This window comes from Heterocephalus glaber, unplaced genomic scaffold (genome assembly GCF_053883595.1).
Source record: "Heterocephalus glaber isolate CG9 unplaced genomic scaffold, H.glaber_assembly_v1.0 deba00001547, whole genome shotgun sequence".
Classification (NCBI taxonomy): domain Eukaryota; kingdom Metazoa; phylum Chordata; class Mammalia; order Rodentia; family Bathyergidae; genus Heterocephalus; species Heterocephalus glaber.
In genome coordinates this window covers 1,066,073-1,136,367 of record NW_028258340.1, presented here as the reverse complement: position 1 = coordinate 1,136,367, position 70,295 = coordinate 1,066,073, and the positions used below count along the sequence as shown (strand labels likewise).

Sequence of the window (70,295 nt, the reverse complement as noted above, 5' to 3'; positions counted from 1 at the left end):
TACCAAGGTCTCAAGCTAGGTATGGTGCTGAATTGGCTGAATGTAATTCAACTTCACTTGATCTCTGTTATCTTCAGTAGGTGGCTGCATGACAATGTCTTCCATTAAAATTGAGTGTGTCTTGCCTGAGCACTGCCGGTGCGGTGAGTCTCCAGTATGGGAGGAAGCGTCCAACTCTCTGCTCTTCGTAGACATTCCTGCAAAACGAGTTTGCCAGTGGGATTCACTCACCAAGCAAGTGCAGCGAGTGACGATGGGTAAGCAAAGGCCTGACTCACATCTTTGCAGTCAGGCATCTTTTCCCAGGGAAGGAGCAGTCATCATGCTTGTCCTTCCCCTGGGATCTCCTTATTAAAGCATACTGAATATGCTCTAAGACCTTTTGGCTTGTCATGCTGTCTGTGTCGCACTCCATGTCCTCCCACTTTGACCCAGGAGTAAGTGTTAGATCACCAGTACCTTCCTCATCCTCTTCCAGTGAGGAGAAACACTCCTAGTATCTATCTGTCCTTGACACCTTCACATAACAGCATTGAAATTTGAAGACTACATTAGTGGCACACCAAAGGTCATCTGCCTTGGGTCAAGCCAAGACCTTAATTTAAAGAAAAATAAATAACAAGTTTATCTCTTCTTTGTGTATGAAAAGGTCGTTTGCATGTGAAGAGGTCAGAGTATAGCTCAGTGATAGAGTACTTGCCCAGCATGAGTTCCATTCCCCAGCACTGGGGGGATAAAGTAACAACCAGGCCTATAAAGATAGGCACTTCACTGCACAAATGTAGAATTCTGATGGAATCCTGTGTGCATTTCAGTGTGATTTCATTTAGGGCCCTGTGGTTTCCAGAGAAGGAGTCTATTGCTTTCTATGGCTCAAGGCAATGGGCTGATGTGATTAGTGATAGAGAAAGAAGTTTCTTTTTATTTTATTGTGTTCATGAGAATAAGATACCAGGAATTCCTGTAATCTTGGGAATATACAAGAATTCCTGGTATCTCTTCCCATGAATCCAATTAGGGACCACAGTCAATCTCTCTCTGTCTCTGTCTCTCTCTCTCTCTCATCCTAGGGATTGGAACCCAGGGCCTTGCATTTACTGTGCCAACTGAGCTACAGGCCCAGCCTCCTAGAAACAGACTTTTTTCCTAGCAGTATTAGTGATTGAACTCAGAGCCTTTGCACTGAGTTACATCCCCAGCCCCTTTTGTATTTTTAAATTTTCAGACAGGGTTTCACCAAGTTGCCCAGGCTAGGCTTGAATTTTCCAGCCTCCTGTCTCAGCCTCTCAGAGTCCTGGGATCACAGGCGGTGCCACCACACCCAGCTTGGGAACAGCTTTTTTACTAGGAATCTGACTGCTGCTGGAGGCAAAGTGACTGTGGCCTCTGAGAGCAGAGTGGAGTATGGACCCATCGCCTTCCCTAGTATGTTCCTTCCAGCATGTACACCTGCCTACCCTAATCTGAAAAATGCCTCTACCAGCACATGAGAAGGGCTGGTGGTGTCCACAGGAGCTTGGAAAGCTACCAGGAGGAGTCTCAAGCCACAGAGGTCCTTGATGAAAGTGCAACCCTCCTTGTAGTGTCCCACACATTCCCTGGGAGCCTCAATGGCTTGAATCAACCTCTGAGCAGAGCTTTGAGCTAAGAGCACCCAATACTTTGCACTGATTAGGTGCTTTAGGAAATTTCTGATAAATTTATTTCCTATGACTGTTCACCCTGGTAATCAATCTGTCCACTTTAGTTTTTTGGGGGTAGGGTGCTGGGGATCAAACCCTTAGCTTCAAACATGCTAGGCAGGGGCTCTACCACTGAACTACAGCCTCAGCCCTAATCTCTCCACTTTTTTTTTTGATACAGAGTCTCACTATGTAGTTCAGGCTGGTGTTGAACTCACTATGTAGCCCAGGCTGGCCTTGAATTTGAGGTGATGTTCCTCCCTCAACCTCCTGAGTGCTGGGATTATGGGTGTGTGCCACCACACTTAACTAATCTCTTCACTTTAAAAAAATAGTTTTTAGGTCTGGGGGTTTAGCTCAGTGATAGAGTGTGTGCTTAGCATGTACAATGACCTGGGGTTTAATCACCAGCACCCCAAAAATATTTTCTTATATATAGAGAAATAACAAGCTCAGAAAACCTAAAATTTCAAAATACAAAATGTAGTAATATAATGAAGAGATGTGATTACATTATCACTGCATCTACATTCCTATTTATTTTTCACCATGATTCCTTCCAAAGAAGATTTGAGAAACAATTTTCAATTGAATACGCAAAAAAGCCCCTTTAAAAACATAAGAGTTAGGGCTGGGAATGTGGTTCAGTGGTAGAGCACTTGCCTAGGATGCAGAAAGTCCTAAGTTTCATCCTCAGCACCACAAAAAAGACAAATATTATATTAGAAGAGGAGAGCAATGTTATAAAACCTAGTTGCTGGAAATAAATACAGTTTGCATCTGTGAACTCCCTGGAGATCAGATAATTTGAGCATAGCACATTCTGTGATGACCCCTGGTGCCCTTCGATTAGGAACCACTCCTCTGAACTTGATGTGGCACTTGCTCCAATGTATTGCAGCTGCTGTGTGGTTTGTCCTTTTTTTTTTTTTTTTTTTTTTTTTGAGAGACAGACAGAGTCTTGCTATGTTCTAAGCTGGCCCAGAACTTGCTATATAGTCCATGGTGGCCTTGAAATCTTCATCCTCCATGCCTCAGCCTCCCTCTGCTGCAGCAGCTGCTGTAGTTTGACTCCTCCCCTCTTTCTCCCAGGAGCCTGGGAACATTCCAAAGAGTAGGATTGTATTCAACTTTCTGGATTTGCTGCCTAGAACAGTGCACAGAGTTAACACTCAACAAATATACAAGGTTAGGGCCGGGATTTAGCTTAGTGGTTCCGGTGCCTACCTCGCAAGCATAAGGTCCCGAGTTCAATCCCTGGTACCAAAAGAAAAAAAAAGTAAAATAACAAATATACAAGGTTATGCAGGCTTTCTTATTCAACAAGGAGAAATAGCACACTCCCATTGTCAAAAGTGCTGGGCTTGGGCCAGGGATTTAGCTCAGGGGCACCGAACCTGGGTCCCAAGCGCAAGGTCCTGAGTTGGATCCCAGGTACCGCCCCCCCCCCAAAAAAAGTGCTGGGCTTCTCTCAAAGATGTTAGGTGACAAGATGGCCTCAGTGTGCTACTCAGCCCCTGGACTGTGTACCACCTTCTAAAAACTACTGCTTTTGACTCTACAGATGCCCCAGTCAGCTCAGTGGCTCTTCGCCAGTCAGGAGGCTATGTCGTCACCATTGGAACAAAGTTCTGTGCTTTGAACTGGAAAAATCAATCAGTAGTAGTCTTGGCCTCCGTGGATCAAGATAAGAAGAACAATCGATTTAATGATGGAAAAGTGGATCCTGCTGGGAGATATTTTGCTGGTATGGTCTCTTTTTAGCCCCTACTTTGTTCAGCTTTGCAAGAAACACTATGATTTAGAAAGTTCTGACTGCTATAGTAGTCAAAGTGTTATTCAAATGAGTTTCGGGTTCTTTTTTTTTGCAGTGCTGGGGATTGAACCCAGGACCTCATGGATGCTAGGCAAGCGTTCAAGCCCTCAGCTATGCCCTCAAGCCTTTTCTTTTATTACTGCTTGCGTAACTTGTACCACTAAAAAAAAAATCCTATGAGAAAATCTTGCTAGATATTCTTTTCAATTCTGTCTCTAGCAGAAACTAAAATCTATATGGTGTTTTTGTGGCTTAAATTAGTTTTTTGTTTTTGTTTTTGTGTTGGTACCAGAAACCGAACTCACGACCTTGCGAGGCAGGCACTGTGCCACTGAGCTAAATCCCTGGCCCTTAAATGAGTTTTAAATACAGAGATTTTGTTGTTTAAATTGGAATTTCTTTTTTTGTTGTGCTGGGGGTGAAACCCAAGGCCTCAAGAATGCCAGCCAAGTACTCTACCCCCATCCCCCATAAACTGAAAATAATTTCAAATTTACAGAAAAGGTAAGAATAGTACAACTATCATCCACATACCTATTGTCACCTGTTGTTAACATTATGTTCCCCTAGCTTTAACATTTGTTCTCTATGTCTAAACATAATTTTCCCCAGAATCATTTGAGAATAGGCTGCATATATATCATGTGCCTCTACCCTGAAGTACTTCTGGGTGAGATTCCCAAGAAAAAGGGGTACTCTTACATGACTACAATATAGTTATCAGCTAAAAGAAGTTTAACGTTGATAGACTAATTTTGTCCGACATATTGTCTATATTTGAGTTGTGTCTATTAATTGAATAATGTCCTGTATAGAATTTTTCCCTCCCATAAAGGATCCAGTCTAGGATCATGTTTTGTACTTACATATTTTATCTTTTCATCCTCTTAATCTGGAACATTTCTGTGGCCTTTCTTTGTTTTTTGTGACAGAGACATTTTGAAAGGATATGGTCTCCCCAACCCTTTAATGGAACATTCTTCATTTTGTAATTGTCTGATGTTTCCTTGTGGTTGGCTTGATATTCTACAGTACATTCTTGGCTAGAATACTGTGTAGGTGATGCTGTGCCCTTCTCAGGGTAACCGATCTGAAGGCATATGATGTCCATCTGTCCCACATTGATGATGTTAATGTTGATGACCTGGTTAAGGTCCTGTCAGATTTCTCTACAGCATAGTAACTGTTTTGTTTTGTTTTGTTTTCAGTAGTGAGGATGAAACCTAGGGCCTTGCACATACTAGGAAAGTGCTCTACCACTGAGCAGAACCTTTTTAATTTTTTTATTTTTAGCTAGGTATGATGGTGCAAACCTGTAATCTCAGCACTCAGGAGGCTGAAACAGGAGGATCACCGCAATTTCAGGGACAGGCTAAACTGCGTACATACTAAGACCCTGTTTCAAAAAAAAATTTCTTTTTAATTTTTGAGACAGGATCTTGTTAAGTTGCCCAGATTGGCCTCAAACTCAAAATCCTTTTGCCTCAGCCTCCCAAACAGCTGGGATTACAGACCTGCATCATCACACCTGGCCCTGTTTTTTAATTGTCACTTATAAGAATTTGTGGAGTTTGTTATCTACTGTTGTGTAACAAATTACCCTGAAACTTAGTGGCCTATCATAACAAATATGTATTAGCTCACATAGTCTCTTAAAGTCAAGCTAGATGGTTCTAGTGCAGGCTGTCTCACAAGCTGATAGTCAGGGCTGTCAACTGGGTACCTGAAGGATATGCTTCCAAGTTCATTCCTGTAGGAAGGAAGCCTCATTTCCTCACCATGTGGGCCTCTCAGTAGGGCTGCTCAGGACATGACTTTTCTTTTCCCAGAGCTAGTGATGAGAGGGAGAGGAAAACGGAGAGACTCAAGATAGGTAAATCTTAGAAGTGACATACCATCAATTCTGCCCTGTGCTGTTGGTCACATAGATAAGGATGGGAGGCCAGAGAAGACTGTACGAAGCTGTGAATCCTGGGAGGCAGGGAGCTTTAGGTGTGATCTTGAGGCTGGCTATGGAGAGATTCATTAAGTCCACATAAATACTCTGGTCCTTAACCAAATTTCTCCTTAGGTTTTATATTCACTGTTTTTTATTTATTTATTTTTGAGACAGGGTCTCACTATGTAGTTCCAGCTGGCCTTGAACTCGCTATATAGCCCAGGTTGACCAAGCCTGGCTTATATTCACTGTTAATTCTTGCCTGAATGAAACTTTTTTTTGTGGTGCTACAATTGAACACAGAGCCTCACACATGCCAGGCAAGAGCTCTACCACCAAGTAACATCCTTGGCCCATTTAATTTTTTTTTTATTTTGAGACAAGATCTTGCTAAATTGCCAAGACTGGCCTTAAACATGTGATTCTCAGGTGGGCATGGTGGCACATACCTGTGATCCCAGCACTGGAAGGCTAAGGCAAGAGGATTAGGGGGAGTTGGAAGCCAACCTGGGCTACACAGTGAGTTCAAGGCCAGCCTGAACTACATAGTGAGACCCTGTCTCAAAAAACCAATAAACAAACAAACAAACAAACTTGTGATTCTCTTGCTTGAGCCTCCTGAATTGCTGGGATTATAGGCATGTACCACTGCACCCAACCTGGTCATCATTTTCTGCAAGGCAGATAGTGCAGAGAAATACTCATTGAGTCAAACCCACCAGTCCTGTAGGAGATAATTACTAAGTGATTACCCTTCTTCCCAGGGAGGGAAGGTCTACCCTGTCTTGCTTGCTATTCAGCTTTCCATTTTTAGTCCATTTTCTTCTTCTAACTTGCTTTTCTTGTTTTTTGTTTTTTGTTTTGTACCGGGGATCGAACTCAGGACCTTGTGCTTTTGAGGCAGGCGCCGGAACCACTGAGCTAAATCCCCAGCTTTTAACTTGCTTTTCTTTCAGATGAAATGTGATATAATAGATGAGCTTTCCAGTTTCTTCATTATAATCAGATTCTTCTCTGTCCCCTGAGATCCCACTAAAGTCCATCTAAGTGATTTTTTTTTTTTGAAATAAGGTCTTTATATAGTCTAGGGCTGTCTTGAAATTGCTATGCAGCCCAGGCTGGCCTTGAACTCATGATCCTCCTGTCTCAGCCTCCTGAATGCTGGGATCACAGGTGTGTGCTACCACACCCCACCCCATTTAAATGAATACTGAATAATGATTCCAACAATGAAATATTCCATTCTCCTGCTGGTGTGTGGAGTGTTTTATAGGTACTGGTATAAATCAGAATTCAGTTGGCTGACAGCATTCAGTTCTTTTATATCTTTGCTGATTTTCTGTTTACTGATATTGATTGCTGATAGGGATATTGATAGACTCCAGACAGAGGAATATTGATAGGCTCCAACTATAAGACTATATTTTTCTATTTCTCCTTTCAGTTCTGACATCTTTGTGTATTTTGAAGCTCTGTTGTTAAACACATACACATTTAAGATAACTATATGTTCTTAGTGAATTGACATTTTCAATATGTAGTTACCCTTTTGTCCTTAAAATCATTATTCCTCTATATGTGATGTATCATTTTTTTCTTTTCATTCATTTTTTTGATTGCTTTCAAGCATTTTTTGCTTGACTTTAGTTTTCAGTAATTTGGTTACAGTGTGTCTGGGTTTGGGTTTCTTTGTGTTTATCCTGTTTTGGATTTGTTCTGCTTCTTGAATCTAGTTTTATACTTTTCACCAAGCTTAAGGAGTTTTGAGCCATGTAATCTTCAAATTTTGGGGGCGAGTGTACTCTTTCCTCTGGGAACCCAGTTATGCATTGGGCCTTTTGTTGTTGTCCCATGGATGCCTGAGGCTCTGTTCCTTTTTCCCCCAATCTTTTTTTCTCTGCCATTCAGATTGTGTAATTTCTATTGATCCATCATCAGGTGCACTGACTCTTTCCTCTGTCATCACTATCCTACTAATGATGAATAGATCCAGTGAGTCCTAAAATTTCTTTTCTAAAATTTTCATTTGAGCCAGGTGTGGTGGCACAGACTTGTAATCCCAGCACTCAGGAGGCTGAGGTAGGAGGATCGCAGTGAATTCAAGGCCAGCCTGGGCCACATAGTGAGACCCTGTCTCTAAATAAATAAATAAATAAATAAACAAACAAACTTTCATTTGGTTTTCCTTCATATCTTCTACTTCTTTGCTGTCATTTTCTAGTTTGAGTTTTGTTTCAAGACTGTTTATAATAATTTAAGTTTCTATGACAGTTGCATTAGTCTTTGACAATTCCAACATCTATGCCATATCATTTTCAGCATTTGTTGATTTCTTTGATTTGATTTGTTGATTTTTTTTACACAAGTTGAGATTTTCATGCTTCTTGGTGTTTCCAAGTATGTGAGTATTAGTAGGAGATAGGAAGAAGTATTAGTAGGAGAAGAAGAAAAAGAAAAAAGGTTTATGTTAGCTTGTGGTTCCAGTTCATGATCAAGTGGTCCCATTGCCTTAGCAAGGCAGCACATTATTGTGAGAACAGAGTGGAACAAACTGCTTACCTCACGAGCCAGGAAACAAAGGGCAACTGGACCTGCCAGTCCTACAGTCCTCTTCAAGAGAATACCCCAAGTGACCTAAGGATTGCCCACAATACCTACTAAGGATTCACAGCACCTCCCAGTAGCAGTACTCTGGAGACCAAGCCTTTAACAGTGGACCTTTGGGGGCCACTCAGTATCCAAATTACAGTGCCAAGTAATTTTTTGAGACAAAAATCTCACTATGTATCCTAGGCTGGCCTCAAACTCATGATCCTTCTGCCTAACCCCCCAGAGTGCTGGGATTACAGGCATGTGCCACCACGCCTAGCTTTATTTTATTTTACTTTATTTTATTTTATTTTTTGGTACCAGGGATTGAACTCAGGATCTTGTGCTTGCCAGGAAGGCACGGTGCCATTGAGCTACATCTACAGCTAGCCTTTTTTTAAAAAAATAGTTGACCCCAAGGAATGCTGAGCTACATCCCCAGTCCTTGTTTGTTTGTTTGTTTGTGATAGTCTTGCCTAAATTGTCCAGGATGGCCTTGAAGTTTAAGTCCATCTCCCAAGTAGCTGGGATTATAGGAATTCTCTCCTGCCTCAGCCATACCTGGCAGCAATAGAGTTAAAAAAGAGAAAAAAATAGAATAAGCATTAGGCATGGTGGTGCACACTTGTAATCCCAGCACTCAAGAGGCTGAGGCAGACAGATCGCTGTAAGTTCAAGGCTAACCTGGGCTATATAGTGAGTTCAAGGCCACCTGAATTACATAGTGAGACTATGTCTCAAAAAACCAAAAACCAAAACAAAACAAAACAAAAAAACGGAATAAAATTACCAGGTATGGTAGTTCACACCTGTAATCCCAGCAATCTGGGAGGCTGAGGCAGGAGGATCTCGATGTTGAACTTAACCCAGGCAACTTACCAACTTAGTGAGATCCTGTCTCAAAATAAGAAAACAAAACAAAACAAAGGACTAGGGGATGTAGTTCCATGTGAAAAGCCTGGGCTTAATTCCCAGTACTACAAAATAAAGAAATAAAAGCAATACTGGTTGGATCTCCCCTTTGGAGCTACATATAACTTCACCAAATAAAGAGGAATGTCTTCTTCCCTCAGAGTTTTGACGGCATTAGTTTCCTATTGCTGGCCACTCTCTCTGCTGCCCCTGCTGCAGAATTGTCTGGGGCCTGGGTGCACAAGACAATATTGAAAACGGAGTAGAAAATAACCCTGGGCTTTCTTCCACTCCTTCTGAGCTTCAGGAATTCTGAGTGTGTGTGTGTGTGTGTGTGTGTACATGCATACACGCGTGCAGTGCTGGGGATGGAACTCAAGACCTCTTGTATGCTAGGTGAGTGCTCTACTACTGAGCTACACCCCCAACCCAGGAATTTATTTCTGCTCCTTGAGCCAAATCTAGGGGGTTTCTCTTAGATCTCTGTCTATCTGCACCACTGTACCCCTCTCCAGATTTCAGGCTGTACTGACTTTAAGCTGGAAAATATTGAAGAAGAAAATGAAGAGAGCTCACCACCAATTAGGTGGCACTTCAAATTCTGCTGTTTTTCCCTGAGCTGCATGCTAACACTTTCAAAGTTTTCAAGTAGCTATACCATGAGTACAGGTTTTATAGTTGTGCTCAGCAGGAGAAAATGAGATTGATGCATGTTTACTCTTTCTTATTTGGAACCAGAACTTCTCAGCATAGTGTTAATTTGCATTATAAACAAGATAGTTGTATTTTTTTCTTTTCTTTTTTTCCCCCTTATTTTGGCGGTACTAGGGATTAAACCCAAGGAGCATCGAGCTATATCCCCAGCTGTATGCATTTATTTATTTATTTATTTATTATTTTTTTATTTTTTTTTGGTACCGTGGATCGAACTTGGGACCTTGCGCTTGGAAGGCAGGCGCCAGAACCACTGAGCTAAATCCCCAGCCCTATTTATTTATTTTTGAAACAGAGACTTACTAAGGAGCCCAAGCAAGCCTTGAATTTAATTTAATTTTTTTTTTTTTTGGTACCGGGGGTCGAACTTGAGACCTTGTGCTTGTGAGGCAGGCAGGGGAACCACTGAGCTAAATCCCCGGCTCAGGCCTTGAATTTTAGACCCTCCTGCCTCAGCCTCTGTTATAGCTGGGATTACAGGCATGTGCCACCACACTCAGCAGTAGTCATCATTTTATAAAAATATTAGACCCAGATTGCAACTGTATAGTAATTTCCTTGTTTTAATCCCTGAAAGGATCCCTGGTGCGAGATAAAGGTGCCATACATGGGCAAGATGCTGTGGGGCTGATCTCATGATTTTTGGCTTTTGTAGGCACCATGGCTGAGGAAACCGCCCCAGCAGTTCTTGAGCGACACCAGGGGGCGCTCTATTCCCTCTTTCCTGACCACCATGTAAAGAAGTACTTTGACCAGGTAGACATCTCCAATGGTTTGGATTGGTCCATGGACCACAAAATCTTCTATTACATCGACAGCCTATCCTACTCCGTGGATGCCTTTGACTATGACCTGCAGACAGGAAAAATCTGTATGTACTTTATTATTTTTCTCCATACAGGTGCTTATTGTTTTCAATGCTTGTCACTAGTGAGGCAATTCTCTCTCAACTCATATGCAGAGAGCTTTCCAATATTATTATTGCAATATAATAACAATTACACAGACTTGACTAAGCTGCTGGTCAAACCATTGCCCTCAGCACAATGAAAATATGGTCATCATTGGCCTAAAATAGATAGAACCTTAATCATTTTTCCACCATCACCGGAAGGAGCTCACTAGAAAATGCATCCCGTAGTACCAGAAGGTGACTATAGACAAATAATGTACAATAGAATGAGATAAAAGAGTAGACAATTTGAGTGTGAGTTGGTAATTCTTTTTTTTCGTTTGGTAATACTAGTGATGGAATCCAGGGCCTTGTACGTGCTGGGCAAATGTTTTACCACTGAGCTACACCTCCAGCCCTCTTTTTAAATTTTATTTTGAGAAAGATCTCACCAAGTTGATGAGGCTGGCCTCATACCTACGATCCTCCTGCCTCAGCTTTCCAAGTAGCTGGGATCATAGGCATGTGTCACTGTACATGGCTGGCTAGGTTGCTATTTCTTATTTGTACTTTAATTAATGATAGGCAAGTACTCAGAGGCAAAATGGATAACCTTTGAAAGTGGAAAAGCAAAAAAAGTAGTTACAGGTTGGTTCAATTGCACTGATGTGTTATAAATGAACTATTGTTAGAAACTAGAAGGGCAGGAATTAATCAGAAGAATTTAGAAGAGTTCTTGAAACTGTTAATAGGTGCTGGATCAAAAAAGCAAAACCAATCATAAAAATGACTTGAAAAAAATCATAAGACTCTTCAGCAGATTTAATCAGAGGCAAAATATTCCAGTTCAAATATTTTGCTTTGAAATATGTAGTGCTCATTTTTTATGACCGTTTTAACCAATTTTCTTTATACGTGGTTTTAATTTTCCATTATACTCTTATCTGATTATTGTAGTGACTAAGATTTTCTTTCCTCCTTTACTAGGGATTGAACTCAGGGTCTCATCCCCCTGCACTGCCACTGAACTACATGCCCAGCTTTAAATTTTTTTTAAAATTTCGAGACAGGCTGTAACTGTGTAGCCCCGAGAAACCTCAAATTTACAATCCTCCTGCCTCAGCATCCTGAGTGCTGGGATTACAAGGATGTGCCTCCAACCTCTGACTCCTCCTCTGGCTTTTTTTTCCCACAATACTGAGTATTGAACCCAGGGCCTTCACACTGATCTACATCCCCAGTCTTTTTATTAAAAAATTTATTTTTGTTTTGAGACACAGTCTCACTAAGTGCTAAATTGCCCAGCCTGGGCTCAAACTTGTAATTCTCTTGCCTCAGCTTTCCAGAGTACTGGAATTACAGGCCTGTGCTACCATGCCTAGTTTCCTCCCCTAGCTTTTGTTTGGTTTTTTGTGTACTGTGATTTCTCCCTTTAACCAGCCAGTGGGTCTTGGAATACCCCTCTTTTTGAAAGCAAGCTCTTCTAATATTTAGTCTTGATTTTTTTTTGTTTTTTGTTAGGGTCTCACTATGTAGCCAAGGCTGGCCTCAAACTCGCAGTCCTCTTATCTCAGCCTCCCAAGTGCTGGGGTTATAGGCATGCACCACCGCACCTGGCTTTTAGTCTTGATTTTGGAACATTTCATCAGGCAGAAAAAGAACTCATATGTCTTTCAAGTTTTGTGCATGAACTGTTCAAGTGGCACCATTAGGTTGCCTTTTAGATCTTGGGCTTAAAGCAGGCATTTTTGTAACTAAAACAGCAAAGGTCTAAGTACCTGAAATGGGCCTGCACCATCTCATTCCAGGTCAGCCTCAGCGAGAACTACTGGTGTTTTATTAAGAAGTATCTCCTAGTACTTGGGAGGTGGAGGCTGGAGGATCCCGTGAGTTTGAGACCAGCCTGGGGTACATAGTGAGTTCAACGCCAGCCTGCACTATAAAGCAAGACCCTGTCTCAAAAAAAACATTCTACTCACTTATTTTTCTCCTCCTCTGAAAGCTTAGGCAGATATGTCTGTACCCAAACAAAAAAAGGAAATGAATCTACCCCAAAATATGTGGTAAAAATCCTTTATTCACATGCCAGAGCCTGGACGAGCAGAAGCCATTAGTGTTTATAATCAGTTTGAGAGCCCATTGTCCAATTCTCAGTACTGAGTAGGCTGTTATTTTGTTGTGTTTTTGTTCTTGTTTTTGAACCTCAGCAAACCGCAGAAGTGTTTACAAGCTGGAGAAAGATGAGCAAATCCCAGACGGAATGTGTATTGATACTGAGGGGAAGCTGTGGGTGGCCTGTTACAATGGAGGAAGAGTGATTCGTTTAGATCCTGTGACAGGTAGGCCCACAGCAAAATGAGAACTCCCTGGCATGTCTGGAAAACACCACATACTAGGGAACAAGGATAGCTTGTTAGTAATAAAGAGAGAGAGATCTAGTTAGTGGTCTCAATTGGATAACTTTGAAAATAAAGGCCAAAGATATAGCTGAAAATTTATAGTTAAAATTTCTTTTTCCTGTAAGGAAGACAAGTTAAATACATGGAAGAATTCTGACCTCCACAGTCTTCTTTAAAATGTCTGTGTTTCCCTGAAAAGGGTCCAGAAATATTGCACAGGCTGGAAATTGCTAGAACTAAACATTAAATATTTGGTGATCTAGGGAAAAGACTCCAAACTGTGAAGTTGCCTGTTGATAAAACAACTTCATGCTGCTTCGGAGGGAAGGATTACTCTGAAATGTATGTGACCTGTGCCCGGGATGGAATAGACCCTCAAGGTCTTTTGAAGCAACCTGAAGCTGGAGGGATTTTCAAGGTGATATGGGTCTTTCTTTGTGTGTGTGTGTTGGGGGTGGGGGTGGGGATGAGGTGGCGACTCCTCTGTTAAGTGTCTAAGGGACTGGTGCTTTGCGGTCCTCCAAAACCTAGTTCAATTTAGCATGTTAAGCTCATCACGCTAGACCTAACAACATTTTATTTAGATATTCTAGACCAGTGGTGGTGAACCTATGGGACATGTGCGCCATAGCAGGCTGTTAGTATCACTGAAATCTCTAAAAGTTTTACCATCGCTGTTCTAGACTGTAGGTTATCTGAAGTCCAGGACAATGTTTAACATACTTTGTACAGTATTTTAAAATATTTTTTGTGCTTCAGTGGTATTTGTTGAAATCCTTCACATTAGCATGATAAACTTGGAAACCCAGTGTTTGAAACATGTTTATAAAATCACTTGTTTGTTTTGATGTCATAAGAATACTTTTAGGTGGTTTTTGGTGGGGGAATGAGACAGGCTGAGACATAGTGAGTTCAGGGTGGCCTTGAACTCACTATGTTGCCCAGGCTGGTCTTGAACTCACAGCAATCCTTCTGCCTCAGCCTCCCAAGTGCTAAGATTACAGGCCTGCCACACTACTCCCAGCTATTTTCGGTTTTGTTTTGTTTTTGTTTTTGTTTTTGACAAAAGAACAAACACTGATAAAAAAAAATCAATGACCTTTTGAGCTGAAAAGAAATGTATAAATGTAGAAAACCCCTTCTTAAAAGGGAGGAAGATAATAGAAATACATTCCATTTTTAAAATCTAAATCATAGTGGTTGCTAGTTGGATTATAATCTGTGTGAATAATTGGGTTGGACCATAAATATCTTACTGAGTAATTCTTTTTTTTTTTTTTTTGGTACCGGGGATCGAACTTGGGACCTTGCGCTTGGCAAGGCAGGCGCTGGAACCACTGAGCTAAATCCCCGGCCCCTTACTGAGTAATTCTTTTCTTTCCTTTCCTGTTTTAATACTAGGGATTGGACCTAGGGCCTTCACAGTGAGCTACATCCTCTACCCTTTTTTATTTTGAGACAGGGTCTTATCAAGTTGCTAAGTTGCCCAGGCGAAGGTTGCAATTATAGTACTCCTGCCTCAACCTCCCAGAGTGCTAGAATTACAGGTCTGAACCATCACACCTGGCTAAGTAATTTTTTATAATAGAAAATAAAGCAAGGATAGCAGGGCAGCTAAATATATTCTTATGAATCATAACAATGCTTTAGAAGAATATTTGTGATTATCTTTTATCAAAGTTTCTTTTCTTTTTTCAACAGATAACTGGCCTGGGGGTCAAAGGAATTGCCCCCTATCCCTATGCAGGCTGAGGGACAGGTCTTCTTTCCTGCTGCAGGAAGCTTTGAAGACAACTGGAGAATTCAGGAGCTGAAATTTCAATCTAGTTATAAAAATGAAGCAATGATATTATTAACTGGATTAATTTTAATGTATAATTTGGGAGGTGCTGGAGATTGAACCCAGGGCTTACCACATGCTAAGCATTTGCTCCACCATGGAGCTACAACCCCAGCCTCATTAATTTATAATTTTTCAAAGGCAAGCTGGGCATGGTGGAGCACGCCTGTAGTGCCAGCACTCGGGAGGTAGAGGCAGGAGGATTGCTGCAATTTCGAGGCCAGCCTGGGCCACATAGTGAGTTCAGGGCCAGCCTGAACTATGTAGTGAGACCCTGCCTCAAAAAAAATTTTTTTTTCAAAAGCAGAGAATTTTTAACAGAGGATGACAGGTGGTTTTGATAATACACTATAAGGCCTTCTATAAAAAGGTCTGTAGAGCTGGGCATGGTGGTGCACGCCTGTAATCCCAGCACTTGGGAGGCTGAGGCAGGAGGATTATGGTGAGTTTGAGGCCAGCCTGGGCTACACAGTGAGTTCAAGGCCAGCCTGAACTACATAGTGAGACCCTGTCTCAAAAAACAAAAACAAAAACAGGTCTATAGAAAGGCGAAAGGTTGTTCAACTGTCTCCCAGCCTTTTGATTCTTTGGAAATTGCTCAGAGGGGTTGGAAAGGGACCATACCTGTTCCTTATTCTGCATTCTATACTTACTATATACCTAAATCTTCAAAAAACTAATAAATAGGGGGCTGGGGATTTAGCTCATTGGTTCTGCCACCTGCCTCGCAAGCGAAAGGTCCCTAATTTGATCCCCAGTACCAAAAGAAACCAAACTAATAAATAGGAACTTAGTAATGAATTACTACAATTATGTTCCCTTTTGTTTTCATTTTAATCTTATAAAGTATACCGTGATGCTAATATATCTTGTTATTACTCTTTTTGTTGTTCTTGGTTTTTTTTAACCTGTTATTACTCTTCCTACATGTTATTTTACAAACTAAAATACCGCTGGAGGACGCAAATACTGGTAAAATCCATGGTTCCAACTGCCACCTACTGGATATAAAAGTAATAGATCACTTTGGAAAGATTTATTTGAGTAGCTTTTGAGCTATAATTAGTTTGTACATATTTAAAACAAATGTATCAAATATATACACATTAGTGATACTGACACCACAAACAAGATAATGATTCTGTCCACTACTGTCCTTCTCTCATTGCTGAGACAAAATATCTGACACTCAGAGTTAAAAGAGGAAAGGTTTATTTTGGCTCACAGATTATAGAGGTTTCAGTCCATAGTAAGCTGGCTTCAAGGCAGGGTGGTATGGCAGAGAGGCATCACAGAGCAAAAACAGTCCATGGCAGTGAGGCAGGCAGGCAGAATGCAGCAAAGCAGAGAAGTAGCAGCAGCAACCAGACCTGCCTTTATATTTCATCCAAGCCACCCACCCTTTGGGCAATTCAGCATCACACCCTTAATCTCAGAATCACACACCCTAGATCCAGCCACCTGGGAAAAGCCTCACCTATGAATGCATGAGGCTTTGAGGGAACATCTAGACACAAGCCTAACAAGTACCCACAAAACTTTCCATATGTTCCACTGTAATCTTTCCTTTGACCACTGTGAATGCCTGTTCTGATTTGTTACTATTAATTAGCCTCAAAATTGGGTGGTGTAATTTCTCCAATTTTATTCTTTTTCAAAATTACTTAGCTATTCTTTTGGCCTTCGGTTTTATTTTATTTTTTGGTGCTGGGTATTAAACCCAGGGCCTTGTAATGTTGAACATACATCACTGTGCTACACCCCGGCCCCATTATAAATTTTGTTTTTATTTCTGTACTTCTTTGGTTATTTTTTTCCGTACTGTACTGAGGATTAAACCCATCTCAGAGTCTTCACACTTAGCTACATCTCCAGGATTTTATTTTTTATTTAGAATCTCACTAAGTTGCCCAGGCTGGGCTCAAACTTGCAATCCTCTTGTCTCAGCCTCTCCATGTACTAGAATTACAGGTGTGTGTCATCACTCCTGGTTCCCATTATGAATTTTAGAATCAGCTTGATTATATCTACAAAAAAATCTTACTATAATTTTAATTTGAATTTCTTTAAATCTGTGGAACAATCTGAAAGAATTTACTATTTTGAGTCTTCTAATCCAATCGCTTCTCGGCCTTTTGGCTAAGATCAAGTGGAGTCTTCTAATCCGACATGGCATGTCTGTCCAATTATGTCTTTTACTATTTCTTTCAAGAGCATTTCATCGATTTGAGTACACAGATCTTGTATGTATATTGTTAGATTTATATCCAAGAATTTTGCTTTTAGAGCTATTATAAATAAATAGCTTTTAAACTTTTTTCCAATTGATAATTGCTTATCTATAGAAGTATGATTGGCATTTGTATCTATTTGTTAAACTCGTTTATTCTAATAGTATTTCTGCAGTTCTTTGAAATTCTTTTGATATATAATTGTATCACCTGTGAGTAAACAGTTTTGTTTGTTTCTTTCCAATCTGTATGTTTTTATTTCTTCTTGCATTAATGTACTGGCTAAGACTGCTAGTACTATATTGACTTGGTAGAGTATGAGTGGATATCTTTATATTGTTCCCAAACTGAAGAGAAAAGCATGCAATCTTCATCATTAAATATTAGCTATATGTGTTTTTGTGGATGCCCTTTCTCAGGTTGAGGGACTTCAATTATTGTCTAGTTTGCTGAGAGGTTTTCTTACTACTTTTTTGTGGTGCTGGGGAGAGACACTCCGATCCTCATGCGTGCTAGGCGAGTGTGCTCTACCATTGAGCTATATCTCCAGCCCTCCATCCTCTTACTTTTAAACTACTTGTATCGTTATATTTGCAGTGAGTGAGTGTATGTGTGTGATTGGAGTGACTGGAATTGAACCCAGGGCCTTCACACTGAGCTAAATCCCTAACCCTTTTTTAAATTTTTTATTTTAAGACAAGGTCTCATTAAATTGCCCAGACTGGGCTCAAAATTGAAATTCTCTTGCCTCAGCTTTTCTAAGTGCTGGGATTAATGGTGTTCCCTACCACTCCTGGCTGCTCAGTTTCTTGAATCTGCAGATCTTTATCTAACTTAGGAAGTTTTGGGCCCTTATTTCTTCAAATTTTATTTTCTGTCCCACACTTCTTTCTTTTTGAGACTCCAATAATTTGAATATTAGATGTTGTATTTATTGTACCACAGGTTCCTGAGGTTGTTCATTTTTTTCTACCTTGTTTCTGTTTTTCTGATTGGATAATTTTTATTGGTCTATCTCCAAATTCACTGGATTTTTTCTGTCATCTCTACTCTGCCATTGATCCTATCTAGTTATCTTTCTAATTTTGTCTTTTGGTTCTAAAATTTCCATTTGGTTGGTTTTTATGTCTTCTCTTTGCTATGGTAATATTTTTCACTTTAATATTTGTTCTGAGAATCTTCGTGATTATTCAATCTTTTTTTTTTTTTTTTTGGTACCGGGGATCAAACTCGGGACCTTATGCTTACAAGGCAGGCGACGGCACCACTGAGCTAAATCCCCAGCCTGTTCAATCATTTTTATAATAGCTGCTTTAAAGTGCTTGTCACATAATTCTGACATCTGTATGATCTCATTGTGGGCATCTGTTGGTTGTCTTTTCCTATTTGAATTAAACATTTCATTGTTCTTTTTATACTAATTTTGGATTGTATCTTGAACATAGTATTTTGGATATTATGTTAGGAGACTCTGGGTTTTGTTTAAATCCTGTTGAAGAATGTGGTATATTTGTTTCTGCAGGCAATCTATATGGTTAGGTTCAGGCCACGAGCTCCATTCTGTCTTCTGTGGATGTGGTTTCAACGTCAATTCAGTTTTCACAGGCTTTGCAGTGTTATTCAGGTCTGTTTCATGTATGCTGCCCAGAGGTTAGTTGGGACTTGGATAGAGGTCTGGCATTAGCTCTGTTCTCAGTCTGGGGATATTAATCAGGATTCAATCCATGTATGATGAGGTCAGGAGCCAGGAAAAATTATGGAGTTATAAACAACTTCATAAAGTTGCTTATTAATGCCTGAGCTCAAACCCAACCTTTTCACTGGGAATCTCCAGGGAGCATGGTGGGTTGGAAGTCCCAGGGGGGCCTGGTCCTCATTCCCAACACTCACTGCAGTCTACAAGTTGTCTGGTCTCTACTTAGTTCCTTCCTATCCCTGTTTCTCTATCAAGGAGGACAAAGAGCAACAGGGCTGGCACAGAGGGTCTCCTAGGGCTCCAGAGAAGGCGTAGAGTCCTTTGTTGTGGACCCTTAGGAGACCAGTCATGATCTGAAGCCTAAAATATGGCCCCCAATACATCTGGCTGGCCTCCTAACCTAGTCACTTCCTGCCCATTCTCAGTGCAGGCAGGTCAGAGAGTGGGTTGAAGAGCTCCAGGACTAAGAGGGAGGTTTCTGAAAAGCAGATCTGACTAGATGTCCAGGAAAAGCCTCCAGTATAGCTCTACTGCCCTCTCTAGGACCCCTGGATCTGAGAACTCAATCTATAAGCTCTGGCCCCTTTCTCTAGCAGTAGAAGCCTCCCCTGTGACAAACGTGAAACCCCTTACACTCATGAGTCTTTTCTGGTCAGTTACCTAAATGACTACCTAGTCAATCAGACTTTTTTTTTTGAGACAGGGTCTTGCTATGCAGTTCAGGTTGGCCTCAAACTAGCAGCAATCCTTCTGCCTCAGCCTCTGGAGTGCTGGGATTACAGGTGTGCACCACCATGCCCAGCTTCAATCAGACTTCTTAAAAGGTCATCTAGTTGACAATGAATTAAGACATCTGGTCAACCTACAAACTCAGACCTAAGGTCAGCTCCCAAATCAGAACATCTTGTCAAACTCACAAAGCAGGCCATCTGGTCTGCCTGACTTGCCAAAAGGCAATCTGTCAGGGTCTTGGAGAGTCCCTGCACAATCTTGGTAGGCATGCCAAGAAAGCAAGGCCCAGCCAGCTCCCATGAGAGATTAGATGACATCTTCTGGATGAAAAGCAGGTATGTAATGTGCATTAGAAAAACAATGAGGCCGGGGATTTAGCTCAGTGGTTCTGTCGCCTGCCTCTCAAGCGCAAGGTCCCGAGTTCGATCCCAGGTACCAAAAAAAAAAAAAAAAAGAAAGAAAGAAAGAAAAAAGAAAAACAATGAATTCCACTCACTTGGTGTTCCTCTCACTATGTGTGCAGACATGCATCTAGGCCCTCATGCATCACCCTCTTGAGATCTGGGAGCATGTAAAACTAGCACAAACATCATGCTGATGCTCTGGTTATTATTTTCCCTATGAATAGTGAAGTCCTTTATCTCTGACCAAGTAGTCTCATATCTTCCACATGCATTCATGAAACAGGAAAGTTCTTTAGCTTACAAGTAGGGTAAAATCTCAGACTCTATAGTCTGGACATTGACCCTCATGCATCAGACATTGAGTCCAAGGTCCTCAGGCCAGGCACTAATACCAGACTCTTGTTACTAGACTGCTAAGTCCTGCCTTTCCTCTGCCCAATATCAACTTCCAACTTGCTTCCCCAGTTCCACCAACAGAAGCTAACTCTACACTATTAGGTCCAGAACGTAAGAGCCACATTTTTGCTTCAAAGACTAAGTTCTAGTCTCTTCTTCCAGAGCCTGGGTCCTCACTGCTCCTTCCAGGAAGTGAGTTGGGATCTCTGCCTCCAGAAGATAAATTCCAAATTTTTGCCACAGGTACTAGATTCCCCAATTCCTCCTATAGGGGTCTAATGTCCATACCCCCTCCAGATGCTAATTTCTGATTTCAGCCCCAAAGTCTAGCCTCTACTTCTTAGTCATGAGACAAATCTCAAGCTGGGGATTTAGCTCAGTGGTGCTGCACCTGCCTTGCAAGAGCAAGGTCCGGAGTTTGATCCCTGGTACCGAAAAAAAAGAAAAGAAAAGAAAGAAAGACAAAGTCTCATTTTTTGGCAGAAACTAAGTCTCAATTTTCACAAGCAATCACTAAAGCTGTCTAACCACCTAAATTGCTCTGGTAGGACTTGAATTTGAGATCCTCCTGCCTCAGCCTCCCTCAGTACTGGAATTACAGGTATGTTCCAGGCTCTAAACCCCCATTCTTAACCTAGGACAATGAGGGAGGGTTAAGACCAACACCAGAAGGTCTAGGGACCTGTGTAGAGGTTGCAGCAGCTATTTGTGAGAGTTGCAGCTGTTTGTTAGGGTTGCCTCTATGAAGTATATGAGGGCCAATGCAAGGAGTTCAGAAAACTTTTAAAAGAAGTTTTCTGTGGAACTGGGATGATCTGAGTCCCTAGGACATGCTTCTTCAATCCCAACTGTAGCCAGCTAGCTAGCCAATGTCCCGTAGGGAAATTTCCAGACTTGTTTCTAACCCATACCTAATCCTGACCATGACCCAGAAATCAAACAATTGAATACTGACCTCAGTTTAAACTGGACCTTAACACTGACCCTGACCATGAACCCGACCATCACACTAATCATACCCCTAAACCTGATTCTAAATCTGACTATAAATCTTAATCCTAGCCAGGCGTAGTGGCACACATCTATAATCCCAGCACTCAGGAGGCTGAGGCAGGAGATCTCCATGAATTTGAGGGCAGCCTGGGCTACAAAGTGCATTTGATGCCAGCCTGAACTAGATAGTGAGACCCTGTCTCAAAAAAACAAAAATAAATAAAATTATAAAAATAAATAAACATTACCTAATCATGATCCTGACTCTAAGCTAACCCTAAATTTGATCTTTACCCTAACAATGAATCTGACCCTCACCTAAACCTAACCAGAATGCTGTCATTGACCCAAAACCTGACCTAACTCTACATCTACCTCTAATATTGACCCTGGCACTGACACTAAACATAACCCTAATCTTGACTCTGACAATAAGCTTGAGTCATTCTTTTTTTTTTTTTTTGAGAGAGGGTCTCTCTATGTAGCCCAACCTGGCCTTAAATTTACAGCATCCTCTTCCTTAGCCTCCCAAGTGCTTCGATTACAAGCATGCGCCACCATGCCCGGCTTAAGCTTGACCCATTCTGACACAGCCTAAAAATTGACACTCACTCTAACTCTGACCATAAACTAACCCTAATCATAACATTTTTAACTTTTTTTTTCTATACTGAGGATTGAACCCAGGGCCCCTACCACTGAGCTACATCCCCAGCCATTTTTATTTTTTATTTTGAGACAGAGTCTTTCTAAATTGCCCAGGCTGGGCTCAAACTTGAGATCCCCCTGTCTCAGCTTCCAGAGTACCTGGAATTATAGATGTGTTCCACCATGCCTACTAATAATGAAATTAACTTTTTGCCTCATCCCAATCTTTACCTGGATCCTAAATCTAATCACAACCCTAACACTAACATTATCCCTTAACCTGGCCTTAATGCTGACTTTGAGGGAAAAATGTTTGGTCAAACATTATTCTAGATGTTTCTGTGAGTTTTTTTTTTCAATGCTGGGGGTCAAACCTAGGGCCTGGTGCATGCTAGACAAGTGCTCTACAGCTGAGCTACATCCCCAGTCCTGAAGGTATCTTTTAGATGAGACTAACATTCAAATCAGTGGGCTTTGAGTAAAGCAGATTACCCTCTTTAATGTAGTGGGCTTTGTTCAACCATTTGAGAGACTTAAAAGAGAGACTTGTTATATAGTCCAGGCTATCCTCAAACTTGTTATATAGCCAAGGCTGGGCTTAGATCTCAATCTTCCTGCTTCAGCCTCCTGAGTTCTGGAATTACAGGCATGTACCACCACATCTGACAGTGAAAGAATTATGCCAGCAGGCTGCCCCCAGACTCCCAACTGCAGCATCGATTTCCTTGGGGTCTTTGGGTTTCTGGCCCACTCTGCAGATGTTAGACTTTGCCAGCCTCCATAATCAGGTGAGCCAATTCCTTAAAATTTCTCCCTACAGATACAGATGTGTCTTAGTTAATTTCTGCATTGCTGAGACACCCGAGGTTAAAGGAGGAAAGATTTATTTTGGCTCACAGTTTGTAGAGGTTTCAGTCCATAGTTAGCTGACTCCAAGGCAGGGCAGCATGGCAGAGGAGAAACAGTTTATGGTGTGGCAGGGCAGGAAGAAAGCTGCAAGTAGCAAGCAATGGCAGCAGCAGAAGTAATAGCAACAGCAAGCTTTCTTTCTGTCCCTTATATTCCATCCACTCAGGATGGACCACCCTTAATCCCAGCATCACACACTCTAGATCCAGCCACCTTGGAAAAGCCCCACCTATGACCACATGAGGTTTTGGGGGGACACTTAGATACAAGCCATAACAAGATACATATAGATACAGATAGTTAAATAGATAGATAGATGATAGATGACAGATAGATCCTAGTATATCACATTGTTTCTGTTTCTCTAGAGAATCCTGATTATATAGAGAGTGCTAGAGATCTTGAGGGGTTTTTGTTGTTGTTGTTTTGTTTTGTTTGTGGTACTGTGAATTGAACCCAGGACATTCACCCTGAGCTACATCCCTATCCCTTTTTTATTTTGTTTATTTATTTTTTTGAGACAGGGTCTCACTTTGTAGTTCAGGCTGGCCTTGAAGTGACTGTGTAGCCCAGGCTGGCCTTAAACTCACAGTGATCCTCCTGCCTTAGCCTCCCAAGTGCTAGGATCACAGGCAAACAACAGCATGCCTGGCCAAAAATCTTGAATTTAATATCTTACTTCATGGTGAAAACTTAAAGCTTTCCTCATAAGATCAGGAATAAGGAATATTCACTCTCACCACCTCTCTTCAATATTGTACTGCAAGTTCTACCTGACTTTCTCAGTGAGTTCTAATACTGAAAGAGGAAGAAATACCAGGCCCACAAAAACTTTTCCAGAAAAGATATCACAGATCTGAGATGCACAAATAGTAAAAGGAAGAGCTTACTATGTCTGAAATAGTTTTATATGAAGGGATACACACATTCTTTCTGGACAAACTCATCTTCTCCCACGGTCTCAACTACCATCCACTTCTGAATGTGCATCTAGGGCCTTCTGTGGCAGTCCAGCCTTACAGATCTAGATGCCTTTTGAGGGGCAGGGATTTAGCAAGGTCTTGAGTTCGATCTCTGGTACGCCCCCCAAAAAATAAATAAATGCCTGTTGACCATGACCAATAGATTATGAAATACACACAAAATCTATTTTCCTGTTCATGAGAGCACCCTGAGAGCGAAGACTTTTCCTGTCTTATTCACACCTGTATATTCTGTGCTTGAGGTACACAGCAGGTGCCTAAATAGTTTATTTCTTATTCAAGAAATATCTTCTCACAGCTGAATGTGGTGACACATGCCTGTAATCCCAGCTACTCAGGAAGCTGAGGCAGGAGATCATGAGTCCGAGGCCAGAATGGACAACTTCACAAGATTCTGTTTTTAAAAATAAACTAAAAAGATCTGGGAAAGTAGCTGAGTGGTAGAATGCTTGCCTAGCATGTGGGAGGTCCTGGGTTCCATCCTCAGTACTGCAAACCAAAAAAAAAAAAAAAGAAGGAAGAGAGAGAAAGTATCTTTTCACAAAGAAAACAAAGCAGTAAGCCCAAATGGCTTTACACTTGAGTCCTACAAAACATTCAAGGCACAGATAATTTAGCATTGTATCAATTCTTACTGACAATTAAGAAAAAAAGGCTAGGCTAGTTAAATCCTCAATTTATTTTATGGGGAAAGTGTATTTGTTTCCTAGGGCTGCCATAACAGAGTACCACAATCCTGGTGGCTTAAAACAACAGAAATTTAAAGGGGAAAAACAACAACAGAAGTTTGTTCTCTGAAGTTCTGGAAGCTAGATGACAGAAATCAAACTGTCCAACAGGTTGCACTCCCTCTGAAACCTGTACTAGACCCCTCTTTGCCTCTTCCTAGCTTCTGCTGCTTTACTGGCAGTCTTCAGTGTAACTTGGCTTGCTGTTGCATAACTCTAACTGCATTTGTGAGGATTCAACGGTATCAGACACCCACCCATGGTAAGGGCCAGAGACACCTCTCCAACACTTTCTTGACCACTGGCCCAGTGTTGGTGGCCTTTGGAACAAAAGGCACACCTCTGTCAGACAGCAAGTGGTCTGTGTGAGCAACGCGGAGCCCTTTACTTTGTGCCTAGTCTAGGATGGTAAGCGCGCAGGGGACAATGGGAGTGATCTGGCAGTGCAGGCTCCATCAGCTACTTCTAGTCAGTCTCAAAACAACATGGGTAGCCAGATGTGGTAGCACAGGCCTCTCTAATCAGCACTCTGGGAGGCTGAGGTAGGAGGATCACAAGTTTAGGTGCACCTGGGCAGTTTAGTGACTTAAGAGAAACCTTGTCTCAAAATAAAAAATAAAAATGGCTGGTGGTGTAGCTCAGTGTGAAGGCCCTGGGTTCAATTCCCAGGAAGGAGGAGGAGGAAGAGGGGGGTGGGGGGGGGTGGAGAAGGACCAGTTGAGGACAAGATCCCACTTTTTCTTCAATCAGTTGTCCTGCTCCCTGCTCAAGTGGACATGCTTATGGGGTGATACATGGGTCAATCAAAGCGATAACCTACCCTCTATGGACCAAAGACACGGGCAGGCCCTTTTGGCTCAGACTTTCTTACTGGTTGAAGAAGCCATCAATCAAATTTCAATCCCCGCCCCTTCGCACCCAGGAAGTTCGGGTCCAAATCCGACTTGTCAATCAGCCCTCATCTTGCAGCTCACCCCACCTCAGAGCCTCAGGACAGACTCGGGGCTCATCATCTGTCTGCCTAGCACTCTTAGCTTCGAGTCCACCTTTTAAAGCTGTCAAAGCTGCTCTGAAAAGCCGCTGATGAACCCAAGAACTGTCACCGGCCCAAAGATGTGTTTCAACTGGCTGTGGCTTCCCATTCATTTGTTGGCACAGAGACAAGCAGGCCAGGAAAGAAGATCTGAGCCCATCCCAGCCTCTTGTTCCATGCCCGATGTCACCCGGGAAGGGAAGCAGCCGCACAGTGTTGGTTTTCATGGCTGTAATTGTACAGTAGGCAACACATGCCCTTTCAGTCTCTGCGCAGCCACAGTGCCGAAATACAAAAATCCTGGGGCAGGGCCGAAATAGTTAAGATTGACTGGAAGTACTGCTGTTTTGATTGTCTCCTATAGCACTCAGGTGGCTTTCATCCAGACCACCAGGGTTGAGTCCTGGTACAGGAAATGGAGCGTGTGCATGTGTGTGTGTGTTTGCATAAAATTTGATGAATCAGCCAGGCATTGTGGCACACACCTGTAATCCCAGCACTTGGGAGGCTGAGGCAGGAGGACTTCTGCAAGTTAAAGGCCAGCCTATATAGTGAGTCCAAGACCAGCCTAGACTGCATAGTGAGACCCTGTCTCAAAAAAACAAAAACAAAAACAAAAAAAAAAACTTTTACAGGGTCAGATCCCAAACTGACCTCTCTGAGCTCATTGTTTCAAAACAGCAGTTTTCCAAAGAGGCCAATTTTGTAGGGCAAGTCAAATTTCTGGCAAAAGGCAGAAAGCACATTCCAAGTGAGGACACTGTGACTTCAGAGTCTTAGCAAAGCAGAGGCTGGAAGGGAAATGCATGAAGAGTGTGTTTAACATTAATATATATATATATATATATATATATATATATATATATATTTTAGCACTGGGGATTGAATTTGGGGCCTTGTGCTTGCAAGGCAGGCAGCAGAACCACTGAGCTAAGTCCCCGGCCACTGAAATATTTTTTTTTTGGTACCAGAGATGGAACTTGGGTCCTTGTGCTTGAGGCAGGTGGCAGAACCACTGAGCTAAATCCCCAGCGCCCCCCTGAAATATTTTAATATGAGATTTTTTTTCAAATCCTAGTTTGGAAAAGTGCAATTTTGTTACACTTTTATTTTTTTAAATTTTGACCTTTTACTTTTATTTATTTTGATTTTCACTTAGTTTTTACCTTTTCTAACTTTAATTTTGCTATTTTACTATTTTATTTTCATGCTTTATTCTAGTTTATATTTTTAAATTTTTTTAAATTGTATTTCTGCTGGCTTTTTAGATTAAAATGTCAAGAAAATGTATTTAATCATCAAATGTTGATATATTTATACTTTGGACCTATTTATAGAATGTTAGCCAGGCATGATGGCCCATGCCTCTAATCCCAGCACTGAGGAGGCTGAGGCAGGAGGATCCCTGTGAGTTCAAGGCCAGCCTGAACTGCATAACGAGACCCTGTTTCAAGAAAAAAAGTTATGATTTTATTCATCTTAAAAACCACACTATGAAGGTCTGGTAGTGATATCTTATATTAGTAATTATTAATTTTTAATAATAATGAAATTAAGATAGAAATTGTAATAACAAATGCAATTAAGTACTGTATTATTTTGTTAATATTCACCAGTAATATTCATTATGTATTGCATAGAAATGTGATTGTCAGGGCTGGGGATTTAGCTCAGTGGTTCTGTTGCCTGCCTTGCAAGCGCAAGGACCCGAGTTCGATCTCTGGTACCAAAAAAAAAAAAAAAAGAAATTTGATTGTCTCTCTTTTTTTTTTTTTTCTCTTAGCTGTTTTGAGAGAAAATTGTAAGCAATTTTGCAAAGAGACTTTAACATCTAATTTTTGTGGTACTGGGGATTGAACTTGGGGCCTTACACATGTGCTCTATCACTCAGCTACACCCCCAGCTCTTGACTCACATATATTAACTGCCTAGACATACTACAAAAATTCTAAATGACTTTCATATATTATCTCATCTAATCCTCGTGAGGAGGCACCTTTATTATCCCCATATTACAGGTGTGGAAACTGTGTGTTGCTTTTTTTTGTTTTTGTTTTTGTTTTTTTGAGACAGGGTCTGGCTATGTAGTTCAGACTGGCCTCAAACTTACTATGTAGCCAAGACTGGCTTTGAACTCACAGAGATCCTCCTGCCTCAGCCTCCTGAGGGCTGGGATTACAGGTGTGCACCACCACACCCGGCACCTTGTGTTGCTTTTGGTTTTGTTTTGTTTTTCAGTACTGGGGATGGAACCCAAGAGCTAGTGAATGCTAGCCAGACAAGTGCTTTACCACTGAGCCATATCCCCAGCCTGCTCTCCTCCCCTTGTTTTTCTTCGACTACGTGGACTAAACCCAGGACCTTCACCAAAAGCTATACCCTCAGTCCTTTTTTAATTTTTTATTTTAAGTCAGGGTCTCTCTAAGTTGATGAATTGCTCATGCTGGACTTGAACTTGCAATCCTCCTGTCTCATCCTCCCAAAGTGCTGGGATTATAGATTGGTGCCACCACACCCAGCTCCCACCCATTTATTTATTTATTTTGAAGACAGGGTCTCTCTATGTAGTTCAGACTGGCCTTGAAATTGCTGTGTAGCCCAGGCCACCCTTAAACTTGTGGTGATCCTCCACTTCAGCCTCCTGAGTGCTGGGATTACAGGCACGTGCCACCATGCCCAGCTTTCCTTTTTATTTTTTCTTATTTAAAACTAATTTTATTGGTACATTTTAGATATACATATTGATAACATTCATCATATGGAATTTGTACCTGTACATGATATATCTTTTTTTTTTTTTTTTTTTTTTTTTTGTACTGGGGATTGAACTCGGGACCTTGCGCTTGCAAGGCAGGCACCGGAACCACTGAGCTAAATCCCCGGCTGTACATGATATATCTTGATTCTTTTTTCCCAATCCCCTCCCCTCCCTTTCCCAATCCCTTCCCCTCTTCCCCTCCTTACTTACAAAAGGTTTATTGTCATTTTTCCTTCTTTCCTTTCTCCTGTCCCCCTCACTTGTTCCCCTTCTCATTTGAACATTTTCTTCCCATTTCCCAATATCTATTATACATTTTGGTCCTTATTTTTACTTGCAGTTTCTCACACCAGAGAAACAATGTGGTATTTAAACATGTGTGTCCCATTTATCTCACTTAAGAGTATAGTCTCAAGATGCATCCATTTAGGTAGAAATGTCTCAAGCTTATCCTTATTAATGGTAGAGTAGTACTTCATTGTATAAAAGAACCACATCTTCTTTATCCAGTCTCCAGTTGATGGGCATTTGGGCTGTTTCCAAGTTTTAGCTATTACAAACTGTGCCGCTATAAACATGGGTGAGCATATATCGCTGTGGTATGATGCTTTAATTCTTTCTTTAATGACTGTGCCTGCTTCAAGAACTGTGTCTATCTTGGGCCAGGGATTTAGCTCAGTGGCACTGCACCTGCCTTGAAAGCACAAGGTCCTGAGTTTGATTCCCACTACCAAAAAACACACACAAAAAAAACAAAACAAAAAAAAGAACTATGCCTGTCTTGCTCGCTGGGCTTTGTGCATACAAAATGCTCTTTTGCTAGGCCAGTCTGTGCTACATTAAAGTCTGAGCTGAATTAGAAGGCATCCTGAACGACATGGTGAGACCCAGTCTCAAGAAACCAGAAAAAGAAAATGCTCTGTTTAACTGGCACAGTGGTGTATACCTGTCATCCCAGCTACTTGGGAGGCTGAGGCAGGAGGGTTGTAAGTTCAAGGCTAGCCTAAGCAATTCAGTGAGACTGTCTCAAAATAAAAATTTTAAAGGGGTGGGGGTGTACCTCAGTGGTAGAGTGCTTGCTTAGCATGGGTTCCTTCTCTAGCATTGCCAAGACCAAAACAAGACAAAAGAAATGCTCTGATAGATTGAAGGGTAAAGAAGGTTGGTATCTGTTATGTTGTCTGAGCAAAGCTGGATCCAAAATATTAAGGTTCAAATGGACTTGAGTTTAAACATTTGGATAAAAATGATGTGGTTAAGTTCCTAAGCACTCATGCCAGGCCCACTCCTACCCTGGAAAATTCCTGAGAGTAGGGACTCTGGTATTCGACAGTGACTGACATGCAATCAGGGCTTGACACTCAGTAGACACTGAACTCCCACCCCTTCCTCCCAAAGTGGGTCTTAAAAGGTCAGTCATCCTTAGTGGCACCCATCTATGATCCCAGCACTTGGGAGGGAGGACACCATGAGTTTGAGGCCAGCCGGGGCTACAGAGTGAGTTCAAGAGCAGCCTGAACTGCACAGGGAGACCCTGTCTCAAAAGAAAATGAAACAAAACAAAAAAGAAAAAAAGAAAGGAAGGAAGGAAGGAGTGGGCTGGGGATATAGCTCAGTGTGAAGGCCTTGGTTTAAATCCCCAGTACACACACACACACACACAGAGGAAAAAGTAGGTCAATCACTAGAATGGTATGACATGCTGATCACATGTCTACTAGCCATTTTAATTCCCACGTATATGCCCAAGAGAAATTAATGTATATGCCCATCAAAATATGTGCACAAGGGCTGGGATATATACTGTGATAGAGAGCTTGCCTAGCATACCTGAGGCCCTGGGTTCAATCCCCAGTACTTACAGGATTGTTCAGAGAGGGCTGAGGAGTGTGGTGCAGGGGGAGAGCTCACCTAGCGGGTAAGAGGCCTTGGGTTCCACTTTCAGCACCACAACATTTTTTAAATGCTCACAGAATGATTCAACAGCCCCCAAAATAAACCTATTCAAATGCCCAACAATATTTGAATGATGTCTGTATAATGAAATAAGTACAGCAAGAAGCATGAACAAACTAATATATACAACAATGCAGATCAGTCTCATAGGGCCAGGGATTTAGCTCAGTGGTTCTGGCTCCTGCCTCACAAGTGCAAGTTCCCGAGTTCAATCCCCCGTACAAAAAAAAAAGTTTCTTCCTGCAGATCAGTCTCACAAACATTGCCCTAAATGAAAGAAGCTGGACACAAAAAACTGTACTTAAAAGGAATTCAAAACCAGACAAAAGTAGGCTACATTGTTATTTTTAAATGTCACATAAGAATAATATCATGAAAAGATTTACACTACATATTAATGTGTAAAACAAGTTATTAAGTTTTTAATGAAATTTGCATAAAGGCATTTTTAAATATGTCTGAATGGAATTTGTGAGTACATAGACCAAAAAACAGCTAACACAAACCAGGCATGGTGGTGCACACTTGTAACACCAGCAATAAGGGAGAGTGAGGCAGGAGGATCTCAAGTTCAAGTCCCACCTAGGCAAATAAGTGAGACATTGCCTCAAAATTAAAAATAAAAAAGGAAGGGCCTAGGATTTAGCTCAGTGGTGCCGCCTGTTTCTCAAGCGCAAGGTCCTGAGTTCGATCCCAAGTACCAAAAAAATAAAAATAAAAAAGAGCTGGGGATGTAGCTCAATGCCAAGACCATGGGTTCAATACCTAATGCCACCCCCCCAAAAAAATAGCCAAAACAATCTTGAAGACTAAAATTGGAACGCTTACTCTACCAAGAATCAAACTCAGCTGGGTGTGGTGGGGCACGCCTGTAATTCCAGTACTCAGGAGGCTGAGGCAGGAGTATCACTGCAAGTTTGAGGCCAGCCTGGGCTACATAGTGAGTTCCAGAGCAGCCTGAACTGCAATAGTGAGACCCTGTCTCAAAAACCAAAAAACAACCCCCAAAAAGCAAAAAACAACCCCCATCATGGGCCGGGGATTTAGCTCAGTGGTTCTGCTGCCTGCCTCGCGAGTGCAAGGTCCCGAGTTTGATCCTAGGTACCAAAAAAAAAAAAAAAAACCCCAAAAAACAACCCCCCTCAAAAAAGAATCAGGCTTGGCCAGGGATTTAGCTCAGTGGTTTCGCCGCCTGCTGCACAAGCGCAAGGACCCAAATTGGATCCCCGGTACCAAAAAAAAAAAAAAAAGGAACAACGCAAGAGTCATAAACTTTTTCTGAAAAGGGCCAGATAGTAAATAAAACAGGCTTTGCAGGTAACATGGTCTCTGTTAAAATCATTCAGCTCTGCTGTTGTAGTACAAAAACAGGCATAGGTAATATGTAGATGAATGGGCATGTCTGGGCTCTAAGACAAGTGACTTACAAAAACAGGCAAGTGGCCTTAGTTTGCTGATCCTTTCAATAGAAAATCCAGGAACAGACATATATAGAAATATACAAATTTTGATACAATGGCCGGGGATTTAGTTCAGTGGTGCTGCAGGCACCTGCTTTGCAAATATGTAAGGTCCTGAGTTTGATCCCCCGTACTGGAAAGAAACAAAAACAAATTTTGATACAAACTATAGACATAGATATGACTTGCAATACAAGTAGCACTGAAGAGCAATGAGGAATGAATGGTTTTTGCAATAATATATAGGCCACATTGGCTAACTATATAAAAAAAAATTTGGTCCCTACTTCATAGCATACATAAAAATAAAGTCCCCCTCTATTATAAATACATACATGAAAAATGTAAATGATAAGGTTTCTAGTAAACCATACAGAATATATTCATGACTTTGCTGGAGAAAAAGATTTTTTTTTCTTCTTTTTTGGTACTGGGGATCAAACTCGGGTCCTTGCACTTGCACAGCAGGCGGTGAAACCACTGAGCTAAATCCCCAGCCCAAGATTTCTTAAACAAAACCCAAAAAGCACTAACCACAAGAGAAAAGAATAATTCTTTGGGTTGTATATCAGTCAGCACTCAGTAGAGAAACATTTAATATGATAGATAGATAGATAGATAGATAGATAGATAGATAGATAGATAGATAGATACTGTATATGGATTTACAAGGTAGGTTCACAATTGCTGCCTGCAGAGTCAGGTGGCAGAGGGCAAAAGAGCTGTCTGTGTGCTGGAGTTCGGAAGGATCCAGTCAAATGAAGGCCTGGAACTCACTGTAGAGTTCCATGTGAGTCTCTATCAGGAAGCCAAAGGGTGTGCGCTGGAAGCCAGGAGATGATGCCCAAAGTGAAGGTGAAGACTGGAGCTCCTCCTAAGAAATAGAGGTGAACCCTCCTTTATTCCATTCAGTGACAAGACCCAGGGTGAGTCTTCTTCCATCTTCAGTAAATCCATTTGGTCATACCCAGAACTGTGCTAAGCCGATCAGTTGGGTGTTTCTTTTCTTTCTTTTTTTTTTTTTTTGGTACGGGGGATTGAATTTGGGACCTTGCACTTGCAGGGCAGGAGGTGGAACCACTGAGCTAAATCCCTGGCCCAGTTGAGTGTTTCTTATTTAAATTGACACAATAGTTAACTATCACAAATTGTATTAAAATTATGAATTTTTATTCATCAAGATAGCTTGAGATAAAATGTTGGCAATCTATCTAAAATGTGAGACATATTTTCATACTCAGAAAATATCTTAAATTCCTATGAATTTTTCATCTTTTTTTTTCTTGAGACAAGGTCTTGCCATGTAGCCCAGGCTGGCCTGGAACTCATGGCAATCTTATTGCCTCAGCCTCCCCAAGTGTTAGGATTATAGGTGTGTACCACCATGCCTGGCCCTCCTACAAGTGAAAATTTTAAGACAAAAAATCTAATAGTAAATTAGACAAGAGGCTCAGATACTTAATTATACAAATAATCAATAGATAGCTAAGATGTTAAACTCCATTAATTATCAAGAAAATGCAAATTTACTTTTTTCTTGGTACCGGACTCAGGACCTTGTGCTTGCCAGGCAGGAGGTGGAGCCACTGAGCTAAATTCTCTGCCCTTGAGAAAAATGCAAATTTAAAACAAGTTAGAACAACTGTATCAAGGGCCAGGGATTTGGCTCAGTGGTGCCGGAGCCTGCCTCGCAAGGGCAAGGTCCTGAGTTCGATCCCTGGTAACAAAAGAAAAAAAACTGTATCAAACACTGCTGGGTATAAAATGTTACCATGGACAATCCACTACAGTTGCTCATACTCATACCATGACCTAGCAATTTCACTCCTAGGTTTATACTGAACAGAAATATATATGTATGCACTTATGTATGTCATAAATCACTTTGTGTTAGTGTTTTCTGTGGTGGTTACTGAACACTGGGTAAAGAAAAAGATTTTGGTTCGCAGTTTGGATGGTCCATATGGTGTGAGCATCTTCTTGGATTAGACTACATTGCTGCAAGTCAGGAGTGTGAGGGTGAGCGTGCAGGGAAGACGGGAAAGGAACTTTCTGGGTTTGTGCATGTTGCTTCTCACACACACCTTTTTTTTTTCTCCCCCACTGTGCTAGGGGTGGAAACCAGGGCCTCACATGCTAGGCAAGCACTCAGTACTGAGGTACATCCTGTGCTGTGTCTCTTCAGTTAGAGGCCAACCAGATTTGGGGGCAGAAGGGATGAGAGAAGCATACAGACTCACAGACACCAGAGCCAGAAGCCCCAAATTCCAGAGAGAAGCGGGGGTGGGGGGGACCACAAACACTCATCATCAGCAATGGAAAAGCCCTGCTCTCACCGACCACCCTCAGCCTTGGTGGCCAGGCTGTCTTCAATGCAGGAGGGTCCCAGCATGTTAGCTTGTTTCTAAAGGTGGATGCCATCAGTTCCTTCCCATAACTGCACCCTCATACAGAGGGACCCTGGACCACCCTATAAGAACCCCAGGCTAATCTGAGGCAGGGAGGCCAGTGGGAGAAGGCGAAAGTGCCAGGCATGTGGGTGGAGAATCCGTGGGATGTCCAGCCCAACCACACTTCAGATGACTACAGCCCCAGCCACCATCTAACTGCAACCATCTCAGACCTCAAGAAGAGTGACCCAGCTGGGATCATGCAACTCACAGGACCATGAAAGGTAATCCTACTTTGTGGTTTTAAGTCACTAAGCTTTTGGGTGTTTGTGACGCAGCAACAGATAATTAAAACACCCAGGAAAGGCTGCAACGGGTTTTAAGGCTTGTGACATTCCCACCTCCTGTCTCCTTAACAAAAGCAACAGGAGTCAGTCAGATTTTTCAGTCCCTTTAATTATGTGCCCTGAGGAGTGGGCAGAATGGCAGGCAGGGAGTGGGGAAGGTGGCTCTTTTTTTTTTTTTTTTTTTTTTTTGCGGTACCAGTGATTGAACTCAGGACCTTGCGCTTTTGAGGCAGGCGAGGCACCACTGAGTTAAATCCCCAGCCCGGGAAGGCGGCTCTTCTTGAGGTCCACGCTGGTCAGTCATCATCCGGCAGCTGGATCTTGCTAGGGTCGAAGCAGTTGGATTCCATGATGGGGAGGCTGTTAGCCTCTCGGTATTTCACAAGCCTCTCAGCTTCTCGACGGGCCCACTCCTGCATCCTAAAGGCAGCAGCGGCAGGGGCAGATGTGTGGAAGGTTCACTGGACACCTGTCCCCCTCGGCTCCCCACTCTCCAGTGGTACAGGGACAAACTTTCCAGCAGAGGCCCCTCCGACCTCCACCCTGCCTCTGACCCCATCCACCCCACTCTCGGACAGCCCCTGCACCTGTAGTCAGGCATATAAGCCACAAAGGTAGTGCCAAAGACGATAATAATGGAGAAGCCAAAGAAGAAGACAACTCGCATGTTCCAGATGTCTATGACAGGGTCCTGGTCGAAGCCATGAGAGTCTGGGTTCTGTGCAGAAGAAAAGATCAATGAAGGCTTCCTGCTTCTCCATAAAGCTGCATGCTGGCCCCGAATAACCTGGTCTCCAGTCTCCCCTCAAATCAATCTCTCCTTCTGCATTAAATTCCTCTCCTTCTATTCTTAGGACATGTCAAGTTCCTTCCCAGCAAAGGGCCTTTGTACTTGGTATTCCCTCTGCCTAGAAAGCCTTTACCCCCAGATCTAATCATGACTGCCTCCATTGCCTCATTCAAGGTTTTGGCTTCAACAATTCCATTAGGAGGCAGGCATTCCCTAGCCACTTTTTCTATTAAGTTGAATCACAGGAAACTGGTATTTTAATAGGTCAAAAATGGTTACATATTGGCAATTTCCTATGGCTCCACCTAATAAAACACCATCCTACAGCCCAGTTAACTTTCATCCAGTTACTCTATAGCATCCTATGTGTCTAAGCCTCTTAAAGAGACATTAAGTATCAGGTTTTTTTCTTCTTCCTTTTGCAGACTGAACCCAGGGGCACTCTATTACTGGGATACATCCCTAGTCCTTTTTGAGACAGGGTCTCCCTAAATTGCCTACGCTTGCCTCCAACCTGCAATCCTCCTGCCTCAGCTTCCCAAGTAGCTGGAACTACAGGTGTGTGCCACTGCACCCAGTAGTGCCAGGCCTTTTCAAACACACAAACTTCACTACATTCCAGTGAGGCAGAAAGTGGCAATAACAAACACCTTCTAATTAGAGCTCAGTACTTTCAAATTGTCAGCTGCTGCTTTGAGCATTTGACTCATTTAATCACGCGACACAGGTGATCTTATTTTAAAGATGTTATTACTTTTCCCATTTTATTAAGATACTGAGGTACCAAGTGGTTAAGCTACTTGCCCAAGGTCACACAGGCGAGTAACTGTGTTAGTGTTAGTGTTGATTCCAACCCCAGCTGTCTGACCCGAGTCTCTGCTATCAATACAACACACGAGACCCAGTAACTCTAGGCTCAAATACCAGTTCTACCATGTACTATTCAACGAGCTTGGGCAAGCATTTTAACATCGCTGTGCTGCAGTTTTATCTGTAGAATGGAAGTAACAGTCCCGACCTCAAAATTGGTTGTTTTGCCGACTAGATGCTGGTCCTGAGCAAGAGGCACTACTAAACTACCAGGGTGTAGTGGTACCACGACTACAGTTTTTACTGCGTTTTGAGCGCTACTTCAGGCTTGATTTCTGTAAAACAAAACCAATTCCAGCTCTTGCCCTGGACAAAGATTATCAGACCACGAAGTTGAAAACCAAAATAGGCAGCATTCCCAAGTCCTCGAAGATTTAGTCAGCTGCCCAAAAACGTCCTCTAGGACGCCCCGCAAGCCAGCCCCCAACTGACCCCTCCGATGTCCCCGTTCCCCTTCCCTCTCACCTTCTCATATAAGTTTTCTTCCTCGGGTTCTGGGTCCTCCTGCCATTGTGCGGCCGGTTCTGGCGCCCGCTTTCTGGCCACAGTGGTCGGAGTGACCACAGCCCTGGAGGAGCTGGATTCCCAGCGAACGCGGGCACCCCGGGGCCCACGCGTCGCCGCTGCTGCCAAAAGGCGACGAGCGTACAACCCTAACAGCCCGGCCGCCATGACAGGTTGTGCTGCAGGTCCTGTAGGGCGGGGACGGAAATGCAACTGCGCGCAGCTGCAATTGATCCTATCGCGCTTGTCGCTCCGCCTTCACCTCGCTGAATGGATGCTGGGTCCCAGTTTGTTTTCCAGTGAGGTGGGGCACTAGGAGGCCTCTTTCCTCTCTGTATCTTGACCTTATGGGACCAATCATTCTCTCGGTCAGGCTGAGGAATTTCGTCTTGATAGGTCTGCTCATTTCCTTGATAGGAAGAAAGAGGTGACATCTGGGTGACCCTTTGGAGAGAGGTGGAGCTTCCGCTTGTCTTTCAACTTCTAAGGAAGCCAAGCTTCTAAAAAGCCGGCCTCGGGCCGGGGATGTAGCTCAATGGTTTCACCGCCTGCTGCGCAAGCGCAAGGACCTGAGTTTGATCCCCCGTACCAAAAAAAAAAAAAAAAAAGCCGGCCTTGAGGGATTGGCCAATAGCTACCCTTTCTCTGGACTTGTGGGGCGTTTACACAGAGAGTGGGGAGGTGGCATGCGCTTGCCAATCAGAGGCGGCCAGGGCTGGTCGATGACAGGCGGCGACCAATAGACAAGGCCGGCCAGAGCGCGCTCCCTTAGTAGGTGGATGGTGGTCGGAGCGCTGGCTCTCTTCTCTTCGTCGCCATTTTGTGCTGGTGATTGCGGCCGGCTGCGAGTAGGCAGCGGGCAGCCGTGACTTTCCCTGGGAGAGCGTCGCGCCTGGCGCCTCTCCCCTCCCCCGCTCCTCTCTTCCGCTCGAAGCCGTGGACTGGATTGTGATGCTCACCAGCCGCTGCTGACCTGGGAGAGTTGGAAGAGGTGGCGGCGGGCCGAGGTGATGCCTGGGAGCCCTCCCTTGACAGCCCGGGCCGAGAAGGTGAGCGTCGACGCTGACCGTGGGGGCGGAGGTAAAGGACCCGGGGCGGAGGTGGGGGCGAGCAGGCGCTATGGCGGACCGTGGGCCCTGGGCCCTGGGGTCGCGCCGAGCGGGGGGAAGGATACATGCATGGTCGGAAGAGGGGGGGTCCTCTCCCCCTTGTGAGAGCGAAAGCGTGCGCGCGATTTGTACACGGGCTGGGCGCACGCGGATTGGGGGAAGGGACAGACGGGTGGGAGTGGGCTACTGGGGCCCACCGGAGTTACTCCATCGAACTTTATCTGTGGGAAGGCGCGTATCTACGACTTTCGTTTTTGTCCACGGAGGATGGCGGTGCTGGCTGCTCTGTTACTTTGGCACTTATCTGTCCGCGGGGAAATGCTCTGTGGCGGGGAGAGAAGGGGAGAGAGAAAGTGACTCTGGTCTTTATCCTTGGGGTGTGTATCTGTGACTCTGGTCCTTCTCCATCAGGGGGCTGTCTTGTTACAGGCCCTAACCCACTTAGTGCGGAGCTGGGCACAGGGAATGTGTATGTGGCTTGCCCCTTTTAAGGAAGAGTTGGTATCTGTGACACTTTGAAAGGGGGCTCAGTGTGTGATGGTAGACTTTATTGACGATTCTGTGTGTGGTTTTCGCCCCTAGTTGTGTGGGGCTCGAGTCTGTAACTTGGCTTCTTGTGATTACCAGTGTTAGCTTCTGGCCCTTTTGCCAGAGTTTGTAGGGGGTTTTGTGTCTGGCTGTCAGCCACTAGGGCTCCTGCTTGTGATTCTAACTTATCCATATCGGGAGCAGGTAACTCTGGTTCCCTGTGACTTGAGGAGGAAGAGAAAATTGGTGTGTGTGTGTGTGAGTTCGTGTGTGCGCATGTGTGCATGGAGGAAAGGCTTGGTGGCAACCTGGTGTTGAGCAGGTGCTGTAACCGTCTGGCTTTACCTGATTTCTGTTCAGAGGGCGGGGCCTGAAGACTCTGGGATAGGTTCGGACCCCTCTGGGTCACATGGTTCTTGGGACTTCTTCAAAATCACAGGCAGCTCTGAGAGGTGGTTTCACCGCTCCCTGATGCTCTTCCATCGCAGCAGAAGGACACAGTGTTTCAGAACAGCCTGGGAAAGGTCCCTTTTGCCTCTGGAAAACTCGGCCTCAGATCCCTGGGGACAGAGCCACCTTGGGACCGGGTAGCACATCAGGGCTGGGCCAGTTGCTGTATGAGTGCTAGGGTTGTGTTGGCCAAGAGCCCAGGGAAGTGGCAGTTGTCTGATTGCCAAGTTAGTCCCTTTACACACACCCCTAATAGCTTTTTCACGGTTTCTGGCTGCCTTGTCAGAGGCAGCCAGCATCCTGTTAGGATGATGAACTGGGCAGGTGGATGGAGCCTAGTGAGGGCTGGGGACTCTGGAAGTCATTCAGCTGGGAGGCCTCCTTGCAACAGCCCGGGACTTGGACTTGTCTACCAGTCTCAGGTGGCAAAACCTTGATCCCATAATGGGTGGTGCCATGAGGTCTCTGCCAAGATGTCCCCTGTCTGATGAAGGCTTTGCTCTTTCCTAGGGCAGTGGGCTCTCGACTCATGTTTGTAGGAACAGGAAGGAGCAGGCCAAGTGGAAGCTGCCTGCCTGCTCCACACACAGGAACACTAGGAGTTGGAAAACAGAATCCCTGGGCAAGGGACAGCAAAGATCCTTGACAAGGAAGGTCTCACAAGGAGGCCATCTCTGCCCCAACTGCCCTGACCTCTTTCTTCCTTCTGCTTTCCCCAGAGTCGCTGCAGGAGGCATCACCCAGGCTGGCAGATCATGGTGGCAGCAGCGGGGGTGGCTGGGAAGTGAAACGGAGCCAGCGGCTGAGAAGGGGCCCCAGCAGCCCCCGAAGGGCCTATCAGGACATGGAGTATGAACGTCGGTAAGTTGTCTGCTTCTACCCCTCACTTGTGCCTAGGCTTGTCTTGTGTGAGGACTGACCCAGGAAGGTGCTAGGAGGGGGTGTCTGGGCATAGGAAAGGTTGCAGCAGATGAGTTTCTTTGTAGCACATACGTATTTGGCACCTGTTGTAAACCAGGACCTGTGCTAGGCTCTGGCAGTACAGTGACGAATGAGACAGATTCTTGGTACTTAGTGTCTCAAAGGGGAGACCGTGCAGTTTACAGGTAATGACAGTTAGCTTGAAGGGTGCCATGGTTGGATGGGAGGGTGGGGAGGGATCAAGAGAAAGGGGAATTGAGGCTGAAGCCCAGGCTTCCGGCTTGAGTGATAGGTATGTGGAGCCATTCACCAAAGTGAAGGTAACTACTACAGGAGAAGCAGAGATGTCAGGGCTGTAGCCTGGGGTTTGAGAGATGGGTAGGAGTGGCATTATCAGACAGAGTCAGGAATTTGCCCAGTACCAGTGTGGCCAAGCCAGATCAGATAGTGGGAGATTCCAGGGACTGAGTGGGATACAATTGGCATATTTGTCTTGGAAGAGATACTTAACAGGGTTTTTGTTTTTGTTTTGAGATAAGGTCTTGCTATGTTGCCTAGACTAGCCTCAAACTCCTGGGCTCAAGCAATCCTGCCTCATCCTCCCAAATGCTGGGATTATAGGGATGCTCCACCATGCCTAGCACTAGCCCTTTTTAAAATGTAGAATTACATTTTTTCTAGGCGGTGAACTCAAATTTGAGATAGTATCCTCATGTGGGGTTAGTCAGTCTTGACCTTCATTTAAAATGTCTTTTGGAAGGCATTTTATTTTTGGACATATTCACCAAAAGTGCTCTGTGGCCGTATCTGAGTTTGAGTAGGTGATGTACATGCCTCGGGCTTATTACCAAGTTAGGCTACTGGCTTGCTTTTGGCTTTTAAAGGACCAGAAGTGCAGATGTTTGAGTTAATTGCACTTTTCCATTCAAAGTAGGTTTTTATCATAGGTCAGTCAGTACAAGCCTTCCTCTTGCTGTATTTTTCATTTTTGTTCTCAATTTCCACCTCCGTGGGCAGCTTCTCTGTGGTGCTTGATGTGTATCCTTCTAAACTAGGTAAAGTTTTGAGTGTGTTTTCAGTTTACACAAACAGCATAGTGCTACAATCTTGTTCTGGATCCTGAACTTCGTATTTTTAAGCTGTGCCTGTATTGCATGTGTATATTAGTGCTTCTCCTCTAATTGCTGCCAAGTGCGCCATGGGTATTCCTGCTGTAGTTTACTTAATGATTTCCCCAAGGATGGATACCTGTTCTTATTTTGATGTGCTAAAGTCACTACTTTTTTTTTTCCCCATTAACTTTATTGGTACATTTTAGGTATAAAATACAGTAACATTCATCATTGGGATCTTGTACCATTACATGAGTCTCTTGGTTCTTATTTTTTTTCCCCTTCCCTTGCCCTCCCTTCACCCCCTCCACCCTTCCCTATTTGCAAAGACCTTGTTTCCATTTTTTTTCCTCTTATATTTTTTCCTTTCCCTTTTTTCCCTTCCCCTACCCCTCCCAATTCCCCTGCTCTTTTAGACCTTTTCTTCCTGTTACACAATATCAGTTATACATTTTTTAAATTACAATATTAAGATCTAGGAGACATTACCACAGATTTTACAGAATTTAAAAGGATATAGAAAGCATATTACAAAAATCGTTTTTGAAATAAATTTGACAACTTCTAAGTAGTACCTTGGAAGACAAATTAATGAAACTAACTCTGGAGGAAATATAAAATTTGAATAGCACCTATTGAAGAAAGTATATTCCTAGCTTGAAAACCTACCTATATGCAACAGCAGGCTCATAAACATTTTAACTGATAAATTATATCAAACAATTAAAGCAGAAAAAAAGGAACACTTCTCCCCTCATTTTAGGAACTCAACATTGTGCTAATCCTAAAACTGGATAAAGATAATAGAAGAAAAAAGTATGAACATAGATAGAAATTTGTTTAACAAAACAAACTATTAGAATTCTGTCAGATCTGGCAGGATGTAGAAAGTGGTTTTGTTACAGGGGTAGCAGTGTTGGTTCAGCATTGGAAGATCCACCCCCAAAAGTCATCATTTTAACAGAGGAAAGGAAAAAGCCATATGATCCTGTCACTAGTTGGAGAAAAAGTATTGGACTAAATTCTACAGCTGTTCATGGTAAGAGCTATCAGGAGACTAGAAGTAGAACAGAACCTTCTCAACAGATTAAAGACATGGACTCCATACTTCCAGCGAGAACGCCTTATATAAATGGAGAAGATACAATGCTTTCTCCTTAAGGTGGGGAACAAGGGCAGATATGTTTACTCTTTATCTGTCCATTAAACCTTGAAACCTAGTCCCCACCAAAATAGTCTGGCAATAAAATGACACAGCTAGGATAGGATTGGCATGGCAGAAGCAAAATCTTTATATGTAGATGAAATGATCATCTACAGAGAAAATACTAAGAAATCTCTAGGAGCCCCTAGAACTTGCACTTGAATTTAGCAGGATTAGAAAACACAAGGTATATATAAAAATTCAGGTCTGTGTATACTTGCTATAAATGAAGAATTGGATATTGAAATTTTAAAGTTATGTAGGAGTACAAAGGACCTAGAAAAGTTAAAAACAAAAACAAAAACAGTGTTGGAAGACGTTTAGTACCTAATTTTAAGACTTCTTCTAAAGCTACAGTAATGAAGGCAGTGTTGGTGTAAGGAAAGACATACAGATCATTTGACTAAAACAGAGAATCTAGAAATAGAAGCACACATATATGGTCCACTGAGTTTTGAAAGATTATTTAACATTAGCCTTTTATAGAATATAAACTCAATTCAAGAGCCAAGGAAGAGATAGTGTTTTCAGCAAACGGCACTAGAACACCTGGTATCCGTATATAAAAAATTAACCTCAACCCTTTTTTTCCATACATGAAAATAACTTGAAGGGACCTATGAACCTAAATAAGAAAACCTAAAAGTATAAAACTTTAAGAAGAAATTATAAGGGAAAATATTTATGAATTCAGGGTAGGCAGGAACTTCCTAGAATACAAAAAACATGATGTATAAAAGAAAAAAATTGATAAATGAGATTCCATCAAAATTTAGAACTTTAAATGACATCATTCAAATGAAAAGTAGTCCTTAAACAGACCATATTTCCAATGCATATAACCTATGAGCAGAATATATAAAGAATTCTTAGAGCTCATTAATAGACAACCCAATTAAAATGTAGACATAAGAAGATGATAAATAGCCAGTATAGCACAAGGAATGGTGTGCAACTCTGGAATCAGAAGAATACTAATCAGTACAATAATAAGATTGAATTATACACTCAGGGAGATGAAGTTAAAAGTTTTAAAAGCCTTGTCATGACATTTTCTTTTTGTTGGATTCTCCCCCTTTGCGTTTAACTTGTCATGCCCAATGGATTCATTCTGCTGGGTTTCCTGGGGTTGTGATCCTCATCGTCTTTTCCTAGGGTATTGTCTAAAATTTTTTGGAGTGCCGGTTTGGTATTCATGAAGTTCCTGAGGTGCTCTTTATCATGAAAGTATCTTATTTCTCCATCAATTTTGAAAGATAGTTTTGTAGGGTACATCAATCTGCGTTGGAGGCTGTTTTCCTAATTTAGGGCTTGAAATACATCACTCCAAGCTCTTCTTGCCTTGAGGGTTTGCATTGAGAAGTCTGCTGTGATTCTGATGGGCTTTCCTTTGTATGTGATTGTTTCTTCTCTCACTGCTTGTAGAATTTTGTTCTTCTGTTGGATTTCTGGAATCCTAACTATTATATGCCTATGTGTAGATTTTTTTTGATTAAGGCTAGCTGGAGTCCTCTATACCTAACTTTTCTGTATGTCAAGTTCTTTTCCCCTCCTTGGGAAGTTTTCTGCCATCACTTCTGTGAACAGCTTTTTTATGTCATGTGCACTGTCTCCTCTTTCTTCATTGACTCCAATCATTCTTCTGTTATTCTTCTTTGCATCGTCTAGCAGCTGCTGGATTGATTTCTCATGTCCCCTTACAATTTTAAAGCAATTTTTCTTTTCCTTGTCACTAATTGCAATCTTATCTTCTATATGTGAAATTCTATCCTCACATTGGTTCATTCTGCTGCACAGACTTTCGATGGAGTTTTTAATCTCTTGGAAATCTGTTTGTATCTGTTTTATGGATTCCATTTGTTTTTTATGTTGGGATTCCATCATGTTCCTCAGATCCTCTATTTTTTTATCTGTGTCCTCTCTAGATTTATTAATCATGTCTTGCACCATGAGCAAACTCTTTGCTGTTATCTGAGTAATTATTTCTGATTTCATTTTTCCCAGATCCTCTTTTGTTGCCAGTTCAGAGAGTCCAGGTGGTTGAGTATCAGATTGTTCCATCTCTTTTCCCTTTGCGGTTGCTGTAGGTGATCTGGAACTCTGTTTTCAAGGCTTGTTTTTGTGTTTTCTCATTTCCATGGTGGGGGGAGGGTGCTTCTGGTGCCCACGCAGCTCACCTTCTCTGCCCTAGGAGCTTGGGATGGCAGTGGGGGAGCTTCCTTCTGGGTTCTGGGACTGGCTGAGCTTCTCTGCCCTAGGAGCTTGGGATGGTGGGGGGGGGAGCTTCCTTCTGGGTGCTGGGACCAGCTCACCTTCTCTGCTCTAGGAGCCTGGGATGGCAGTGGGGGGGCTTCCTTCCGGGTGCTGGGACCAGCTGAGCTTCTCTGCCCTAGGAGCCTGGGATGGAGGCGGCGAGCTTCCTTCTGGGTTCTGGGACTGGCTGAGCTTTTCTGCCCTGGGAGCCTGGGATGGAGGCGGGGACCATCCTTCCAGGTGCTGGGACCGGCAGAGCTTCTCTCAAAGTCACTACTTTTTTGGTTTGTAATTTGTGCTTTCAGAATCTTTTCTTTTCCTACCCCAGATCACATAGATTATTTTACTCTGTTGTTTTACCTTTTGCACTCAGGTCTTTAATTCATTTACAGTCCACTTTTGAATGTGGTATAAGGTAGGTTCTGGGTTTTCTTCATGTAGTGGGCAGTTTGCCTGGTGCCATCTCCTAAATAGTCTGTTGTCTCTATTGATTTGTGGTACCTTATCTGATTTCCAGTTCCCTCACATATCTAGATTTGTCTTGAGTGATCTAATTTGGTTCATTACTATATTTGCTTATTCTTTTCTTGTATGCGAGAACCTTATTGTTCTTATTACAGTAGTTTTATAGAATATGTTAATAGCTCCATCTTTATTCTTACTTTTTTTAAGTTGATTTAACCATTTTTGAAATGTATCTATTATGAACTGAAAACTTACTTATAAAAGTAAGAATTTTAAAAAGTTTACCAAGGAGCTAGGACTGTAGCTCAGTGGAAACAGAAACTTTGTTTCAAACGGAAAAGTTTGTCCACTTAGGTTAGAGTTAGTGCTTACTAGATTCTGTACCCAGCACTACAAAAAAAAGTTTAAATCAAGTCCCTCAAAAACAATAAACAAGAGCCAGGCATGGTGATGCACACCTGTAATACCAGCACTTGGGTGGCTGAGGCAGGAGCATTGCTATGAGTTCAAGACCAGCCTGAACTACATAGTAAGACCTGTCTCAAAAAAAATAAAATCAAGAATTTTGACCAAGATGGCATTAGATTTCCATGTTTAGAGGAAATGCCATCTTTGTAAGTAGTCATTATCATCCAAGATCTATATGGAGAATATTTAAAAATTTGTTAGAAGGCCATAAAATACAAGTTAATGAAAATGGGTTTTGCTTGTTCTTTATTAAAGTAATGCCTAGGTATTTCAGTAGTTTTAGTTGATACCCTTTATTAAAAAAAATTTTTCCATCCTAGTATTTTCTGGGACAGAGGAAAGCTGTTGGCTTCTGTATGCTATCTTACTCCTCTGTACTCTCTTGCTGTTTCTAAAATTTTATTGATTCTGATGATCTTTCTGAGTACTGTAGTTGGTTGTGGTGAAGGCAAATCTACTTTGTTACTTCATTGTAGCAATATCCAGGGCATTACCTGCCTGAAATAGTATGGGAGAGAGGGGCTGGGTATGAAGCTCAGTTAAAGAGTGCATGCCTGGCATACATGAATAAATAAATAGTATCAGTGAGAGTGAGAGTGAGAAGTGGTGGTGCCAGCCTGTAATCCCAGCACCAAGTCAAGAGGATCTCAAATTTGAGGCCAGCCTGGTCAGTTTAGTGACTTGGCAAGACCATGTCTCAAAATTAAAAAAAAAAAATTACAGAGCTGGGGATGTAGCTCAGTGTGAAGACCCTGAGTTCATTCTGCAGTACCACACACACACACACACACACACACACACACACAAGCATCAGTGATTTGGGGTGTACAAAGTAAGATTTATTTTGGCTGGTTGAAACAGAAAATCCAATGAATAATGGCTTAAACAAGATAGTTTAACTTTTCCTACCATAAAGGCAATCTGTAGGTTGGCCGTGAGTCCAAGGCTGATAGGCAGTCCCTTCTATGTAGCAGGTAGTACTCAGGAAACATGAAGAAGAAAGGGGAATAAAAGGGCATATCTTCTTCAAAGAACACTTCTGGAATCCTGGAATTTGTATGTAAGAAATAGAAATTTACTTCCTGTTTGCCAGAATTTAGCCACATGGTTTTTATTATGGATAGCCACGTGCCCAACTAAATACTGGGAGTTCCGTAATTAAGACTACTGATGTCCAGGGCTGGGAGTATTGCTCAGTCTTGGAACACATGCTCAGCACAAGCAAGGCCCTGGGTTTGATCTCCAGCACCCCTCCCCCCCCCCCAAAAAAAAATTGAAGGAGGCCAGGTACAGTAGGCATTTTTATTTTGTCCTAGTCTGTTTTTTTTTTTGGTACCAGGGATCGAACTTGGGACATTGTGCTTTTGAGGCAGGCAGTGGAATCACTGAGCTAAATCCCTGACCCATTTTGTCCCTGGTCTTAAAGGGAATCTGTCCAAAGTTCCTCTGTTAAATATTCAACAAATTTGCAATAAATTTATATGATATAGCCTTTAATAAATCAAGAAAAGTCTCTAATCTTAGTTTGTTAATATTGACCATGGGGTTGGGGTATAGCTCAGTGGTAGGGTGCTTGCCTGGCATTCAATGTAATAATCATGTGCTTTTTTTCTCTCATTGTCCATTAATTTTATAAATTGCATTAAATTACATCCTTGGCATTCTGGGTTTTTTTGTTGTTTTGGTTTTTTTGGTACGGGGGATCGAACTCGGGACCTTTCGCTTGTGAGGCAGGTGCCAGAACCACTGAGCTAAATCCCTGGCCCTCCTTGACATTCTTGAGCTATGCCCTGTTGATCATGGTTTGTATGTATATGTTTGTAACTTAATATTTTGAAAATTTTTCAAATTTACACAGAAGTTGAAGTATCATGAACTCCCATCAATCCTCTTCCTAGAATCACTAGTTGTAAATAGTCTACCACATTTGCTTTATTATTCTACACACACACACACACACACACACACACACACACATACACACATACAATTAGGGTTTTTCCTGAATCATTTGAGTTAGTGGCAGATGTGACACTTTAAGCCTGGCAACATGTATGTCCTAAGAGCAAGGACTTTCTATCCATAACCACAGTACACTTATCAGTATCAGGAAGTTTAACAGTGATGCAGTACTTTTATATAAAGCCCATATTCCAGTATCATCAGTTATCTCAACAATGTCCGTTATAAGCTGGTTTTCCCCAATCCAAGATCACAAATTGCATTGAGCTACTTTGTATTTTTAGTTTCCTTTAATCTGAAGAAATGACTTAGTCATCTTTGTCTTTTATGACTTTGGCATGTTTTGAGGTCAATTGTTTCATAAAATGTTTCTCTATTTGGGTTTTCTTTCTTTTTTTGGTACCAGGGATCGAACTTGGGTCCTTTGGGTCCTTGCGCTTGCGCAGCAGGCGGTGAAACCACTGAGCCAAATCCCCAGCCCTCTATTTGGGTTTTCTAATACTTGCTTACTCAAGATTTTTTTTTTTTTTTTGGTACTGGGGATTGAACTGAGGACCTTGCATTTGTGAGGCAGGCGGTGGCACCAGGCTGGCCTTGAGGTAAATCCCCAGCCCACTCAAGAATTTTTGATAGAAGAACTTATTTAAGTGATTTATTGATACTTTAGAAACTGCTATCCCCAAATTACCTTCTTTATTTCAATGGTAATTTGTTTCAAATATTCATTTGTTTCAAAAGTATTTTAATACATATGCTAATTTGTTCCATATATACAACTGGCTTTTCTTCACTGAAAAGAAAGTTTTATGCTATTAAAAGTTTCTTTGTAAGAGAATCTTTTTTGTTGATGTCTTGTACTCTGAGTAACTACTTTGAAGGTAGTGATGCACAGTGAATTGACTATTGTTATTCTCTTGTTATTTTGTTGTAAATTTTATCATAAAAATGAAAATAAAGACTGCTAGATTCAATTAGCTATTGTATTATTTAGGATATTTGCATCTGTGTTATGTAATTTTCTGTATTTATCTGGTATTGGGATCAAAGTGCCTCATGACATAAATTGGACAGCTTTTGCCATTTCTCTCTTTATTGGAGAAATTTGTATAAGAATTATTTTTACCTTGAGAGATGGGTTGAGCTCACCTTTTTGTTGTTTTGTTGGTTTTTTGAGATAGGGTCTTGCTGTATAATCCAGGCTAGTCTTGAACTTTGTAGCCCAGGCTGGCCTTGAACTCACAGTGATTCTCTTGAGTGCCTGAATGACAGGTGAGCGCCACCGTGTCCTGTTCTAGAGCCTACCTTTAATAAGCATCTGGGCCTTGGTTTTTCGTTTTGTTTCTGGGACTGTTGTAGATTTCCTTTTTAAAAATGGTGGTGGTACTAGAGATGGAACCCAAGGCTTCATGTAGGCTGGGCAAGTGATCTACTGCTGAGCTACACCCCCCAGGCCTGGGCCTGGGTTTTTGATAACTATTTTATCTCTTCCACCAATTTTGGCATTTTATATTTTTCTGTTATAAAAGAAGTCTGCCTTTGGAGTGCTCTGTGGACAATTAAAAGTATCCCTCAATATTCAAATGTTTCCCTCCTTAGTTTAGATGGTAAGAGTTCTGGGTGTACTAACTAATTTTATTTGGATCTTAGTGTCAGTTCAGAATTTCATCCAAGAATACAGGGGACTGGGGGTATAGCTTAGTCGTAGAGTATTTGCTTAACATGTATGAGGCCCTGGGTTTGACTCAGTTCTTGAATTCTGATGACTAGAGTTCAAATAGCAAGCCATACCGATAGTAAGCAAGCGTGGGAAAAAACATATCCAAAACCTTTAAAATACTCATACCACTGACTGTGGCTTCTTGTCCTTTGCTGTTGTAAACAGTGCTGAGGTAAATAATGTATTTTCACATGTAAATATCTGCATGTTAAATTCCCAGAAGTAGAATTGTGGGTCGGAGTGTCTATGAATTTTTAGTTTTGTCAGCTATTGCCAAATTCGTTTCTATAGGGATTGTTCCATTTTTATCACTACTGGCAGTATGAGAGCTTATTTCCCATACAGCCTTGCTAACAGAGTGTGTTGTCAAACATTTGGACTTTTGAAAATCTGTTAGATTAAAAATGGTCTGTCACATGGGCTGGGGATTTAGCTTAGTGGCACCGCGCCTGGGTCAGAAGCACAAGGTCCTGAGTTCGATCCCTGGTATTGCAAAAAAAAAAAAAAAAAAAAAAAGAGAGAGAGCGAAAGAAAAATGTTCTGTCACAAATCTTCCTTAAAGAAAATTCTAGCTAGGGATTTAGCTCAGTGGTTCCACCGCCTACCTCGAAAGCGCAAGGTCTCGAGTTCGATCCCTGCTACCAAAAAAAAAAAAAAAAGAAAAATTCTAAATAGTATGTATAGATATCCTCCCCTCCAAGAGACAGAGTTAATTTCCCTATTGAGTGTGGGCTGGTATTAGTGACTTGCTTCTAAAAAATAGAGTATGGAAAGGGAAAAATAGAAATTTAACAGGGTGGAAACCTGGCAGACACCACCTTAATTCGATGACCAAGGTCAGCGTCACCAGAGATACATTATGCCGGTGTATATGTCTTGCTGTGATATGGTCAGATAGATCTCACTTCTGTTGTATGCTTTTTGAAAAAGAAACTGAGAGGTAGGAGGATCCTATGTTTGAGCCTGGTAACTTAGCAAGACTGTCTCTAAAATAAAAAGGGGCTAGGGATGCAGTTCAGTGCAGAGGCCGTGAGTTCAGTCCCCAGTACTGTAAAAAACAAATAAAACAAGCAAAAACCCATAATCTCAGCTCTAATCAGAACATATATAAAACTAAGTCGAGAGGCATTCTACAAAAGACCTGACCAGTACTCTTTAAAACTGTCATGGTCAAAAAAAAAACAAGGAAAGACTGACAAACTTCATAGGCTAGAGGAAACTAAGTGAACATGATGATCAAATGCAATATGATATCCTAGAACAGAAAAAAAGGACACATATAAGAGAACTGATAGAATCCCAGTAAAGTCTATAGTTTAATTTCTTAGTTTTGACAAATGTGCCACAGTTCTCTGAATATTATAGGAAGCTGGGTGAAGGATATACAAGGACTCTATTATAATCTTTGAACTTTTTGGTAAATGAAAAATTATTTCAGAATAAGATTGTCTTCAAGATTAGAAACTTTTTTTGTGTGTGGTATTGGGGATCAAACTCAGAACCTTGCGCTTGCAAGACAGGCACGGTGCCACTGAGCTGAATCCCCAGGCCCCCCTTTTTTTTAGTTTTTTGAGACAGGATCACTATGTGGTTCAGGCTGGCCTCAGACTTGGGGCAGTCTTCCTGCCTTGACTTCCCAAATGCTGGGATTGCAGGCATGTGCCACCACGCCCAGCTAAAATTAGAAACTTTGTACATCAAAAGACACTATCAAGAGAATAAAAAACCCACGGAATATGAGAGCATATTTGCAGAAGAGACTATCCGAAATAGATTACTATTCAGAACATATAAAGAGCTCTTTTTTTTAATTACATGTTTGCAATGTATAATGTTAACATTCATTGTGGAGAGTTGTCACATGTAGATTATGCATCTTTGTTGTTTTTTAGTTTTTTGAGACAGGGTCTCCCTATGCATATGCAGTTCAGGCTGGTCTTGAGCTCACTATGTAGCCCAGGCTGGCCTCGAACTCACAGCAGTCCTCCTGCCTCAGCCTCCCAAGTACTGGGATTATAGGTGTGCAACACCACCTGGCTAGATTATGCATCTTTGCATCTTCTCCCCTCCCTACTCCCTGAAGAGTTCTTAAAACAATAAAACAACCCAATTTGTTTGGGACGAGGAAGCCGCTCAGTGATATAGCCAGTGCTTAGCATGCCTTAGGCCCTGGGTTCATTCTCCAGCACCAAAAAAGAGGGAAAGGATTTGAATAAACATTTCCCCAAAGAATATATACATATGGCCAATAAGCACCTGAGAAGATATAAAATTGAGGAGGTAGAGACATTGGGACCCTTGTGAATTGCTGGGGGGGCGTGTGAAATGGTGTAGCTGCTATGAAAAACAGTTTGGCAGTTCCTCAAAAGTCCAAACAGGATTACCACGGGATCCAGTTCCAAAGATCTAGAAGCAGAGACCCATGTACTTACAGCATTCATAGCAGCAATATCCACAATAGCTGAAGCAACCCAAGTGTCCACCCACAGATGAATGGTTAAACAGAATGTGATGTGCACAAACAATAAAATATCACTGGAGCATAAGGAAGAAAATTCTGATATATGCTACAGCATGGATGAGCCTTGAAAACGTGCTCAGTAAAATAAGCTAGCAACACAAGGACAAATGTTACACGAGTCTTTTTGTACAAGGTACCTAAAACAGGCAAGTTTGTAGAAACATAAAGAATAGAGATTTTGGAGTGAGGTGGAGAGGGGAGTTATTGTTTAATGAGTACAGAGTTTCTCTTTGGGATGATAAAAGGGTTGTGGAAATAGATTGTGGCCATGGTTGGGCAACATGTGAGTGTACTTAATGCCACTGAATTATATACTTTATTTTTGTTTTGTTTTTGTTTTTGTACCAGGGATCTAACTTGGGACCTTGCACTTGCAAGGCAGGTGGCAGAACCACTGAGCTAAATCCCCAGCCCTGATTATATACTTTAAAAAGGTACCTGTAATACCAGCACTCTGGGAGGGTGAAGCAGACAATCACAAGTTTAATCCTAGCCTGGAAAGCTTCAGGGACTTAGCAAGACCCTGCCTCAAAATAAAAAAATAATAAAGGACTAGGGGTATAGCTTAGTGTAAAGGCCTTGGGTTCAATTTCTAGTACTCCCCCCCCAATTAAAAAGGCAAATTTTGTGTGTATTTTACCATGATACAAATGATTTGGAGCCAGGGTGGGGTGCACTATTGTAATCCTAGCACTTGGGAGGCTGAGGCAGGCAGATCATGAGTTTGAGGTCAGCCTGGGCAACATAACAAGTTTAAAGCCAGCCTAGAGTACACAGTGAGACCCTGACTCAAAAAATAAAACAAAAAGATTTAGGAAAATATGTACAAAAATAAAAAGTTTGGGCTGGGGATTTAACTCAGTGGCACTGTGGCTGCCTGGCAATCTCAAGGTCCTGAGTTCTATTCCTGGTACCAAGAAAAAAAAAAGTTTATTTTTTTTAAATGGTCTGCCTAGCCAGGTATGGCGGTACACATCTGTAATCCCAGCACTTAGGCAGAGGCAGGAGGATCGACACAAGTCCGAGGCCGGCCTGGACTGCATAGTGAGTTCAAAGCCAGCCTGAACTCCATAGTGAGACCCTGTCTCAAACAACAAAAAATAAAAATAAATACATAAAATAAAATGTCCAGTGAAGTTTAAATTTTCACCTTTCATTATAAGTGAGAGAAAGTTTCTTTTCAAGCACGAATCATTTGTATTTCCTTTCTGTGACTTCTGTTTTACTTTTTTTTTTTTTAAGACGGGGTCTCACTATGTAGTGCAGGCTGGCCTTGAACTCACTATGCAGACCAGGCTGGCCTGGAAGTCACAGCGATGCTCCTGGCTCAGCCTCCCGAGTGCTGGGATAACAGGCCTGTGCCACCATGTCCAGCTATGGTTTCATTTCTTGCATTTAAATCCGTGGTCTATTTCAGACGCATCTTGGTATATATGGAAAATATGGTCTGAAGATATTGCACATGTTTAGGTATTTAAGTTTTTGATATAATTATAGTCAATATCTTTGTATTTTCTAAACAGCTTTTATATGAGAACAGGCAAAGTATTTATTTCTACATATCGATTTTGTACCCAGCATCTTTACTGATACTATTTTGCAGCACAGGGGGTGGATCCCAGGCCCTTGTGCATTCTAGGCAGGCGCTGTACCACTGAGCTATATCCACACCTCCTGATTTATTATTTATAATCATTTGTCAGTTGATTCTGTTAGACTTTACAGGCTTACCTTCATATCATCTACAAGTAGTGGTAGTGTTTCCTTTCCAGCTTTTTTTTGTATTGTTTTGTTTTTTTGGTACCGGGGATCGAACTTGGGACCTTGTGCTTGCAAGGCAGGCGCCGGAACCACTGAGCTAAATCCCCGGCCCTCCTTTCCAGCTTTTAAACCCTTTTCTTGCTTTCCTTGTTTAATTGCTTTTGCTAGTACCTTTAGTTGAATGTTATTGATAATGGACATTCTGTGATGTTCCTGACCAGATTTGGAATCTGATTTTTCTTGCTTACCTGTGCTTTCTTTGTTTAAATGAATATGTGTTGGTTGTTTTTAGAGTATTGTTTTAGCCATTATTTTGTCCAAAAAATAACTGCCATCACCTGCTGAGTCCTAGGCACTATGCTAAGCTTTGGGAAATGTGGTAGTGGGACCGTGGTGAGCATTGCAGTGTTCATCTGGCTATTAAGAGAAGCCACTGAAGGGAGGGACATGGTGGGATTTGATTGGTTTTGCTTTAGAGGACACTTATGTTTGGGATTTGAGATGCAAAGACTGACCTGGGAGAGGCCGGAGATTTAGCTCAGTGGTTCTGCCGCCTGCCTCGCAGGTGCAAGGTCCTGAGTTCAATCCCTGGTACAAAAAAAAAAAAAGACTGACCTGGGAGAGAAAGGTCTGGGTGGAGATGAGCAAACTAGTCAGGAGGCCACACCTGAGGTGCACAGGAAGTAAGCCATTGAGGTGGGGAGGGGTGGAGGGAGGTGGGTTGGTTTTGAGAGAGCTGCAGCAGCCAGCCCATGCTGGGAGGTGAGGTTTTTAGACTCCTCGTCTGGGGGGTGGGAGTGGGGACGGGGTTCGGGTCACCCTTGCCTCTTGCACCTTTCAGGAAGGACAGCCCTCTGATCCCATCCTTCTTCCTCTAGAGGTGGTCGTGGTGACAGGACCGGCCGCTATGGAGCCACTGACCGCTCACAGGATGATGGTGGGGAGACCCGAAGCCGAGACCATGACTACCGGGACATGGACTACCGGTCATACCCCCGCGAGTATGGCAGCCAAGAGGGCAAGCATGATTATGATGACTCATCCGAGGAACAGAGTGCAGAGGTGAGGGGATGGCCGGGCCTGGGGCCAATGCTCTGCTCCCATGCCCTCCTCCCATGCCCTCGGACTGTGCTCAGTGGCTTTGCCATGCCTGCAGGGTCTATGCAGCTCCCTTCTTTCAGGGCTCCACTCCCAAGTTGGGTCTCCCTGGCTTCCACATGCTTGCCTCTATACTTCTGAGGGCCCCTGGCCACCATCTCTCTCCCTTCTTCTCTGTTGTTCGGTTTGGGCCTGTGGTTCACCACAAGCCCTTACTGCTTGCTCCCAGCCAATAGGGCACTTAGAGTTTCTTACGTGGGATCCGGTGTCTGAAGTTGGGAGGGCAATAGGAGAACAAGATATCTCCAAGCTAAGCAGCTCTGGGAAGCCATCCATGGGCACTCCTGGCATTGACAGAGTCCCTAAACAGAAGGTTCCCTAGGGAGCCATTTCCATGTGGGGTAGGTAACCCTAGCCTAGGGAGTGAAGAATGATCCTTACCAAGAGGTGGAAGAGAGTCCCCATCTGAGTGGAAGAAACAGCCATGCCTCAAGGTAACCCTGGTTTAAGCAAGCAGACGGCTCTCCTGTCCGGTAGGGTAAGAAGCGTACTCGTGTAAGCCCAGCCCTGGGATCGAGGACATGGTATGAGCCAGCTTCTCTCTCTGGAAGGCCCAGTGCAAAAGACCTCATGGTGGGCTGCCAGCTTTGGTCAGGGGACAAGGACTGCAGGCAGCCAGGCTTCCCTGGTGGCCACTGTCAAGCTGTGCCTGGATGTCTGGCAGGTGTGGGAGTGGAGTGCCTGGTTACCTGGCTCTGGCCCTCTGCAGATGGGAGAATGCGAACTTAGTCCTGGCATGGGTTATTTTGTTTTTGTTTTTTGTGGTGCTGGGGACGGAACTCAGGGAGGGACTTGTGCACACTAGGTGAGTGCTCTACCACTGAGCTATGCCTTAGCCCCCACACCCTGTTTTGAAAGAGACTGATAGTGATAAAGGCCTGGCCAGGGCCAAGGGACATAGACCAAAGGGGAGTGTTTGTGGCCCACATACCTTTGCCATTTCCTTCTGGCTGCTTCTGGCCCAGATCTGAAGCTGTTCCTATGCCCCCAGCTCAGTTGGTGGGCCCAAGCCCAGGGTGGGAACTATAGGGATAAGTGGCCTTCAGTGACACAGGGAACAATTGTGTACATTCTAGCTGGGCTGGTGAGGGAGGAGGAGGGGAAAAATCAAGGACAGAGTCTGGTGTGCCGACTCAGACCAGCTCATCCTGGAGAGGTTTAAGCTATGTCTTGTTACCTGCCTTTGGGAGTTCCTCCCCATGCTAATACTGCCAAACCCTGAAGGCAACTCTCCCCAAAAGTATCCTGTGGAGCATTGGCAGCCCCGGAAGGTTGCAGTCCAAGGCCGGCCCACCCTGCCTGCCTGAACCTTTAACCGGAGCCCGCGCACCCCTGGCTTTCAGAGCCTGTCTGCCTCAGAGAGCCAGCGGCCAGCCCTTAGGCCCGTCCAGACTGACTGCCCGCCTGGTGTCTCTCATCTCATTCTGTCGGCCAGGATTCCTACGAGGCCTCCCCGGGCTCCGAGACTCAGCGTAGGCGGCGGCGGCGGCACAGGCACAGCCCCACTGGCCCGCCAGGCTTCCCCCGAGACGGCGACTATCGGGACCAGGACTATCGGACCGAGCAAGGGGAGGAGGAGGAGGAGGAGGAGGATGAGGAGGAGGAGGAGAAGGCCAGTAACATCGTCATGCTGAGGATGCTGCCACAGGCAGCCACTGAGGATGACGTACGTGCCCCCCATGGCCCTGGGCAGGCGGCAGAGCAGGAGGCCAGGCGGGGTCTCCTCCGGTGCCCTCAATTTCTCCCCACCCCTCCCTCCCCTCAACCTCAGCACCTTTCCTCCCTTCTCCCCCCACCTGGCTCCTGTCCCCCAGCACTGTCCATCCTCTGTGGGCAGGCCCTGTCAGCTCCTGGTCTGGATGGGAGGGCTATCAGATAGGCCAGCTTGGCCCAGGGGCAGTGGCCATGGGTTTCTGGTGCTGGTGGGCGTGGGAGGGTGAAGAGCATCCCTCCTGCACATTCTGTTGGTTTCCATCCTTTCTGCATGTGTGGACCGAGGGCCAGACCCTTAGCAGGCCCAGTGCCTGGTAAGTGGTATTACTGGTGGCAGAGATGATGCCGGGCCCTGCAGCCAGTGGGGATGGAGATGGGATTTTCTGAAATTCCATTCTCATTCTCCCCTATCTCTTTTGTCAGCAGCATCAACTCTCATCACTAGCTTGGCCACAGCGCCTTGGGTGGCTGCTGACAGCCTCTCCACCCTGTCTGCCTTTGTGACATTCTGTCCCTTCCATCTTTCTCCCGTCTCCTGTTTCCTTCTCATACAGACTTCACATAATGAGCCATGTGAAAACCCCAGAAGGCCACTAGACTAGCTTTCTAACTAGCCTCTCTGCTCCTTGTCCTCTCAGTGCCTCCACCCCTGTGAGTTCTCTAAGCAGTGCTCCTCTGAAGTCTGCCAGTCTCCTGTTTTGTGTCAATAGAAATCCCACCTGAGTGTGTGAAGACTTCCAAAGTCTGGCTCACCTGGCACATTGAGGGCCAGGCAGTCGCTGACTGCTGACATTCCCTGAGGATTTACTGCAGGGTGGGCCATGTGCCTAGCAGGCAGGTACTCCTTGTAGTCCATCCTACCAAGCACCAGCAGCAAGGTGACTCGCTCCAGGTCTCACAGCCAGTGAGTAGCAGAGCAGAGTTGGGGTCCAGACCTGGACCCCTGGAGGCCAGAGCCTACGTGCTTGCTGCTTCCTGAGCCCTCCTTGAGTGTGTGGTCCTGGTGGCTCTCCTCTGCATCTTTTTCACCTCATATGTGCGTGCGTGCGTGTCTCTGTGTAAGGCTGATTTCCTGTTTTCTACCCTGATGAGGAAACTGAGGCCCAGAGACAGGAAGACCCCTCCCTGAGATTTCCTGGCATAGGCTGCTCTCCTCTACAAGAGGTGCTGCCTGCTCCTAAGTGGCCCCTGCAGCTTCCCTCTGGCTTCTTCACCCAGGAAGCTCTCCAAACCAGGAGCATGTACCTCTTTCTCTCCTTCCTAAGTTCCTGCTACTCTCACAGTCTAGGGCACGTGGCTGGGATCTGCTCAGGCTCCTGTCCTCCCCACTCTGCTGTTTGTGTCCTGAGTGTCTTTTGATGCAAGCTGGGGCAGGGGGCAATCCCCTTGCAAAGGGCAGGAGTCGCACCCCAGCTTTCCTCACTGCATGACTGCCACCAAGCCCCTTGTCAGATCACTGCCTACCACTCACGTTGCTGGCTCACCTGCTCTTCTGTTGTCTCTGTGCCCCTGGGGGTCATCTTGCTGCCATTTTTCTTGCCCTATGCCCCTGTCTTCATTGACTCACTTTCTGCACATCTAAGGCTGGAAGCCAGGGCTGGGATCTGACGTGGGTCTGGGGCTGTTGTCGCTTGGGGGAAAGCACTAAAAGAGGCAGATACCGTGTGCCTGTTGCCAATGAGCCCTCAGGGTTCAGAGCCCTCCAGCCAGCCTCACATACCCAGCCACCCCTCGTGCTGAACCTGTCCTATTCTGTATCTCCCTGTGCAGATCCGTGGCCAGCTGCAGTCCCACGGCGTCCAGGCTCGGGAGGTCCGGCTGATGCGGAACAAATCCTCAGGTGAGCTTTCGTTCCCAGTGCCCCTCCCTTCTGCTGGCCAGCCTCAGCCTTCGAATCTCCCTCCTGCCTCTGCCTCTCCCTCCCTCTCCCTCCCACCTTCCTGCCACAGCTGGGAATGGACAGCTTGGGGGGTGCCCTCTCTTCTTCTCGGCCCCTCCCCTACTCTCCTCACAGCTCCTGCCAGCAGCCTCTACAGGGGTTTGTTGGGGAGGGTACAGCTCTGGGCTGAGTTGAGTGCTCCCCAGGAGCAGGGCCAGGGCCAGGCTCCGTGGAACCTCCTCTTTGGGACTCTAAATATCAAATAGTGACCCCTCCCAGGACACTCCCTTCCTTCTCTTTTCTTCTTCCAGTGCCCCTTGCTCTCCTCCACATTTTTCTGGCAACAGCCTCTCACAAGAAAGGAGGTCTGACCCATCCTTGTGTCCCAGAAGGGGAGGCAGGGGATGGCTCTCACCCAAGGGTGCATCCCAAGGAACAGCCAGGACTCTGGCCTTGCCCATTCCCACCCTCCCTCTTCCAGGCTCCTCGGAGCTGGCCTGAGCTTAGTGGGGTGGTGGTGGGGGTTATCTCTGCAGGACCTCTGCCCAGGCTCCCCAAGCAGGCACAGTGGGGCCTCACTTTGCCTGGGCTTCTCTTGCCATCTCTCAGTCTCTCTCCTCCCCACACCTCCCCCTCCTCCTGTCCCCCTCCTATCCCTTTCCTCTCTCCCTCTCCCCTTCTTCCTCCTTCCCTCTCTCCCACCCCCACAGTGTCTCTCCATCTGTCTTTCTCTCTCTGATTTTACCATTCCATCCTCCTGTGCACCCTAATGCTGATTCTTTGGAGATTAAGCATGCCCTCAAACCCTGCCCCATCCAGGGTCCCCCTGTGTTCCCACCTCTGAAGGAGATGCTTTCCTGAGGTCTCAAGCCCCAGCCCCCTTCGCCAGCCATGGCCAGGCCTAGAGTCTCTCTTGGTGGCATGTAGGTCTTGCTCTGCTTTACTCCAGCTAGTCCACACACGGACCAATTCTGGGGCTCTCTCCCAAGGAGGCATCCCAGTGCAACCTCGAAACAGCCCTGGACACTTCTCTCAGGCACCTACTGATCCTTACCTCTGAGATCCTCCTGGGCAATCATGGCCATCATTCTCCTTCTGTCTAGGAGGATCTGGACTCTTGGTGGTTGTAATCCCCCACCATGGTCCTAAGGTGGCTCCCTAGTGAGGCCCCCCTTCCCTAGCACTGTGGTAAGGCTGAGATGAGATTGTGTCCCTAACTACCCAGTTCCCCGTGGGCCGCAAGCCTTCGTAGCCTCACAAGGCAGCCTGGCCTAGCTTCTCTTTTGCTCCTTCAATTAAACACCTGCTCCAGGACCCCTCCTGGGTACTCCTGACCTTATGCTGGGCCTGCCCTTGGGTGATTTGCTCTGGCCTATGTGGAGCCAGCAGCCTGCCCTCCTTCATCCTTTGGAGACAGATCTCTCCTTATATCCGTTCCCTCCCCACTGCTTCTGTCCATCTCTGTCACCCCAGGCTGGCCAGGCAGGTCTGCCTGAGCCTCATCTCTCCCTTACTCTGCCCATTTGGGGTGTGTGTCTCTCCCCCTACCCTGATCTCTCTCCTATTCTATTTTTCTCCCTTCCCCTTCCCTCTTGGCCATTACCTTGCCTTCTACATCCCTACGCTTTCTCTGATTGCTTCTTTCTCTTCCTTTTTCCTCTTCCCTCTTCCCTCTCTACCCCTGGTCCTCTCCCCTCGGGTCCCGCCCCCGGGAACGTCGTGTGTCCAAAGCTGTTGACTAACCCACTGCGTCTGTATCTGAATGCTGTCTCCAGGTCAGAGCCGGGGCTTCGCCTTCGTCGAGTTTAGTCACTTGCAGGACGCTACACGATGGATGGAAGCCAATCAGGTTGCTTTGCCGCACTTGAACCCCCCCCCCAAACAAATACTACTTTATAATCGAGCGCTCCCCATCGCCTGATTCTTACGGACACAGTTCCCTGCCCTGTGGCCCTGTGTCCCATCCCCCAGCCCCTCTCTCTGACCCTGACCCTCACTATCTCCTCTTCCCATCTCTCGCTACCCCACTGGGCTTCCCATCCAGAGCCCACACTCACCACCAGCCCCTTCCCACTGCCAGGCACTAGCGCTACCCTGCCACCTCTCCTGGCTAAGCTTTCTGAGAAGGAGCTGCCAGGGTGGGCTCGATCCCCTAGCTTCTCATGCCCCCATGCGCTTGTGGGGTGGGTCCCAGGGGACCACCCTACTCTGAAGTCAGCCCAAGCCTGGACTTCGTCACATTCTCAGAACTATGGGAAGTCCTGCCATTGGGAAACATAGCTGTTGGCACACTAACTAGGGAGACCCGTTTTGTGAGCCCTCTCCCTGCATGTGAATTTGGCCCTTTGAGTTCCATGCAAAGGGACAGCTCTACTGTGTTGGTCAAAACTTCAAGTCAAGTGTGATAGTTTTATTAACACCCGGAGTCACTTTGCCCAGCCCTCCCCTTCCCACCCTTCCCACAGGAAACACCAGGGGCCCCTAGAGTCAGCCACAAGGGAGCCTGCTCCCCTAGCCCGGCATGGCATCCCCACCCAGCAGCAGCACTGGGACCTTCTGAGACCCAAGGTTCTGCCTGGGCCCCTCAGCTCCATCTCAGATCCCTGATGTAGAGCTTGGAGAAAAGCTTCCAGGGAAGAAGGGACAGCTGTGGTGAAGTAGAGGGTCCTGGCAAAAGTCACCCTGGGGCCGGCTGTGCAGGTGGATAAGCTAGTGCGGTGGGCCCAGGACCCAGTCAGCCTTGGAAGGCAGCCTCATGGCAGGAAATGCCGTCTGTTAAATATGGCTCTTTCTTTTTCCCCTTCTCCAGCACTAGCGTGCGTGCGCTCTCTCTTTCTTTCTCTCCCCCCCCCGCTCCCCCATCCCCAAGTGTAGCCTGTGTAGTGCTGGCCCTGGGTGTGGCCTGGCAGTGTCAGGGCTGAGTGGGGTTTTTCGCCACTGTCCGGCAGGCGTCGGTCAGCCGAGCACTGTGTGCCTGGTGGTGTGTGTTCACATGAGTGTATGCGTGTGCCCGGTAAAGCAGCGAGCAGCTGCGCCCAAGAGCTGTGGCGCTTTCCCTCCCTCCCTCCTTCTTCCCTCCGTCCGTTCTCCGACCTCCCTCCATTCCCTGTCCCTCATCCATCCAGCTGAAGGGCTCGCTCACTCTCTTCTCCTTTGCTGAAACGGTGCGTGGGGCACTGCTGCCTGGGCCTCACTGCGCTCTGCTTTTTCCTGCAGCACTCCCTCAACATTCTGGGCCAGAAGGTGTCCATGCACTACAGCGACCCCAAGCCCAAGATCAATGAGGACTGGCTGTGCAACAAGGTACCAGGGTGCTGCGCGGCAGGTGCCATGGAGAGAGATAACCCTGACAGGGCCTGTGAGGAGGCGTGAGTGCCAAGGACTGGCTCTCCAGCTCTCACCAGCCAGGCTCTTAAGAGACTAATCAGTGACAGTGTAGGCCCAGTGTGTGCGGTGTTTAGAATGCGGGCTTCGGAGCAAGGGTGGCTCCAGTCAGATTGTCACAAGTCTGCCATGATGGTGGCCAAGGGGCTTATCCTCTCTACCTCAGTTTCCCCAGCTCAAAGCTGCAAAGACTATGGAGGTCGTCAGGGGGTTAAAACTGTCAACGGGAGGGTAGCACAGGTCCACAGCCTGGTGTAAGTGTTCACTGTTATTGTTAAAGAAAAGCACGGAGTGTTCTGAGGGCCCATGTGGGTGACTTAACCTTAAAGGGCACCCTCTCATAGCCACATCAAACCTGAGCCTGGAACGTACAGCGTGTAGGTTTGTGATTGCCTCCATAGTCCCAAAGAGGAAGATGAGGCTCAGAGAGGTGGGCCCATGAGACTTGCTCCTGATCAAAGGGACCGCAAGTACCTTGGTGGCCTTGGGTCTGCTTTGGGGGCTAGCTCTGCAGTTCCACAGTGCCCCCCATAGCCATCTGTCAGTCCCAAGATCTGATGGGGAGACTGAGAGCTAGTGGAGGCCCCAGCCCTCTCCCAGAGAAGTACTTGCTTAAGGGAGTAGCATCTGTCATTGAAACAAAAAAAGTCTCATCATAGGACCAGTGCTCAGCCTTTCTGAAGAGATAGGGACAAAGTAAGAGCAGCATTCCATCCCCCTATATTTTCAGATGTTCCTCAAAACCAGGGTTCTCTTCATCTCCTTCTCCTTCGCACCACACACTGCTGGTTACCAGGTTCTCTCTCTTCCATCTCAGAAATGCCACCTTCCCTCCCTTGCCATCCCTGCTGCTCACACCAACCCTCATGCCCTCCTACTGTTGCTATGGAGCCCTCTCTAACACGCTGGCCTCTTGCCTCTCTCTCCCACTCCCCTACAGCTGAAACCCGGCTCTGACCATGCCTCTCCTCTGCCCAAGACCCTCAGGATTCTGAGTTTAAGCATTAGAGCCTCTTGTCACCTAGCGTCATCTTTCCTTCTCAGCCTCAGCTTTTGCTTCTCTGATTGCCCCTCCCCACACACACCAGCTACAGAAAATCCATTGTTCTCTTTGCTAGGAATCTTCCCAACAAAACCAAACTTCTAGACCTTCCACATCTAACACCCTGCTTCTGTGCAACCCTCCTCAACTGGGCCCAGCCCTGTGAGCTGCACCCCTCAGCCTGCTCCCCTTTGTCAGTATGTGATCTGCAGAGGCCATGTTTTCTGGCCGTGTGGTTCAGGGCCTGGCCCAGGAGCAGTGCTTAGTACCTGCCAAGGTCGTAGAAGGTAAGGAAGGTCTCTAGGGGCTAGAATGTCTGAGACAACATTTTCCAGAGTACCATGATTCTAACCCATTCCTAGACATAAAAGAGGTGTAGGTTGTGGCATCTAGGGAGGAAACATTAAAGAATTCTGATTAGAAAAGCAAGTCTTGGGACGGACAACCCATTAGAGCGAGTTTGAGGGACAGGCTTCCTAGGAGTCCATAGGCCAAGGAGGCAGCAGTTTTAAGCAGTGAGGGCAGTATCGATTCCTGAGCTAAGGGAGGTGGACTAGTTTGAGACTGTAAAAGAAGATTCACAGGACCAAGAATAAAAACCCCCTACCATCCCTACCCTGAGATCTCCCTTCCTGGAGCATCATGGGGTTCGCTGGGGAATCTCTGGATCCAGGCTTGGTGCCATGGAAAGCCCTAAGCCCTCTGACTACCTGGCCTGTGCCTCACAGTGTGGTGTCCAGAACTTCAAACGCCGAGAGAAGTGCTTCAAATGTGGTGTGCCCAAGTCAGGTGAGGTCCACCTACCTTCCTCCACTCCTGAGGACGAGGGGGTGGGGCCGAGGGGTGATGGGCTCAGGGGTTGGGGGTTGATGAACTGTGGAGCCTCCCCCTTTGTCACCAGCCTCTCTCCCCCATCCCTGACAGAGGCAGAGCAGAAGCTGCCCCTCGGTGCAAGAATGGATTCACAGGCACTGCCGCTGGGTGGGCGGGAGCTCAGCCAGGGCCTGCTCCCGCTGCCGCAGCCCTACCAGGCTCAGGGAGTGCTGGCCTCTCAGGCCCTCTCACAGGGCTCGGAGCCAAGCTCAGAGAATGCCAACGACAGTGAGTCAGTCATTCCTTCCCTCTTTCTCTGTGCTGAGGTGCCTGGGCTGGCCCCGCTGAGGCCAGAGAGAGAAATGATAGCAAGCAGAACTTGGTCCTTGTGGGGTACCACCATGGGGGTTGGGGAGTGGGCATGTGATGCAGGGGGAGGATCAGCTTCCCACCCACCTTTGAGGCTGCACTGACGAGGTTCTCAGCAGAGCAATGACTAGCTGGCACGTGGACCGACAAGCAGTTTATCCAGGAGGAAGCAGCAGGTGCACAGGCAGGGAGGCTAGAGGACAGGGAACAGTGGGGAACTGCCATGGGGGCTGGAGCAGACTGGTTGGGGTGTCCCCTAATGCTAGGCCTCTTTCCACAGCCATCATTTTGCGCAACCTGAACCCACACAGCACTATGGACTCCATCCTGGGGGCCCTGGCGCCCTATGCAGTGCTGTCCTCCTCCAATGTGCGCGTCATCAAGGACAAACAGACGCAACTGAACCGAGGCTTTGCCTTCATCCAGCTCTCCACCATCGTGGTGAGGGCGGCACAGGGGGGGGCCGGGCAGCCAGGGTCCCGGCCCCCGGGGTGGGGAGGAGGGACCCTTCCCCCACCCACACCGCGGCCCCAAGCCTGGAAATGGGACAATGGAGCCGGGGGCCTCCCCGGGCCTGACCCTTCTGTCCCTGCCACTCCTCCACCCACAGGAGGCAGCCCAGCTGCTGCAGATCCTGCAGGCCCTGCATCCACCGCTCACCATCGATGGCAAGACCATCAACGTTGAGTTTGCCAAGGGTTCTAAGAGGTCAGGCTCCCCCCGCATCCCCTCCCAGCCTGCACCCCAGCTTGAGGCCTCCCATTTCATCCCTAGTCTCTACATCCTCCCCAGGGACATGGCCTCCAATGAAGGCAGTCGCATCAACGCTGCCTCTGTGGCCAGCACTGCCATTGCTGCAGCCCAGTGGGCCATCTCACAGGTACTTAGCCCCTCGACCCCCAGCACCCTGACGCCTGGCTTTCTCAACCGTGCAAACCCTCTGCAAACAGGGCTAGCTTGCTACCCAAGGACACAAAGCCTTGTGGCAGCTGCCATAGACCCTTCCCCATTCCAAGCTCTCTAGATCCCCTGGTCTGTCCATCACCCCCTCCCCCCAATCTTTTCCAACTCCCTTCCCAGTCACCTCCTGGGCTTTCACTGACAACACTCTCAGGGCTGGTGGTCTATTCTGTTGGGTGGAATTCTTTATTGTCCAGAATTGGTATGAAGTGTTATGTATTCCTCGTGTATATATGCTGTAGCATATATGTAATATGTACATAATATACCATACATTCTCGAATTAAAAGGAATTTATAAGTAGAAGAAAATAATTGGGAGAAGAGACTAAAGAAGTGGGAGGAAGCTGGGCATAGTGGCCCACACCTGTAATCCCAGCACTCTGGGAGGCTAAGGCAGAAGGATTGCAAGTTTCAGCCCAGTCTGGAGAACTTAGCAAGACTGTCTCAAAATTAAAAATTTAAAAAGGCCTAGGGGTTTAGCTCATTATGGAGGCCCTGGATACAATCCTCAGTACCACCAAAAAAAGAAGAAAAAGAAAGCAAATAGGAGGATGTGATGGTGCATGCCAGCCTGAGCCACTTAGTGAAACCCTGTCTCAAAATAAAATATAAAAAGATCTGGGAACATAGCTCAGGGGTAGAGCACCCCTGGGTTCTGTCCTCAGTACCACAAAAAAACCAGAAGGATGGGGTATCCTCCTTGGTCTGATGCCCAACACATGTAACACACACACACACACACACACACACACACACACACACATCCTATTTTCAATCTTGATTCTGCCACTGCCCCTTCTCATGGCCAGGTGGCCCTCGCCTTGATTTGTGTTAAGGCTGCATGCTTATCTGTCAGGCAGAACACTAGCCCCCCTTGTAGGACAGATGCTTCTAGCAGGTTCCTCCTACCTCCTGTCTCCTCCTGTTCTAATTAGACCCTCCCACCTACCTCTCAGGCCTCCCAGGGTGGGGAGGGTGCCTGGGCCACCCCCGAGGAGCCACCGGTGGACTACAGCTACTACCAACAGGATGAGAGCTATGGCAGCAGCCAGGGCACAGATTCCCTCTATGGCCATGGCTACCTCAAGGGTACCAAGGGCCCTGGCATCACTGGAACCAAAGGGGACCCAACCGGAGCAGGTGAGCCCCAGCATCTCCCTGCACCCACTGTGGGGCCTGCAGGCATAGGGTCCCATGCCCCACCATTCACGGGCATCCTTCTCTCCCTGTCCCTCCCTTCAGGTCCTGAGGCCTCCCTGGAGTCCGGGTCAGACTCTGTGTCGATACAGGCTTTCTCCCGTGCCCAACCTGGTGCTGCCCCTGGCCTCTATCAACAATCAACAGCTGAAGCAAGCAGCAGCCAGGGCACTGCTGCCAACAGCCAGGTGAGTAGGCTCCAGGGGCATCCTGGGTGGGCAGAGTTGGCATTGGCAGACACTGAGTCCTGTTCCTGTTTGCCCCATGACCAGTCATATACCATCATGTCACCTGCTGTGCTCAAATCTGAGCTCCAGAGCCCCACCCATCCCAGCTCTACCCTACCACCGGCCACCAGCCCCACCACTCAGGAGTCCTACAGCCAGTACCGTAAGTAGTCACAGCCCGTAGGTAGAGGATAGGGATTTCTTAACAAAGTACGGTTGATGTGGCCCCCTCTCATCCCCCTCTCCCCCCAGCTGTTCCTGATGTCTCCACCTACCAGTATGATGAGACATCCGGCTACTACTATGACCCTCAGACTGGCCTCTACTATGATCCCAACTCCCAGGTAATGGGGCAACTCAGGGAGAGTTGGGATGGGGTTGGGCAGCTGCTAGCCCAGAGGGTCCTCTCCTCGAAGTCTTCCCTCATATCCCCTCTTTGCTCCCCTCCCTCAGTATTACTACAATGCTCAGAGCCAGCAGTACCTGTACTGGGATGGGGAGCGGCGGACCTATGTTCCTGCACTGGAGCAGTCAGCCGATGGGCATAAAGAGACAGGGGCACCATCAAAGGAGGGCAAAGAGAAGAAGGAGAAGCACAAGACCAAGACGGCCCAGCAGGTGAATGCTGGGCCACTGCCTGGCTATTCAGTGTCTGCGTTCTGTCATTTCTTGTCCCTAGTGCCTAGGGAGCTAGGCTTGGGCAGTAACTGCTCCAGACAGTCCTCTTGAGACAGAGCAGTCTCTGGGGTACACAGCAGGGCTGCCCATCTCTGTGAGGTGGCTTTTGTCATCTGAGTGAGCCCTGTCAGCTTTCCTCTGTCCCCTGCGGAAAATCTCACACGCTGCTGGTGGATGTCTGTATATCCCAGAGGACTTCTCGCAGGCCCATGGGGAGATGGGCAGGAAAGGAACCATGCCATGTTTTGTGGTAGTGGGCAGTTGGAGGGAGCCTGTGTCTGGAAGGAAGGGTATGACTGTCAGGGGGTAGCTCTTGGAAGCAAGCCCTAAGCCAAGTGTGGTACACACCTGTAATCCCAGCACTTGGGAGACTGAGTCAGGAAGATTGCAGGGAGTTCAAGGCCAGCCTGAACTATACACTGAGACCGTCTGAAAAAAAGCAAGCACTAAAAAAAAGGCAAGCACTAAGTATTCCCTCTGCAGTCTGGGGAATTCTAAAAATGGTGGTGTGCTCTAGGAAAAACACAGAACATGGAAAGAGGCATCAGGTCACACATGTAAATTAAAATGATACACAGTCTTGTGCATTGTAGGAAAAGTGGGAATACGTAGTTAACGTGCCTGTCAGAAGTGGAGGGGCACAGTCAGAGCCAAGTGCAGCCTGCTCTGGTGCTTCTGACTAGAGACATGGCTTTGAGGCTGTAGGGCAGGAAGGAAGGTGGGCTGCTGCCAGGAGCATGGGTCGGTGGATAAAGTTAGTGGCCCTGGCAGTTTGAGGGTTCCTGGAAGTCTCACCTCAGAGTCTCACCCAGATTGCCAAGGACATGGAACGCTGGGCCCGCAGTCTCAACAAGCAAAAAGAAAACTTCAAAAACAGCTTCCAGCCCATCAGCTCTCTGCGAGATGATGAAAGGCGAGAGTCGGCCACCGCAGATGCTGGCTACGCCATCCTTGAGAAGAAGGTGTGTTGTGGTCACCCATGAGCACCCTGCCCTACAACCTTTTCATTACCCCCAGCCCGCTGTGGAGCCCTGAGTGTCTGTGTCCCCCACCTCAGGGAGCGCTAGCCGAGAGGCAACACACCAGCATGGATCTCCCGAAACTGGCCAGCGATGACCGCCCAGTGAGTGCCAGGGGTGGGAGGGGGCGGGGAGCTCTGATCTGGCAGAGCCTGACCTCCCACCTTCACCTTCTGCAGAGCCCACCTCGGGGGCTGGTGGCAGCCTACAGTGGGGAGAGTGACAGTGAGGAGGAGCAGGAGCGAGGCGGCCCTGAGCGGGAGGAGAAGCTCACCGACTGGCAGAAGCTGGCCTGTCTGCTATGTCGCCGCCAGTTCCCCAGCAAGGAAGCACTCATCCGGCACCAGCAGCTCTCGGGGCTCCACAAGGTGACTGCAGGGAGAGTTGTCAGGGCTCCCAGCACCTGGCCTGCTCCAGCTCAGCCACTTTACTCTATGTCCTGTCCCCTGCAGCAAAACCTTGAGATTCACCGGCGAGCCCACTTGTCAGAAAACGAGCTAGAAGCATTAGAGAAAAACGACATGGAGGTGAGGTGGGACCCATTCCTGGGTTCCATCCATTCCATCCCTTCCCAGTCCCCGTTCCCCCAGGCAGAGAGGCTTCAAGGTTTTCAGCCAAGTATACCCTGACAGCCATCAGTCCCATTCTTGTGAGGCCTCTTCCCGGTTCCCCCACTTGGCTGTTTATGCCCACAATGTCAGGACCTGCAACCTGTTGGCCAGATCGAGCTCCCCGTGGGAGCCCACACCCATGGTTCCAAAAAACAGCAGCCAGCTCCCCAACATTCTTATGTATACACATCCACAACCTTTCAGCAAATGAAGTACCGGGACCGTGCAGCTGAACGCAGGGAGAAATATGGCATCCCTGAGCCACCAGAGCCCAAGAGGAGGAAGTACGGCAGCATATCCACAGCCTCCGTGTGAGTGCCAGGGCCAGGGTGGTAGGGAGGGGGTTGATGGCCAGACTGCTCTGCTCACACTCCACACCGCCCCCTGCAGCGACTTTGAGCAGCCCACCCGGGATGGCCTGGGCAGTGACAACATTGGCAGTCGCATGCTCCAGGCCATGGGTTGGAAAGAAGGCAGTGGCCTGGGCCGCAAGAAGCAGGGCATTGTCACCCCCATTGAGGTGAGTCTGTGTGAGCCTGCCCCAGTCCCCAGAACTCCCCTCTGCAACCCACACCAATCTGATGGAGCCTGCCTTCCTCACACAGGCCCAAACACGGGTGCGGGGGTCTGGCCTGGGTGCCAGGGGAAGCTCCTATGGGGTCACCTCGACTGAGTCCTACAAGGAGACACTGCACAAGACAATGGTGACCCGCTTCAATGAGGCCCAGTGAGCAACAGCGAGTGCAGCCTCTACAGATGTGTGTGTCCATCGGGGTCGAAGGAGGATGCAGTGTTGGGTAGTCTTGAGGAAGGCTTTACTCCTGTCAACTAGTCTGCTCCCTAGACAGAGAGGCCCTGACTAATTCAAGCTTTGAGTTGGTGGCTTTTCTTGGGAAATTAGGCTGGAATCATCATCTTTTTGTAATAAAAGCTGAAAAGCCTGCATCTCACATCTCTTCTTTCTCATGCCCTAGCATAGTTTATGGCCCACACAGACACAGGAACACAAACATAGGTGGATAAGGAGCCTTATCAGGCCAGAGAGTGCATGGCTGGGGTGATAATTCAGTCTCTGGAGTGTGGTGGCTACCAGAACATGGGGTTCTGGCCAGCCCCCCAACCCACAATATCCAGGTCAAGATCTCTCGTGAAGGTCCAACAGGTCCTATCAGACCAGGAAATCCAGCACCACCAGGCTTGAAGTCCCCCTGGGTCAGAGCCAGGACTGGGAGCCCCTCTTCCCCTGTCCTCATTGACCCCCAACTTTATTTAGCCTACGATCCCAAGACAAAACTGGTTTGCCATCCCTAGGGCTGGTGACAGTGCCCTTGGGGATCTCTATGGAGAAAACAGCAGGTACTCAGGGCCCTCAAGATGCTGATGACCCCAAGGGGTAGGGCTGGAGGAGGAAGCTCTGGCCTTCAAATCCCAGGTCCCAGGGTTGTCTCCACAGCATTATTCAGGTCCACCCTCATCTCCATCCTCCACAGCTATTAATTACCACAGCACCCCACTCCTCTGATCTACAACTGGCTTCAGTAGAACAAGAAGCTAGGGCTGCCTTCTTCCAGGCCTTGAAGGGCTAAACCCTGAAATGGGGTCAGGAACAAATACAGACCCACCCAGGGCACAAACATGCTTACAAGACAGGAGGGTGCAAGGCAGTTGGTACTGGAAGAGCAATTGGTGGTGTGCTCTGACACTGCCCTGTATCCACTGTGGGAGACAGAGCTAGAAAGAAAGGGGCCCCTAGAGGTGGGATGTGCTCATCTGGGATAGGGGTGGAAAAAGGAGAGGGAGAGGAAATAGGAACAAAAAAGCCACCTAAGCCTGAGTCCCCGGATGATGTGCCTTTAAGCTGACACCCCCACATTTCTTTCCCTACCCCAGAAAATCACTTCTAGAAGCCCTAACAAGGAGCCCTCATGCCTCACTAGTGGTAGTATATACCCAGTCTGGAAAACTTTCATGTGAAGTTAAACATCCTGTGACCCAGCTATTCCATTCTTATTTAACTAACATAAATGAAAACATACCAACAAAAAGACAGATGCATATTCATAATAGCCAAAAAATTGAGAACGATCCCAAAGTTCCAAGAAGAGAACTGAAAATTGTAGTATATTCATTCAATGAAATACAACTCAGCAGGGGCTGGGGA

At 45.5% G+C, this 70,295-nt stretch overlaps 3 protein-coding genes across 18 annotated transcripts in view; 2 read left to right on the top strand and 1 right to left on the bottom strand.

Annotated features, from left to right (window-relative positions):
* The window catches only part of Rgn (regucalcin), an 18,836-nt gene extending 3,170 nt beyond the window's left edge, over nt 1–15,666 (top strand). For 3 of the 5 annotated variants that reach the window (XM_087189792.1, XM_004871561.3, XM_004871563.4), the window contains exons 2-7: nt 81–257; nt 3,247–3,429; nt 10,308–10,523; nt 12,752–12,883; nt 13,207–13,361; nt 14,645–15,666. In XM_087189792.1, coding sequence (XP_087045918.1) covers nt 89–257; nt 3,247–3,429; nt 10,308–10,523; nt 12,752–12,883; nt 13,207–13,361; nt 14,645–14,695 — 906 coding nt within the window. In that variant the 5' untranslated portion in view covers nt 81–88 and the 3' untranslated portion in view covers nt 14,696–15,666. Of the gene's footprint in view, nt 1–77; nt 258–3,246; nt 3,430–10,307; nt 10,524–12,751; nt 12,884–13,206; nt 13,362–14,644 lie in introns of all 5 variants that reach the window. The other 2 variants (XM_004871562.3, NM_001310248.1) reach the window with 2 other exon arrangements.
* Nucleotides 15,667–34,538: 18,872 nt separating this feature from the next.
* Ndufb11 (NADH:ubiquinone oxidoreductase subunit B11) lies at nt 34,539–37,074 on the bottom strand. Its single transcript, NM_001279848.2, is given in 3 exon segments — nt 34,539–34,867; nt 35,035–35,165; nt 36,573–37,074. Coding segments are annotated over 3 exon segments (462 nt in total). The 5' UTR covers nt 36,780–37,074; the 3' UTR covers nt 34,539–34,743.
* A 265-nt stretch (nt 37,075–37,339) lies between these two features.
* On the top strand, nt 37,340–69,079 carry Rbm10 (RNA binding motif protein 10). 12 transcript variants are annotated; one of them, XM_021249584.2, is made up of 24 exons: nt 37,340–37,691; nt 39,418–39,559; nt 53,961–54,144; nt 55,676–55,906; nt 57,724–57,793; nt 59,608–59,681; nt 61,049–61,135; nt 62,987–63,047; nt 63,183–63,359; nt 63,721–63,878; nt 64,051–64,148; nt 64,233–64,320; nt 65,338–65,542; nt 65,645–65,787; nt 65,872–65,989; nt 66,079–66,170; nt 66,280–66,444; nt 67,317–67,466; nt 67,562–67,627; nt 67,703–67,891; nt 67,976–68,050; nt 68,339–68,445; nt 68,525–68,654; nt 68,740–69,079. In XM_021249584.2, the coding sequence occupies exons 1-24, from the start codon at nt 37,622–37,624 to the stop codon at nt 68,863–68,865; spliced, it is 3,006 nt and encodes a 1,001-aa protein (XP_021105243.1). In that variant the 5' UTR covers nt 37,340–37,621; the 3' UTR covers nt 68,866–69,079. The 12 variants fall into 12 exon arrangements, with proteins under 12 accessions (XP_021105243.1, XP_021105242.1, XP_021105246.1 ...); XM_021249583.2 differs by having other exon boundaries at nt 63,721–63,881; XM_021249586.2 differs by having other exon boundaries at nt 37,344–37,691; nt 65,359–65,542.
* The last annotated feature ends 1,216 nt before the right edge of the window (nt 69,080–70,295 follow it).

Coding starts and splice junctions, on each gene's coding strand:
- Rbm10 (XM_021249583.2), top strand. CDS start 37,622: ATGCCTGGGAGCCCTCCCTTGACAGCCCGGGCCGAGAAGGTGAGCGTC. Junction 54,145..55,675: donor CCGAGGAACAGAGTGCAGAG/GTGAGGGGATGG, acceptor TCTGTCGGCCAG/GATTCCTACGAGGCCTCCCC. Junction 66,445..67,316: donor AGACCAAGACGGCCCAGCAG/GTGAATGCTGGG, acceptor AGTCTCACCCAG/ATTGCCAAGGACATGGAACG.